This window comes from Lemur catta, chromosome 3, assembly GCF_020740605.2.
Source record: "Lemur catta isolate mLemCat1 chromosome 3, mLemCat1.pri, whole genome shotgun sequence".
Taxonomy (NCBI): Eukaryota; Metazoa; Chordata; class Mammalia; order Primates; family Lemuridae; genus Lemur; species Lemur catta.
Window position 1 is genome coordinate 104,080,994 of NC_059130.1, and position 53,291 is coordinate 104,134,284.

At 59.5% G+C, this 53,291-nt stretch overlaps 1 protein-coding gene across 9 annotated transcripts; it reads left to right on the forward strand.

Moving 5' to 3' along the window:
• The first annotated feature begins 1,163 nt into the window (after positions 1 to 1,163).
• Positions 1,164 to 37,279, forward strand: ADGRB2 (adhesion G protein-coupled receptor B2). Of its 9 annotated transcripts, XM_045548429.1 has the most exons (31): positions 1,164 to 1,205; positions 8,210 to 9,026; positions 19,658 to 19,741; positions 20,023 to 20,187; positions 21,437 to 21,601; positions 22,192 to 22,356; positions 22,440 to 22,607; positions 22,682 to 22,783; positions 22,923 to 23,029; positions 23,853 to 24,047; positions 24,194 to 24,262; positions 24,334 to 24,442; positions 24,797 to 25,124; positions 25,465 to 25,570; positions 25,768 to 25,811; positions 26,068 to 26,194; positions 26,581 to 26,684; positions 26,782 to 26,884; positions 27,606 to 27,756; positions 27,937 to 28,006; positions 28,437 to 28,503; positions 28,665 to 28,750; positions 29,038 to 29,136; positions 31,239 to 31,410; positions 31,728 to 31,823; positions 32,182 to 32,221; positions 32,861 to 33,480; positions 35,871 to 35,906; positions 36,205 to 36,303; positions 36,404 to 36,460; positions 36,816 to 37,279. In XM_045548429.1, the coding sequence occupies exons 2-31, from the start codon at positions 8,225 to 8,227 to the stop codon at positions 36,999 to 37,001; spliced, it is 4,722 nt and encodes a 1,573-aa protein (XP_045404385.1). In that variant the 5' UTR covers positions 1,164 to 1,205; positions 8,210 to 8,224; the 3' UTR covers positions 37,002 to 37,279. The 9 variants fall into 9 exon arrangements, with proteins under 9 accessions (XP_045404385.1, XP_045404383.1, XP_045404381.1 ...); XM_045548427.1 differs by lacking the exon at positions 21,437 to 21,601 and having other exon boundaries at positions 27,606 to 28,006; XM_045548425.1 differs by lacking the exons at positions 1,164 to 1,205; positions 21,437 to 21,601 and having other exon boundaries at positions 8,213 to 9,026.
• The last annotated feature ends 16,012 nt before the right edge of the window (positions 37,280 to 53,291 follow it).

The following is a 53,291-nucleotide window of genomic DNA, read 5'->3' on the forward strand; positions in this document are numbered from 1 at the left end:
CAGATGCAACATGGGGGCGCCCCTGGCACAGGGAAAGGCACTTGTGGGCATAGAAAAGGACTCAGGGAAACATGTAACACACTGCACACGTGTAACATCCCCGTGCCTAGGGACATGCAACATTGCAGTTTACAGTATGCACCAAACATGCCACACTGCAGTATACATCTGTGGCTCCTTACCCACAGTACTCAGCACACATGTGGCACCTGTCAGCTTGTACACAGTAGCATCCGTACACACAGGAACAAGCAACATGCATTCAAGACCCGAGCACATGTTAATACACTGTGCATATGTGTAGCACTTGCATGCACCGAGCCAGGCAACATTGCAGTACACACATAGGGCACCTGTATGCATATACAAAGTTCAGCGCACATGAGTGGCACCTGCATGCACAGGGACATACAATATGCAATGCACAGGGGGTGGGGGGAGCGCAAATGCTTCAGCCCCCAGGGTCCGGGAGCCCCTGGCTGCGCGAGATGCCCGGGCCTGGGGTATCGCCGGCGGGGCGTCGCGGATCGCCTCATCCTGCGGTCGGGCGGGGCGGGGGCTTACCCAGGGCTTCTCCCGCGCCGGCGCCTGGGGCCCAGGGTGGGGAGGGGAGGGCGCGCTTGGCTCGGCTGGCGCTGTTCCCCCTTTAACAGGAGGCGGCGCGCGTCGCCCCCGCCCCCCGCCCCTTCTCCCGCGGCTCCTCGCGCCCGGCCCGGCGCGCGCCCCCTCCCGGGCCCGGCCCGCGCAGGCGCCGCGTCCCGCCTTGGCCGTCACTCGGCCCGGCGCGCTCTGCGGGCAGCGGCCGGAGCGGCCGGAGGAACCTGGGTCGGCGGCAGCGGCGGCTGCAGCGGCGGCGGCGCTCGGAGACCGAAGAGGATGCGGCACCGGCTCTTGGAGCCCGGGGCTGCGGCCGCCGCCCGCGAATAGGAGGCGGCGCGGGCGGTGCTCGGGGCGGGGGAGCGGGGGGCGGCGAGGAGGCGGCGGCGGCAGGAGCCCGCGCCCGGCCCGGCGCTCGCCCGCCCCGCGCTGCTCCGCGGCGCCTTTTCTGCACCCGCCGCCCGGCGGAGCTGGAGCCTCGGCCCTTTGCGCGGCTGCAGCGAGCTGCCCCGCGCCCGGCCGGGTCCCCGCCTTAGGAATGGCAAACTTGCGCCCCGTGGCCGCCCCCGCCAGCGCCGGCCCCCGCTCCTGCTGCTGACGGCGCCCAGGTGAGTGCTCGGCCCCAGACCCCGACCCAGCCCCGCACCGAACCTTCCCGGCGCGGTCCCGAGTTTCCGCACCGGCCCGGACTCGGGCGCTCTCCTAGCCCATCTCTGCTGAATTCTCCCCCAGCCCGAGCTGAGTTCGTTCAGCGCTCACCCACCCCGGTCTTTTCGGTAACTCCCAAGCCTGGGGCCGAGGCCCCCTTCGTCTCTGGTGAGTCCGTTTTCCTCTCTCCTCCCCCAGCCGGGACCGAGCCCCTTACCCATCTGTGCTAAAGTCCCCCCACCTCCAGGATGCTGACCCAGACCGTCCCCTCATCGCTGTCTGGAGTCTTTCCCTATCTTGGCCGGGTCTGGGCAGTGCGCCCCCCACCTCGATTAGAGCCCCTCTCTCCAACCTGCAGCTTGACGGTGTCTCCCCCTCCATCTCCCTTCCTAGTCTGAATGCCGGACCCTGCTCCTCTGCTCCACTTAGTCTCTGCCCGGAGTCCTTCCTGTCCCCATCCGTGTCTGCCCATAGTTACTGCCCTCCCCCGCGCCTGTACCCTGACCATGCTTCCCCTCTATTTCTGCCCCGAGTGCCCCCTCCCCCATAATCTGCTCGGAGTCCCGCCTTCCTTCGCCAGTCTTGCTGCAAGTCCCCTCCCCCCCAGCCTGGAATTGGGGCCGTGTCCCCCACGTCTGCTCTGAGCCCCCTCCCCTCCAGCTGAGATCTCGACTGGACCTGCATCCCTGACTCCCGTATCCATCTTTGGCCGAAGTCTATCTGTCCATCCCCCATCCCTCTCCTCCCACCTCCGGGCTTAGAGCCGGGCACCAGACGCACCCTCCCGCAGCCCCAGGGCTGGCATGATACGGGTGGGGAGGGTTGTAGGCTGTGAAGTTGGAGGCCACTCCCGCAGTGGCTCGGTCCGAGGGCACAGCCGCGGGAAATCCTCCCCGCCGGGGCCCGTGCAGAGCGGGCGACGGGTCTGTTGCCCGTGGGGGGAGGGGCGCCCGGGCCGAGAGATGCCGCCCGCTGCCCGCCTCGCCAGCTGCCGGCTGGGCCCCTGGGCGTCCTCTGGCGCCCCCTGCCCGCAGCCCGGACCCACCGCCCCTTCTCTCGCGGGCAACCTCGGGTTTCCGCAGCCCGAGCATCAGCGGTGGCTTCGGGACTGGCGCTGGAAAGTCCCTGGGGAGAGGAGATTGGTGGGCGAGGCCGGATGCCTCCTTGTGCTAGCTGTGCCCAAACACTCCTGATTGTCAGGTCATATGCTCTGGGGGTGGGGTGGGATGGAGGCCTCATCCCAGCAGCAAGGCGGGGAGCCCTTTGAGCCAGGAGGGGCAGACCAGCAGGACTGGCCACTGGGTTCAGGACGTCTGGTTGGGCTTGGTCAGGTGTTGCTAGGGACCCTCTATCTGTCTACCCCATGGCATTCCCCACTAGGTGGGGACAAAGGTGGGCTCTGGCTTGGATATGCAGTGGGCCGTGGGGGAATCCACAGGACCCGGGGACAAGCAGGCCCCTGGGGAGCATCCCCTGCACTACTACAGGTGTGAGGGTCAGTGTGGACTCTGTACAGGATAGGGCCTGCTGGTGGTGGTGGTGGGGAGGTTAGGGAGGGTCTTCCCTGGGCCCCAGATTGACAGAGGAGATCTTCCTCTTCTTCCCTTCTCTGCTTTCTCTCCTCCTCCTTCTCCCCACTTCTGTCCCTTTCTCTACCACTCTTCAGAAAGAGGCAGGTCTAGTCTGGGGTATGTGTGCATGGTCTACATTTCTGTAACACAAAATGTGGTCCCAGCTGGTCTCTGCCCCCTTCCCTCCCTCCCGCCCCCCAGGTAATGAAGCTGAGTAAGTAGTTAGGAACTTGGGTTTTGGTCGGATGACCTGGGTTCAGAAACTGTGTGACATGGGCAAGCCACTTAATCTTTCTGAGCCTCAGTTGACCCTCTGTAAAATGGGTCCGTGATCACTGCCTCATATAGTTGTTGGGAGAATGAAATTAGATTGTATAGAGTGCTGGCACCTAGCAATGCTCAACAATGATAGGTGTGTTGGGCTGTTTCTCTTCAAGGCCAAGGTCAGGCCTCTTTGCACTCTACTCCTAATCCCAGAAGAGAAATGCAAAACAGATTCTAGTGTCTTCACTCCAACCCCAGGATAATAAAGATAGAAATACCTGAGCCTACCCCACCCCCACCCCAGGATGGGTCCAGGGAACCTGTGACAGGTCAGTTTTGCTCCCTCCCTCATTGGTCTTGCAGTATCCCACTTTATCTCTCTGGGATCGGCTCTGGCCAGAGTGGCATCACTGAAAGCCAGGCCAAGGTCTCTGGGGCTTGGTTCAAGTGTAGAGGCTGGGGAGGTGGGATAAGTACAGAGAAGAAACCCAAGGCTGCCTGTTAAGGGGGCCCAGTGGGAAATCAGACACTCTGGGGTACAGCGGAGCCTCCACCTCCCTTCAGGAGGTCAGACACCATCAGGAACTTTCCAGCGCAGTTAGCCTCCAGGTCAGAGTTAGGGGGTGACCTGGCCTGAGGGTCCAAGGAATTTGAAGAAACCTGGGTTGGGCTAGAGTGGCTTGGGGAAGAGGGAGGCAGGGGGCTCGAACCTGTGACGGCTGGAAGTCCTCTGGGCAGTGTGTGGCCCGCCTGGGGAGTGACAGCCTCCTAGCCACCCGCCTGCCCCACCAGCCCTGACATTGGGGAACAAAAGCTTTCGGTTCCTGTAGCAACGGCGGCTCCAGCTGCTGCAAAGTTCCGGGGAGGTGGGCGGAGGGCGGCTGAGTCACCGCCCCTGGGACCCGGGGCCGACCCTCACCCTCCTCCGGATTCTGCCCGCCTTTTCCTCCTCAGACGTGCGGGAGGTCCCTGGAGCCCCCCAACCCCTGCAGAGAGAGCCCTGAGAGTGGCTGGGAGCGACCTTCTCTGGCACTCGGAGGGGGAGGGCTGCACGGGTTGGGGGCGTCACCCCCGAGTCCAGTCCACCAGCTCCAGAGGCAGGATGGAGGGTGTGCGCCCTCCTGGGTGCCAGAGCTTCGGCAGAGAGCTCCCTGAGGACCCTGTCCCCAGGTCAGTGCACGGGCAGGGGAGCCGGAGGCCCTAAGTGGGGGTCCCCACCTGCGTGGCAGCCCGAGCTGGGCCCTGCAGTGAGCGCCCAGGAGGCGGAGGGTGAGTGACGGGCGGGCGAATTGGAGCTGCCAGGTGGATAAACGCGACGGATGTGCGCGTCGCCGCGCCCCTCCCCCACTCGCCGCCCCTCCCCCGCCCGCGGCAGGGGCTCCAGGCTCCCCGCGGCCCAGCATCCCTGCTCACAGACGGCCCATGGGAGTCAATCCCAGGGATCCCACCCGGCCCTAGCCCTGAGGCGCCCCTCCCCCGCAGCTCTCCATTCCCCGCATCTCCCCAGCCCTGTCTTGGCCCTTCCAGCTGCTGCGAAAGCCTTGGATTCCTTTATTGGTGCAGAAGGGAAGCTGGGGAGGCCTTCGGGTCAGAGAAGAAGGGGGCCCAAGTGTAGTGGGCAGAGAGTGGGACTCTTGGGTCTGTTGGGGGTCAGGGGCATGTGAGGAAGGGGCCCTCAGCCGGAGGAGAGGGTCGCTGAGACAGACTGCTCCAGCCAGCTCCTCATCCAACTCAGCCCAGAGAGCTCCTGAGGGAGAGGCCTTTGGATCCTCTCCATCAACCTGCGCTGGTCCAGGGAGTTCTTCCTCAGAGCCCACCTCCGCACCTCTCCTTCCTAGCTCTTGTTCTTGGTGGGGCTTGTGGTCTTACTGGGCTTGGAGGTGGCAAAGCCACCCTTACGATTCAACCCAAAGAGCCTTCCCAGAGGCAGTGAGCTCAGCAGGCAAGAGGGGAGCGAGGTTCTGAGCAGAGGGAGGGGAGACGGGGCTGTGGGCCGGCCCCTGTGCGGGGAACTTGTATGGGGAGGCCAGATGAGAAGTGTATGCAAACGTGAGGTCAGGGATCATGGTCTGCATTCCACGGAGAGGGAAACTGAGGCTCAGGAAGGTTAATCATGGCTAATAAACACTTGGGCTGCTGTGAGGCAAGGGTCCTTCTAGGTCCTTCCAGGGGGTGGCTCAGGGAAAGAGCTCTGGGTCAGTTACCCAAGGAGGACACCTGGCCACACACATGCAGGAGGGTCTTGAATGAATCCATGGCTCTCCCTCTGACCCAGCTTGGAATCGGGTCTTTGCCTTATTTTGGTGGTGGTGGGGGGAAGTGATATCAAAAGGGGCCCCTAAGAGGTCTTACATTGAAGTAGGAACAATGGGGGCCACACACACCCTGGGTGAAGTCCCACAATGGGCGTGGAGGTATCTGCTGGAGACTGAGGGGAGGAGGGGGCTTGGATCAGGTTTATAGAGGCCCCGTTCTGGACATGCCAGGCTGTGGCTCTGAATGGTGTGGCCCTGATGCTTCGTGATGGGCTGGGGCTCTGGAGTAGGGAGCCACAGAGGCCCAGGAGGCTGGTCCAGGAGTCTGAGTCCCCAGCTTCAGAAACACAAAGGAAGGAGCAGCTGGGCAGATCCCGCCTGACACTAGCTGTCATGTGCTGAGCCTCAGAGGCCGGAACACCTGTGTGTGCTCACACATGACAGTGCATGTGCATTTCTGCACACATGTATAAGTGTCCGACTCTACACCCATGTATGTGTGAGTGTGCGCACCCCTGAGTACACCCGAGGTCATGCTTCTATGGTTTTCACCTATCTGTGTGCATGTCTGTGTGCGTATGTATCTGTTCATACGCAGAGCACCTGTGAATGTCTGTGCATGCATGCATGCTTTTGTGTATCCTGGGGCACAAGGATGTTCAGCCCACGTGTGTTGGTGTGTGAGTGAGGGGAGGTTCCCCACCCTGCTTGAAGTGGGGGAGGGGAGGCCAGTTTTAATGAGCCCCCCACCCCCCCTCCATGGAGCTGCAGCCATGGCCTGAATTTTGCAGCCTGCTTAAAAATAATTGGGGGCAGCGGGGGGATTGGATGTCACTCATCATCAGCCGCTGGCTTTGCTAGTGCCGCAGCAAGCTGGGCGGGCTGAACAGTTTGGGACAGGCATGATGTAGGGCAGGAAAGGCCAGGGGTCTGGTCCCTTTTGCCCCTCTGAGGAGGGGGGCAGGTTGGGGGAGAAACAGCCTGTTCTGGCTTCTGCGGATACCTACAGGGGCATCCTTCGAGGAGGTGGGGCAGCTCCTCCCCAGTGAATGAGCCTGCCTCAAGCTTGCCTCCCCCACCATCCCTGCACCCCTTGTGTGGCTGGGGAAGGGAGGTGTGTGTTTGTGGGGGGCTTAGGCCTGGCTCAGAGGCGCAGCATGTGGAATATGGGATCTGGGGTAGTGAGGTGCTCCACGGATGCCGCACAGGGATTGGAATGCTGGGGTTCTAAATCCCGTCCCCCCTCCTCCCGCTGTTTAGACTCCTGAATAGCAAAGGGGAAATCTGTCCCCAGGGAGCTGTTGTGTCTTGGGAAAAATCTAGCCACACCTGTGAATTATCCTATGTTTGTGACTCAGTTCCCAGAGCTAATAGCTTGTCCATCTGGCCTGAAGCCTGAGCAGTGAGCAAAGGGAAGGAGCAGAGGCTGCTAGTGGAGGGGAGACGGGTCCGGCTCCTGGTCCCAGTGTGGCCACTTTCATGTGATCCCGAGCAGGTTGCCTCCCTGCTCTGAGCCCCATCTCTCCTTCTGTCCCGTGGACCAGCTGGGCTCCAGGGGCCCAGTGCTGTGAGCCGTCCATGGCATGGAGGCGGGTGGCATTGTGGATCCATGGGGCTCATCCAGACTATGCCCCAGGCTCTGTTTTCTGGACAGGGGAGGCTGGCAGGCCGTGGGCAGTGGCTCAGCCCTGGGCTGGTGGGTGGGAGGGCACCTGCAGCTCTCCCCTCCTGGCCGTTACCCACTCTGACCTGACTGCTCTGTGTGTCCGTCAGGTAGGGCTTGGGTCCTAGGGGCTCTCCCACACCTGGAGTACATTCACACCTGTGGGGAGCTCAGCTTAGTGCAGCACTTGGAGGGAAGATAGAAATCAACAGACTCTGGTCCCCATTCTTTGGTCCCTGACGACTCATGAGATGAGTGAGCAAGCCCTGGGGAACTAGCACAGGACAGAGGTCAGGACTGGCCGATGGCTTCACTGGGGGTAGCAGGCCCTGAGCCAGGCCTTGGAGGATAACCCCATGGAGGCAGAGGGGAAGAGGGAGGTAAGAGGGGAATTGATGCACCCATTTTGCAGATGAGGAAACTGAGGCTCACGAGGGTCACGTAGCCAGTGGGTGGCTGGCTGGGCTGGGGCTCAAGCCCAACATCCCCTTACCTGTGCCTCTCCCCCTTATTCCAGCTGGGACATCCGAAGCAGAGATACACATGATGTCCACACTGGCAGTGTCCTGTGGGCATGGCTCAGGTTGTGCGCAGTCCCCGGCACACTGGCTGTAACTCCACCCCTTTCCCTCCCACTCAGTAAAGCAAATGAGTGAGAATGACATTGTTCCAGGAATAACCTTGAATCGCTCTGATTTATAAAAAAGCAAATCGTAGTCAAACATCACCACTTTGACAATTACCACTGGATTATACGTGACATGCGTCACACTGGGACTGAGAACAACAGTTCTGGAGAATGAAGGCTGAGTGGTGGGGATGGGGCTGGGTCTGAACGTCAGGCCGAGACGCCCGTGGTTGACAGGTTGATGCCGAAGAACCGTAGATTAACAGGAACGGCAACAGGCAGTGTTTCTTAAGGGCTTGCCAGCTTCCCGGCCCTCTCCTGAGCCTCTTCTCTCACTTATCTCATTTCACCCTTGTAGGAAACCTGTGAGATAGGTACTACCATTGCTCCATTTTACAGGTAAGGGAACTGAGGCTCAGAGAGGTCAAGTCTCTTGTCTAAGAGCACTCACGTGGACCTGGGCGACAGGTCTTAAAAGAACAAGGTCTTAACCACGAGGCCTGCTACCTACAGCTGGCCGTAGGAGGGTGAGAGCCCATGCTGGTTGCACGGGGGACCCGCTGACTGCTGTCTCTCTCCACAGGGCAAGGGACATAGGATGACCCCAGCCTGTCCCCTCTTACTGTCTGTGATTCTGTCCCTGCGCCTGGCCGCCGCCTTCGACCCCGCCCCCAGTGCCTGCTCTGCCCTGGCCTCGGGTGTGCTCTACGGGGCCTTCTCGCTGCAGGACCTCTTTCCCACCATCGCCTCGGGCTGCTCCTGGACCCTGGAGAACCCCGACCCCACCAAGTACTCCCTCTACCTGCGCTTCAACCGCCAGGAGCAGGTGTGCGCGCACTTTGCCCCCCGCCTGCTGCCCCTGGACCACTACCTGGTCAACTTTACCTGCCTGCGGCCTAGCCCCGAGGAGGCGGTGGCCCAGGCGGAGTCAGAGGTGGGGCGGCCAGAGGAGGAGGAGGCGGAGGCGGCAGCGGGGTTGGAGCTGTGTGGCGGCTCAGGCCCCTTTACCTTCCTGCACTTCGACAAGAACTTCGTGCAGCTGTGCCTGTCGGCTGAGCCCTCGGAGGCCCCGCGCCTGCTGGCGCCTGCGGCCCTGGCCTTCCGCTTTGTGGAGGTCTTGCTCATCAACAACAACAACTCCAGCCAGTTCACCTGTGGTGTGCTCTGCCGCTGGAGTGAGGAGTGTGGCCGTGCTGCTGGCAGGGCCTGTGGCTTTGCCCAGCCGGGCTGCAGCTGCCCCGGGGAGACGGGGCCTGGCTCCACCACCACCACGCCTCCAGGCTCTCCTGCTGCCCACACCCTGTCCAATGCCCTGGTGCCCGGGGGCCCAGCCCCACCTGCCGAGGCCGATTTGCACTCGGGGAGCAGCAATGATCTATTCACAACCGAGATGAGATATGGTGAGTCCGAGCAGGGCCTGGGTGAGGTGGGGTCTCCAGGGGCTGATGGTGTCCACTGGTGTCCGTCCTGGCAGATCCTGGGCCATGCATGTAGTTCACCAATGTCACCTGTGTTCAGCCTCGTTCAGATATTGGGGTCACCCAAATGGACTGGAGTCAGACCTCACTCTTGAAGAGTTTGCAGTCTGGGTGGATGAATGGGGAGGCCCAGATCAGATAAGGCAGAGTGATATATAAACCGAGGAGCGGACCTCCAAACTGGGCAGCCAGGGGAGGACCCTGAAGGAAGTGATGCAGGAACAGAGATCTGAAGGACGCGTGGAAGCGAGATGAGCCGAAGGAGGGGTGAGGGCCTTCTAGGCAGAGGGAGTTGTGTACACAGAGGCCCAAAGCTGGGAGTGACCCTGGCAGGCCCTGGCACTGCAAGTTGACAAGTTTGCCTGGAGGCGGGAGTAGGCAGGGAGCAGGGATGCTTTCCTGTCCACATAGGTCAGTGCTTTTTGGCAGTGGCCCCAGGGTCGGGGCAGAGGGAGGTGAGGAAGAGTGTGCCTGGGTGAAGAGGCCTGAGCTTCCAGGCTGCCTTGGAGGGCTGGGTTGGCTCAGCTCCCAGTGTCCCTCTCTCCCCCCTCTGGGCCCATGTCTTCTGGGACCGAGGCTGCCAGCTGCTAGGAGCTTCCTGCTGACTGGGCAGAAGCTCTGCGAGCCCTCTCGTCCTGCTCCCACTCCCACCCCAGCTCCCTCGGCCGTGGCCGCCTTCCACCGACCCTGCTTCCTGCAGCTTCAAGGCCCAAACGCCTCAGCTGGATGCTGTGTGCACGCTGACCAGTGCCAGGCCGGGGACTGGCCAGGAGGCCTGACAGGTGGGAGGGAGGCAGGTCTGGGATCTAGTCTCCTGCTCTAGTACTACAGGCAGGCCCCTCCCCTCTCTGGGCCTCAGTTTCCCCATTTGGGATAACAGGTGCTGGCCTACCCTTGTGAGGATCACAGGGATGGAAGTTGGAAGGGACAACTGGATTTCACTGAGAGGCAGGGGGTCTTGTGTGAAAGCTGCCAGGGATATTGGAGGAGTATGGCCTGTCTCTATCCTTGCTTTGGAGGCGAGAGCCCTGGAGTTGGGCACTGCCTGTAAGTGTTACCTTGAGTAGATCCCTTTATTTTTTGGGGGGAGGCATCAGTTTCTTTGTCTGTAGAATGGGGAGATGTCCCTGAATTGATCATGGGGGTAGTTATCATGACAGTAGTCTCTCCCGGTGCTTTGGAAGGGGACGTTCTTGGCCTCTCCTGTGAGACGTCTGGCATCATGCCCATCCACGGCAAGTGCCCAGTGGCCTTGCTGTGGCCTCTCTCCCAGGCTAGCTTGGCCTCTAACAGCGGTCGATGAAGCCGTCCTAGTGACAGCCAGACTGCGGGCAGGTTATGGACCCTGGAGGCTGGCCTGGGATTTAGTGCCTACAGGAAGAAATTGAATTTCGCTTCTTTGTCGAACATCGGCGGAGAACGCCAGGCGTATATCAGGAGGTTTATGGCTCTTCCTGCCTGGCCGCCACTGCCTGTCACTCTGTGGGGGTCTTCCTCCTTGTGCTCAGCTGAGGGCGGGTTCTTTTGTCTGGCTGTCCCTGCGGTCCATTGGCCCAGTGGTCTGCAGTGGATGGAGCAAGGCTCTGCCCTCATGGGCGGGCACCCCTGGGCAGGCTGCCATGTGGAGCGCAGAGCCAGGAGCAGCCAGCTGGGCTTGGCTGAAGCCGGAAGCAAGAGTTGGTTGGTAACTGGGGTATCTTTGGGGGTCAGAGAGGGCCGGCGATGGGAAGGGCACCATCATCAAAGCCTCTTCAGGGGCCTCTGGGACTGGAGATAGGTGGAGACTGGATGCCAGATTATTCCTGGGCACAAGGCCAGGTGTCATCTCTGAGCAGGGAGCCCTGAGCTGGGGCTCCCAGCTGTTTCCCAAGCCTGACCTCTGCTCTTGTCCCTTGTCCTACTTGGCATGTCTCCTGGGATTGCTCTGCAGGGAAGGCCCCTGTAGAGAGTTGGCATGGGGTGATGTGGCATCAGCTGTCATAAGTGGGCTCACATGGCACACTGGTGCCCAGAGCTGGGCTGGCACAGCCCCTTCCCCTCCCCTGGCAGGCAGGAGGCTCTTCTGCTCTGCTACCTCCTCCCTCCCATCTAGTCTTTCTGGTGCGAGAGATGGTGTGAGAGACTCAGTTTGTTCCATGTGTGTGAGGGTCTGTGGCACCGTCTGTGCCTGGTGGCAGCACCACCTTTGCCAAGCCCTTGGCCCCCTCCATACCTCCTCTCGTCTCCTCCCCACTGGGCTGCAGGCGAATGGGCTGGCACCTGGAGCTGTCAGATCGAGATGCAGATTCGTGGGATGGTGGTGAACAGGAAGAGTGGGATCCTTGTGCTGGCCCGTCTGCTGGGCACTAGGGCAGGGGAGCTGTGTTCACCTTCTCTGGGACACCCCTGAGCAGGATCTACAGCAAGGCCAAGCAGGGTGAGCTTCGGGTGGTACTGGAAGAGCAATGGGCCTGGAGGCTGGTGGGCAGTGACCGGGTGGAGTGCCTGGGCCGCCTCAGAGCCGAGTGCATTTGACAAGAGGGTACAGGCGTCTGTTAATTTCACGCAAACTGCCTTTGATAGATCTCTTGTTATTTTTGGTGAGTTGAGCCATAAATTTGTGCCATCTTGCTGCCGCAATCTGTTAAGTGGGGGGAAAGGAAGGACGGGAAGGCAGGCAGGAAGGAGCTTGGTGGAGGACTGGCACGGAGGCTGGCTGAGGCTGGGGCTGGAAGGCGGGTCGCAGAGGTGGTGCCAGCTGCAGAACCTGGCTCCTGCGGGCCAGCCCCCAGCCTGCAGTTCCCGCCCACGGCCCCTCCAATCCTGGGCAGGCACCTGCTGCACTCCCTGCCTCCCCCCAGGGGCACTGTCTGCCCTTGGGTGCTTGCTGCTGCCTCACCCTCCCCGTCATCCAGGCTCCATTCTTGAAGTGTGGCCATCAGGTGAGCCTGGGGGCTCTTGGGAGGCACGCATGGGCTCCACTCCCCACTCTGCTACTGCTGCTGTGTGACCTGGACAAGGTGCTGCCCCTCTTGGGGCCTCAGGACCCCTAGTTCTCTATGTGTCACTCCTTGATCCAGCCCCCAGCGACTCCCCAGTGCTGCCCAAACTCCCAGCCTGGTGTTCAGGCCCCACCCTGCACCCAGCTGCCACCTGCTGTCGGCCTTCCCTGGAATTCACTCCTGCCCTTCCAGGCTTCTCCCCTGGAATGCCCTTTGCCCTTGGTCATCCAGAACTCCCCCATCCTTGTAAGCACAGCTCATGCCCCATCCCCTGTAGGAAGCTGCCTCTGACCTGCCCAAGCCAGTCCTAAGATTGGCCTTTCTCCTCTCAGTGCTCAGGCCCCGCTGTTCTCTCTGGCCAGCCTGCCCTGGTGGCAGGAAGTGGGGCCCACCCTGCCTGTGTGGGGCTCAGACAGCAAGGGATGGGAAGAACCCTAGCTCATGCAGTGGCATTTCCTGTGCTGTTGGAGTTCGGTGTGCTCTCTCATAGGATGGGGAGTGGGCACAGACTTCCCCAGACCTCTCAGCAGGGACTGAGTCCCAGCCAATCCCTCACGCACGTCTTCGTGTCTTTATCAGAGTGGAGTTTGCGCCAGGCCTTGGGGTGACTCTAAGGTCAGAGGTGAACGAGGCCTACTTTCTGCTCTCTGATGGGAGAGAGTGACCGATAATGTACAGCAGTGGGTCAAGGCCACAGACTGAAGTCCTCACCCAGTCTTGGGTTCAATCCCTGACCCCACCACTGCCTGGCTGTGTGCGTGTGCACAAGTTAATTCACCCCCATTTCATCACCTGTAAAACGGGGGTAGTGAGAGCTGTTCCGCAGAGTGATGGGGAGCACTGAGCAGGAGGACGTGGGTAAGTGCTTAACTCAGTGCCTGGCACTTGGCAGATTCCTAATAAATAGTTGGGGGATCATCGTACTGTGGTATAATGGGTACGATTTGTGCATGAGGGAGGAGGAAGAGTAAGGGAGGACCAGACCACAGCGGGGAGGAAGGCCGTCTAAAGGTGATTCCGAGTTGGGTTTTGGGGAATGAATAGGAATTCACTAGCCCGTGAAATTTCTCTTTAAATTGAGTCACTTTTAAAATTTAATATATTAGAAAGAAATTTCATATCGTAAGTAGAAAGAGTATCACTTATCTGCACTAGAGGATAGCCAAAGAAACAACTGCCGTGAAAACAAAGCGACGTTATTAAATTCCGGCTAGATGCTTTTCCTGCCTCTCCATTTGTTAGAAAGAGAAATCAGCACGTGCTGGGGATGTGTATGGTGTAGGACTGCACAGAGACTTTATCTTTCATGCATTTGAAAGGATTAAGGTGACAACATAACTTTTCTTCTAAACCGGGACGTTTGAGGTTATAAAGGGGAGAAGGTGGGTTAATTACATCAGGACAAAGGCATAAACCGGACTGTCCCGGACAAATTGGCAAACAGTCACCCTGAGTAAAAGAGCCCTGGAAAGAGCCTGACTTCCTCAGTCTAGGATCCGGTGTTATTGAATGGCACGTCTGCGAGCTGCCCCCAGCCATCCCCCGCCCCTTGCTTTGGGAAAGCCCCCGCACGAGGAGGGCTTTCGAGGTAGAGGAAACAGCCTGTGCAAGGGCCTGGAGGTGTGAGATACGCCGATGTAGGCGCTATGGGGAGACTGCGGGGGGCTGGATGGTAGCCCTAGTGGAGGGAGATGGGGCCAGGGCTTGGACTGCCATCCCGAGACACCGGGACCTTGTCCTGTTGGCCAAGGGCTTTACAGCAGCAAGAAACCGGGTGTCATGTGGGAGGCAGGCTGAGTCAGACATGGTCCCTGCTCTCGAGGAGCTTCTGGCCACATGGGGGAGGTGGCAGGGACCCAGCCAGCCCTGGTGGGAGGCCGGGAGGATAGGTCGGCAGCTTGGGCAGGGAGATCATTGGAGGGGGACTGGCATCCTGGCTGCTGTGTACCTGGTCTCATGGGGATACCCAGTTGTCCTGCACTGCAGGGGTAGAGCCTGGAGTTTTCAAAAGCCGCCTCTCTCTCCCCCTGCGGCTCTGGGGTTCTGCTGCATTGTAGGGTACGAGAAGCACTGATGTGGGTGGGGAGCCATAGAGGGACATGACAGATCAGTTGGTGCCCGCTTAGGGCTCTGGGGCCAGCCTCGGGGAGGAGGCAGAGAGCCCTGGGAAGGGAGGACTGCTTTGTAAATCGCAAGACTCTCTCCCTGTGGAAGTGATGATTATTGTGGTTATTTTTAACATATTCATGACATAGGCTGAGGGGGCAGGACTGCGTGGAGTTGGGGGGCAGGGTCTGCGGAGCACAGCGTAGCAGGTGTCTGCAGTCCTGTACAAGTGGCAAAGGGCCTGTGCCCACCCTGCCTGCCAGTACCCAGGGTCAGGCAAGGGGGGCCCCCTGTGTGGTTGGGGTAGGAGAACCCCTGGGAACATCTGGCCCAGGTTTGCTGAATGCCTGTCTTTCCAGAATCCAGACCCTCTGTGCAAGAGGGGCACAGGAGATTGAGACCTTCCCTCAGGGCCCACAGGAAGGGTGAGCCCAGATACAGCTGTAGCAGGGGATAGCCTGGGGACTAGGCCACAGAAAAGGGGGTCACATCTCCAAACCCCTGTGTGGTCAACCTATGAAGGCTTCCTGGAGGAGGTGGCGTCTGACATGTGGAAGATTTTGGTAGATTGAGATGGAAGGAAGGGTATTCCAAAGGCAGGGAACAGCATTGACAGATGCGTGGAGAGAGGAGAGCATTTGCATGTTCAAGGGCTAACAAAAAGGGCTAAGCTCTCATTTTTGCTGAGAGCTTATCGTGCTCGGAGTAGTCCGCGTCTCTGGTTTCATTTAATTCTCCCAATGAACCTCTGTGGTAGGAAGTGTCACTCTTACTTTCAGTTGAAGAATCTAAAGCTCAGAGAGATGAGGTGACTTGCCCAAGGGCACACAGCAAGATGGTGGCAGAGCTGGGAGTCCAACCCATGTCTGTCTGGCACCAGACTCTGCCCTTCCTACCAGCTCACACGGCCTTGTAGTGTGCTTGGCCGCCCAGTGGGATGAGGAGAGCAGGATTGGACAGGTCTACAGGGGCCGGAGCATGCCGGGCTCAGAGGTTTACTCTGTGGCTATAGCAGAGGGGGTAGGTGCTGAAGGCTCCTCTGTGGAGGAGTGTGGCTGGAGCCGAGATCCCATGGGATCACTTTGGAGGCCCCCGAGGAGGCAGGCGCACATGGCGGGAGGGGAGCAGATGTGCCAAGAAACAGTTAGACAGCAGGCTGAAAACAGAATAACAGAGGCAAGGACGGGGGCTTTGATGGGGTGGGCGAGAGACTCGGGGCTCCATGGGACTTGGGGAAGGTGTCTCCAAGGAGCTCCACGTTGAGTGGCGTTTCGTTAGAGCCAGTGCAGTTCAGTGGAAAGGGCGTGGCCTCTAGAGTCAGGCAGGCCGGGGTTCGAGTCCTGCCTCAGTCTCTCTCCACTGTTGAGACCTTGGAGCCTCGTTTCTCATTAGTAAAATGGGGGAAAAGGAGCCTAGTGAGGGTTAAACAAGGTGACACAGAGTGCGCAGTGACTGGCACACGGCAGTTGTTTAGTAAACGCTGCCTTTTTCACAACACAGCAGTTAAGAGATCATCAGGTGGTTGGGTGGGGAAGTGTGTCCCAGGCAGCATGTCTGTCTGTGCCCACGACTGGCAGTGCCCTGGGAAAGCTGACAGAGTGCAGGGCTGCACACATCTGAGCCCTGGCCCAGTGAGCGCTGAGCCCACTGGGCGGGCCACTCAGGACGTCTCGGGGCACTACCACCCTTCTTGTGGCAGTGGGCCCCTTCTGGTCCTCTCAGACCCTGCCTGGTTCAGCCTCCCCTCAGGTACGCCCTGTTTGGGGCCCAGAGCTGGCTGGGCCTGCACGTGGTATGTGCTGAATAAACGTTTGTTTCCATGGATGATACCTCTGGCCTTATCTGTCTCTTCCTCCTTCAGGGAGGACTGGCTTTCCCTGGTGTGGGACACAAACTGCTGCCTCTCCTCTGAGGGTGGGTGTGGAGGGCAGTCAGCGTGGGGCCCGGCTGTGTGGCCCTGGCCTCCTCCTTTCTCTGTTCCAGATCAGGAGGCTGGGAGAGGGGCCCTAACACTGGACCTGGGACATGTTCTGATTTTCGAACAGAGTGGATTCTGGAAACCACTGACGACCCCACCCGCCCCCAGCCCCAGTTACATTGTGGGGCTGGCCAGCAAATGGCTGGTGAGCAGTTAGTGGAGGACCACAGGAAGCAGTCTGAGGCCACAACAAGCAGGTTGGGCTGGTCTCTCACATGTCCTTGCTCGATGTGCTCCCGGGACGCCAGGCTGGTGGGTGGGGGTGCCCGAGTCGTGGTGATGGGCAATGCACCAAAACAGGCGCTGGACGAGAGGACCTCAGCTGGATTTACATCTCCAGAGCGTTTACGGATAAATGGATGTCATGCTTGCAGGTGGTCTAGGTAGAAGACCCAGGAGCCTTGTCTTGAGCCTGTCTCAGTGGTACCTTCAGTGCAGCAGGCTGCTGGCGCTGCTGGGCAGAGCTGATCCCTTGCAGGGATGACAGATGACCATTTCCATTGACCCTGTTGAAGGGGAAGCTAGGAATGTATTCGTTGGTGTTTATTTATTGACGCTTCTCTGGGATGGGTTCTGTGCTGGCATTTACTAGGGTCAGGGTGATGACTCACATATAGTGTTCCCTCAAAGGGCTCAGGATGGGGAGTTAGGGGTGTTTCAGACAGTCAGAAGATGGAACCATCTATGATGAAAGGGCACGTGGAGACAGATGGGGCAGCCAACTCTGCCTGGGGAGTGGACAGCAGAGAAGTCTTCATAGATGACAGGTCATTTGAGGTGGGTTTTGAAGGTTGAGTAGTTTTCCAGGCAAAGAAGGGGGAGAACAAACAGAGGTTTGAGAGGAGATGATGATCCTGTTTTGGACATGCTGAGTTTGATGGCCAGGGGAGCTGTTCAGGAGGCAGGACATACAGGGATGGAGCGCAGGAGAGGCCGGGGCTGGCATCAGGGCTTGGGAGCATTGGTTCTCAGGGGGCTGATTAAGCCTTGGGGATGCGTGTGCAGTGAAAACAGGTCAGAGTGTGGATGCCTGATGTGGGAAGCAGCAGGCAAATAGACCAGTCAAGGAGACAGGGACAGAGTCGCCAGAGAGGTGGGAGGAAACCAGAGAGTCGGGCAGGAGAGCATTTCGTGGCAGGAAGAGTCAACAGGACCAAACACTGCTGAGGGGCCAAGTGAGCTGAGGCCTGCAAAGTGTCCGTAGGATTAGCAATGAGGAGAGCGCTGACGACTTTGTCAAGAACAGACTCAGCGGAAAGATGTGGGCAGAAGCCAAAGCGCAGTAGATTCACAGGGGAGGTGACATTTGAGCCAGGAAGTGAGCGGCAGGTGAGAAGCCAGAGTGCCAGCTGAGGACACTCACTGTGGAGGGTCCCCGAGCACGGAGGAGGCCGGGCCCGGTCCTGGGCTGCCGGGAGGAGAGAGCGCTGAGAGATGGTGACGAGAGAGGGGCGGGCGGGTGGAGCCGTCCTGCAAGGGGGCAGGAGTGTGACGCAGGGCCTGGCACGGCCGCGGGAGAGGGCTCTGTGGGAAGAAGGGCTGCAGGCAGCTGGGAGTTGGAGGGATGGGGCAGGAAGCCGGGGCCCCCGTGTCAGAGCTCCCACTTTCTCTGTGAAGGAGGTCGTTGCTGAGAAAGTGGGCAGAGGTGGGCTTGAGGCAAGAGGACAAGGTCCAGCATGGCCACGGCGGGGAATGAGGAAGGCACGGGGCCAAGAAGGGCTGCTGAGAAGCCCTCGGTGCCCGGCGGATGTGGAGCCCCTGAATCTGTCATGGTGCCAGTTGGCACAGCCGTAGATTTCTTCAGCAGCCTGGGGGTGGGCGTGGAGAAGTGGCTTGTCACAAGGCTCCAGGGCTGGGAACGGCTGAGCGGGCGTGGTGGAAAGGCTGGGTGAGGGGCTCGAGGTGCTGGAAGACGTGGCAGCGACACCTCCTCTGCGGGCCTGACGGGGAGGCAGGGTCCGAGGTGGAGCCAGCGGGGATCGAGATGCTGCTCGAAGGGAGGGGCTCAGGGGCTGAAGGGGGGCGGGGGGGGGGTGGAGGTTATGAGGAGAGGTGAGATGATAAAAACGAACCAGACAGTTACTGACCTCTAAGCATCTGCCCTGTGCCCAGCACGGTACTGAGAGCTTTGGGGGTCCTGCCGGGGAGGCCTGGCATCAATCCTGGAGGCGGGGGGTTGTGAATATCATCCTCAGAGGGCAAAGCAGGGTCAGAGAGGCGCAGGGCCTTGCCCAAGGCTGGGCAGCTGGTCAATGTCTGCGCCAAGTTGGGCTCCAGGGTTGCACAACTCCAGAGCTGTCCTGGGGGTCCAGGCTTCAGAGATAGAGAAGTTACAGGGACGACGTGGATCGAGGCAGAAGTGGAGGGAAAGGCTGGGGTTGACGAGACCAGGAGCTGGGCTGGACAGCCACCTTTCATGCCTGCTCAGGAAGAGCTTCCACTCAGACGCAGAGCCCAGACTGGGCAGCAGGCCCCTTCCAACTCAGAGTGCCCCTCCAGGGCTGGCCTGGCTTCCAGAAACAGGAAAGGCCCTGGGGGTGGGGGGGTAGGAGTACCTTCTAGTCTGGGGACAGCATGGGCTGAGCTCTGTCCCCGAATGCTGTTCCAGGCCCACCTGCCCAGCAGCCTCTGTGTGGGCACTCCGGTCTGCCCTCTCCCACTCCCCCGCTGTGGGAGGGGCCTGGACGCGCTCACGTCTGTGCAGGAGGGGCAGGCTTTGGCGAATGGAAGCCTCCAGGGCTGCCGGGGTTTCCAAGGCCCGGACAAGACACATAAATCAGGGTGGCTGAGAGCCTGGGGAGGCCAGGGCCGAGGCAGCCCGGCCTTCTGGAGCACCTGCTGTTCTCCTGGCTGCAGGGGCAGTAGGAGGAGTGTCTTCTGGGTGGTCACAGTCCAGTGCTGCTTGCGGAGCCGACTCTGGGTGCAGGACTCAGTCCCTGGCCCAGCATGAATTGTGTCGCAGAGACAGGTGTGGGGGGTCACAGCTGCCCAGCTTGGCTGTTTTGTCAGTCCCTAGGAGTCAGTCCTGTGAGCGAAGGAGCCTGGGCTTCGGGCTCCCTGAACTGTGTGCACTTGGACAAGGCACTTCCCAGCCTGGCCCTCAGTTTCCTCATCCCTAATCAGAGATGACGGTCCCTGTGTCCCAGCGAGAGGGTTAAAGGACGTGGGTGTGGGCAGCGCTGGGCGCAGAAGCCTCACGTGTTAACGTGAGCGGCCACTCCTCTCCATCTGCCCATCTGACTGAGGCAAGAGGCGGAAAAGATGGCTGTGAGGCCATGGGCGAGTCCTGTGTAGCCTTCTGAGCCTCAGTTTCCTAATCTGTAAAATGGTGGTGGTGGGCGGGGGGCAGGAGACGATGCTGTCTCAGCATCACCTGCAGTTGATTCCAGTCCCTCAGGCTAAGGGCAAGTGAGGCTGTCCTCTCTGTGCCACTGTGGTGGGACCGAGCTGGCCTTTGCTGAGCCCCTGCCACCACCTCCGTGTTCCAGGTGAGGAGCCGGAAGAGGAACCAAAGGTGAAAACCCAGTGGCCGAGGTCTGCAGATGAGCCTGGGTTATACATGGCGCAGACAGGTAACTCGGGCCCGCCTCCCTTGCTCTGCGGCAGGGCCCGACTGTGTGGCGTCTGGTGGCATGTGTGCTTGGCGTGTGCCCGTCCGTCTGTGTCCTGGAGCTCAGTCGCGTCTCTCTGCCACTTGAGGCCTGTGGGCAGGGCTGGGTTGCCTGCTGAAGAGCCTGTCACTGGGATCAGGGTAGGAGGGTCCCTCTGATGCCCACCCCCACCATGCTGGTGCCCCTATGAGACTGAGTGCTTGGGAGATGCCCCTGCCGCCTATGCTGTCCCTCTCTCGTAGGCGACCCAGCGGCTGAGGAGTGGTCCCCGTGGAGCGTGTGTTCCCTGACGTGTGGGCAGGGTCTGCAGGTGCGGACCCGCTCCTGCGTGTCCTCCCCCTATGGGACCCTGTGCAGCGGGCCCCTGCGGGAGACCCGGCCCTGCAACAATTCAGCCACCTGCCCAGGTACGCCCGTCCTCCTCCCCGCCCCGTCTGCCTGCAGGGTTAGGTCCTGCCTGGGACTTGGGCAGATTAATCTTCCAAATTGGTTGGATCCCTCCTCCTTTCATTCAACAAACCTGACTGTCCCCAACACCGTGCCCAGCTCCGCACACCATGCCAGCTCGCCCCAAGGCACTGGGGACACAGATGAATCAGACCAGGGCCCATACCGCTGGGCCCCGTTCTGGGCGCGCCATTCCCCTGATGCCTGCGTCCTGGTAATCAAGGCTCGTCTTCTTACCCTCCTCGTCCTCCACGTTCCCTGTGCTCTGGCCACACCAGCAGCCCTTGTACTTTCCCACCACCCTGCATTTGCTTATTCTTGCCCCACTTCCCCACCCCCGCCCACCTTGGCTATTCAAATCCAGCCTGTCCTTCATGACCCAAGAAAAATGCCACGTTTTTGTTTTTTTAAATGAAGTCTTCCCTGACCATCCCCTTCTTTCTCTGGGCTCCTCCTCCCCAGGGAGCCTCCCCTAGACCCTTAAGCCTTCCTCAGTTGAGCATGTAGTTGTTGAGGAAATGCATGTGCCTGCCTGGGCCAGGTGGTGACCTGCGGGGCAGGGCAGCTTCAGCCAGGCCTGCTCCTTGCTCCCCAAGGGGGTGAAGCTGCCTAGGCCACACTAGCTCTTGCTGTGGATTTAGAGTAGGGCCTGCTTGCGGGGGGCTCTTGGTACCTGGGTGTGTGGCAGGAGCTTGCAAAGGGCTGGGGCAGAGCTGTGTTCCAGCGTGTGAGCTGATGTGTTGGTGTCCATGTAGAGGTTCATGTTTATTTGTGTGTCTATGCGCTTGGGGCTGGGAGGGGCATGTCTCTTGCCCCAGACCTGCCATGTTGGATTCGGGCTCTGGGTCTGGGGGTGGGATGGGGAGGGGTGGAGTGGGGTGGATCTTGAGTCCTTTCCTGGGTTTTCCTGTGCCCCCAGGAGAGGAGGACCCCTGGTTCACCTCCTGGGTTGGTCCTAGTCTCCTTGTTCGGGTGTCCATAGGGGCTGTCCCATGGGAGTTGGGGGACCAAAAGCCTGTGTCTTCCATATTCCCTCAAAGGGCGGCCTCCCCGGGCCCTGGGATATCGCCCTGGCAACAGAACCCAGGGCAGAGCCAATGAGGAGCAGCCGCAGAGCTGCGGAGCTTCTGATTGGCGGGCGGATGGGCAGCCACTGGCAGTGGTGGGGCCAAGGTGCTGCCCAGCCACCGGCCACGTGCTTCCTTGCAGTGCACGGCGTGTGGGAGGAGTGGGGGTCCTGGAGCCTGTGCTCCCGCAGCTGCGGGCGGGGGTCCCGGAGCCGGATGCGGACCTGCGTGCCCCCCCAGCACGGCGGCAAGGCCTGCGAGGGTCCCGAGCTGCAGACTAAGCTCTGCAGTATGGCCGCCTGCCCGGGTCAGTAGCGCCCATGGGCTTCCAGGCGGGCGCTGTCCAGCTGGGTGGGGGTCGGGAGACCCAGGGGAGGCAGTCAGGTCCAGTGCCCTGCCCTGGAGGCCCCATAAACTTTGACCAAGCATGGGGAGACTGGAGGAGTATACCTGCTAGTTTGGGAGGTGACACCCAGCCCTGACTTGGGTTGGCACACTGTGACCTTGTCAAAAGGGGGCCACTCTTCCTCTAAGCCCTGGGCTGCCCTTGCTGTTACTAGCACCTTGGTACCCATGGCCTGCCGGACTGTGACAGGAACACAAGCTGGGCTGAAGTGCCGGCTAAGATCAGAGGCCACCCCTGCAGCCCCTTCCTTAGCCAGAGAGCTGGTGCCTTGCTGCTGAGTGGAGAGGGGTCCTGTGTTCCCAGCTGGTGCAGGCAGGAGGCCCAGGCACCACCCGCTCACTGCAGTCTCCTGTCACAGCCCCCTGCTCCAGTGGGCCTGGCCTGGCTCTAGCAGGCTCCGCAGCCTCCCTGTGGTGCTCGGCCCGCACCCCCCAACCCCGCGGTCACACACCCCGCTCAACAGCCACCCCCGCTTGTGTCTCCCCATGCAGTGGAAGGCCAGTGGCTAGAATGGGGTCCCTGGGGCCCATGTTCCACATCCTGTGCCAACGGGACCCAGCAGCGCAGCCGCAAGTGCAGCATAGCGGGCCCGGCCTGGGCCACGTGCGCGGGTGCCCTCACCGACACCCGGGAGTGCAGCAACCTCGAGTGCCCAGGTGAGTGCTTGGCGCCAGCGTGGCAGGTGGCAGCTCTGGCCCTGGGGGTCGCTGGGGCCACTCACGTCCCCCCTCTCCCACAGCTGCCGATGGCAAGTGGGGGCCGTGGAACGCTTGGAGCCTGTGCTCCAAGACGTGTGACACAGGCTGGCAGCGCCGCTTCCGCATGTGCCAGGCCTCAGGCACACAGGGCTACCCTTGCGAGGGCACTGGTGAGGAGGTGAAGCCCTGCAGTGAGAAGAGGTGTCCAGGTACTTCCTGCGTGACCCCGGGGGGGCTGGGGGCGGGCGTGCGGTCCGGGCTGAACCCTCCCCTGCACCCACAGCCTTCCATGAGATGTGCAGGGATGAGTATGTGATGCTGATGACGTGGAAGAAGGCGGCTGCTGGCGAGATCATCTACAACAAGTGTCCCCCGAACGCCTCAGGTAAGGGGGGCGGCCCTCCCTGTGGACCCCACCCGGCCATTCCTGCTGCCCCCTTCTCGGCCCCCAGCCCCTTTGAGCTTCCATCCCAAGGCGTGGGGGAATGTCCCCGTTCCCAGCCCTCCGTCCTGTCGCCCTGCAGGGTCTGCCAGCCGCCGCTGTCTCCTCAGTGCCCAGGGTGTGGCGTACTGGGGACTGCCCAGCTTTGCCCGCTGCATCTCCCACGAGTACCGCTACCTTTATCTGTCAGTGAGTGTGCCCTGCTGGGCGGGGGCACTGCAGGACCTGTCCCAGACTCTGCTGGGGGTGGAGGGAGCTTGATTCTCACTCCCACATGCTTTGGCATATGCTGTGCCCACTTCTGCCTGGCTGTGCCTCTCTCGTCTGGCAAACTCCTACTCATACCTCAATGCCTGACTCTCAAATGTCTTCTTTTATCCCCGGTGCCTCCCTCTCTGTTCCTGCAGCCCCCTGAGCTTCTCAGTCACTAGGTGCTCATCTAAGCGTCTGTGTGCTCTGCTAGGCTGGGGCCTCCTTGAAGGCAGGGACAAAGTCGGATTTATTTTGGTATCCCTGGTGCCCAGCCTAGTGCCTGTCGTGGGGTGAGGGTGGTGTCAGCAAACGTCTGTCCATGTTGGTCTGACTGTAATTGGGTATTTGTTGTGCCTTTGCATTTAGAGCTTGTGTTTGAAAGAGAGAGAGAGAGAGAGAGAGAGTGTGTGCGTGCACGCCACATGCTTATCACACTCCAGAATGTGCGTGACCCCTTTGGGATGGGGAGGTACCCTGTTCCCACACTGTGCTTATCATCTTTTATGTGTACATCTGAGCACCGTTTTTCTCTAGATGTTTCTATTTCAGTCTCTTTTAAAGTATCTTTTGGGATTCTCTCTCTCTTTATGGGTCTCTTTCTTGGACTCTGTATCCCCACTGAGCGCCTTTGAACATCTCTGACCCTTTCTCCCTCTCTCTCCCCATGGATTCAAGCGGTGGGTGGACTGGAGTGGAATGGGCCCGGGTCTGGTCCCAGCTCCTGACACTTCAGTAATAGCAGCCCCCATGTCACCTGCAGCTTCGGGAGCACCTGGCTAAGGGGCAGCGCATGCTGGCCGGTGAGGGCATGTCGCAGGTGGTGCGCAGCCTGCAGGAGCTGCTGGCCCGGCGCACCTACTACAGCGGAGATCTGCTCTTCTCTGTGGACATTCTAAGGAACGTCACTGACACCTTTAAGAGGGCCACCTATGTGCCCTCGGCTGACGACGTGCAGGTACCATCCTGTGCTGCCAGGAGGAAGGAGGACGGAGAGGGGGAGCCCCAAACTGCAGGGAGAGGCAGGGCAGAGTCCGCTGGGGGTGGCAATGGTGGCTGTTCCCTGGGGCTCGGAACCCCTGACACCCATTGCTCTCTCCCCAGCGCTTCTTCCAGGTGGTGAGCTTCATGGTGGACGCAGAGAACAAGGAGAAGTGGGATGACGCTCAGCAGGTGTGGGGCACAGCTTCTGGCTTCTCCCCCCGCCCCGCCCTGCCTTGGGCCCTTACACACTCTGTCCCCAGGTGTCCCCTGGCTCTGTGCATCTGCTCCGTGTCGTGGAGGACTTCATTCACCTGGTGGGCGATGCTCTCAAGGCCTTCCAGAGCTCTCTGATTGTCACGGACAATCTGGGTACAAGGAGGCAGGCAGGGAGGGGGTGGTGGATGTGGCAGAACCCAGACCACCGTCGGTGAGGGATGGTTTCTGAAGGGCTCTTACTGTTTCTCTCTCTCTCTTTTCTGGGCTTCGTCTTTCCCCCACTTAACCCCATATTGGTATCTCTCTCTCCACGTTCTTCCTCTCCTTCATCTCTGTTGTCCGTGTGTGTGCTTGTCCCTCCGCCTCTGGGCTTGTACCAACCTCGGTGTCTGCATCTACCTTCCCTGGTGTGTGTCTCTCCACGTCTCTCTCTTCCCCGGGGTCTGTCCCCCTCTGTCTCCATCCTTCTGTCTCTGGTGCTGTCTGCCCACCCTCCTCCCACTGCAGTGATCAGCATTCAGCGCGAACCTGTCTCGGCCGTGTCCAGCGACATCACGTTCCCCATGCGGGGCCGCCGGGGCATGAAGGACTGGGTGCGGCACTCGGAGGACCGCCTCTTCCTACCCAAGGAGGTGCTCAGCCTCTCCTCCCCAGGGAAGCCAGCCACAGCCACTGTTGCGGGCAGCCCTGGCAGGGGGAGGGGCCCAGGAACAGTGGCCCCTGGCCCAGGCCACTCCCACCAGCGCCTGCTCCCGGCAGACCCAGATGAGTCCTCCTACTTTGTGATCGGTGCTGTGCTCTACCGCACCCTTGGCCTCATCCTGCCACCCCCCAGGTGAGTCTCAGGGATGGGTGCGGGGGGCCGCTGAGGGTCCTTGGGCTGGCTGCGGAGGGATTTCCTGCAGCCTCCTACACCCTCAGGGACCCCTGGCTGGGCTCTGGACACAGGGGCTTCTCAAAGACATCTGTACCATTCCCAGAGGCTGTGCTGGCATCCGGAGGGTGGTGGACTGAGCAGTAGATGCCACCCACAGTCCTGAACCCCACTGAGCTAGTCCCTCCTCTGGGCCTTTGCCCCCTGATAGCCCCCGTCCCACCATCCAGAGCAACTTCAGGGTTTCTGACTGGGTCTGGGCACCTGCTGGCAGGAGCTGACCTCAGTACCTGTCCCCCAGGCCCCCACTGGCCGTCGCGTCCCGAGTGATGACAGTGACTGTGCGGCCCCCCACCCAGCCTCCAGCTGAGCCCCTCATCACAGTGGAGCTCTCCTACATCATCAACGTGAGTGGAGGCCCAGGCAGGGACCCAGGGTGTACCCCAACATGGGTGGCCGAAGTCCTGACTGATGGGAAGGTGCTCTGTCCCTCGTGGCCGGCTGTCCCTCTGAGCTGCGGGAGCTGCTGTGGCCCCATGGCGTGGACAGAGGTCAGGGCTGGTGACCTTCCACCCTAGACTGCACTCGTGTCTTCTGCTCCCAGGGCACCACGGATCCCCGCTGCGCCAGCTGGGACTACTCCAGAGCGTGAGTTGGGTGGCAGCTCTGGGTGGGGAAGGGCACAGCCCTGTGACCCCTCATCAGAAAGGGTTCTCCTGCCTAGAAGGCAAGAGAGTTCCTTGGTGCCTTCCTTGGCCTATGGGGTCGAGAGCACATCCTGGGGCTCCCTGCTGTCACCTCGTGGATGTGGCCTTGCCCCGGATCCTGTCCTGGGGCAGTGGCCAGCACCAGGGGTGGGGCCGCAGAACTGGGCTGGTGCTCACTTCATCTCTCCCCACGCAAGAGATGCCAGCTCAGGGGACTGGGACACTGAGAGCTGTCAGACCCTGGAGACCCAGGCAGCTCACACCCGCTGCCAGTGCCAGCACCTGTCCACCTTTGCCGTGCTGGCCCAGCCGCCCAAGGACCTGGTGAGTGGGAGGGAGGCGTCTGGGCTGGGCAGGGGAGGAGGCCCCTGGGCTGCCAGTGGCCCATTGGTGACAGTGTTGGCAGGCACCCGGGTGATCCCAAGTGTGCATCTGCAGGTGCACTTGTGGGGTTGCACATGGGTGTCTGTGCCCTGGATGGTGGTCACAGTGATGACATGTGCCTGGGGGTGTGTGACAGTAGCCGATGGCGCGTGTACGTGCTGGGTGTATGTGGAAGAACGTGGGTGACTGAGTGTAAGTATGTGTCCACGTGGGTGACTGGGTCTGCTCAGCACACTTGTGCATGCAACAGCAAGGTGTCACCCCACGGCGCGCCCTGAAGCTGCCCTCTCCTGGTAACCCATTGAATGTGTGCCCATCTCCCCCAGACCCTGGAGCTGGGAGGCTCCCCCTCGGTCCCCCTGGTGATCGGCTGTGCGGTGTCCTGCATGGCGCTGCTCACCCTGCTCGCCATCTATGCCGCCTTCTGGAGGTAGGTTTGACGTGGGCGGGGTGGGGCGGGAGGGGCCAGCCACACCTGGTTGGGCAGGGCAGCCAGCGCCCCGTCTCTGCCTGCCGTGCCCTGTCAGGTTCATAAAGTCTGAACGCTCCATCATCCTGCTGAACTTCTGCCTGTCCATCCTGGCATCCAACATCCTGATCCTCGTGGGCCAGTCCCGGGTGCTGAGCAAGGCAGGTGCAGGCCCCCGGGGGTGCCAGGGGTGAGAGCGGGGAGAAGGGGAGAGGGCGGAGAGCGTCTGCTGGTGGCAGGACGTGTGTTTGCGTGTTGTGTGTCCTTCAGTGCTGGCTGTGTGTACGCCCGAGCCGCACGGGGAGGTGAGGGTGTGTGTGAAGTGGTGTGTGTGAGCATACGTGAAGGCGTCGGAGAGGGGGTGTGTGCCCGAGCGAGGAACGTCTGTGTACATCAGTGAACACGTGTGTGAGCTGAGCGCCTGGGTGCGCGTGTGTTGGGCAGGTGGCATTGGGCCTGCTCCCATCTGCAGGCGTGTGGGAGCCTGAGCAAGGCCTCCTTTGCCACCTGCCTGTGGGTGACCTGTGCCGACTGTGCCCCCTCGGCCTTCTCTGCACAGTGCCAGCACCGTGCGTGCCCGGCACAAGGCCCGCCCGGCTGTGACGTGGCAGGTGCTCCTGTCTGTCCCACTCTCTGCCAGCCCGTCTGTGCGTGGGCGGCCTGCCCACCGCCTCCCTGGATGCCGAGTGCTGTGTGTGTGTCACCAGGCCTGTGTCGTGCTGTGTGTGGGTGCAGGAAGGCGGGGGTGCCTGGCAGGGCTCTGTGGGGGGCGGGGCTCAGGTGGGCGGCCGTGGCAGCGCCCAGCAGCGGGCGTGGGAAGCCTGGCGCCTCCCACCCTGGCGGCTGCTCAGGGCCCCTCCCTCCCGTTCCCTCTCCCTGCAGGGCGTATGCACCATGACGGCTGCCTTCCTGCACTTCTTCTTTCTCTCCTCCTTTTGCTGGGTGCTTACCGAGGCCTGGCAGTCCTACCTGGCTGTCATTGGGCGGATGCGCACCCGCCTCGTTCGCAAGCGCTTCCTCTGCCTGGGCTGGGGTGAGCAGGGCCAGTGCTGGACTCTGCCGCTGGGCCTTGGCGGGCAGGGGCAAAGAGAGGTTCAGCTTTGGCCCTGGCCCAGCTCTCTGGGTACCAGGGTCAGCTGGGCTGGGAGTCTGGGAGATCGAGGGGGCCCTGAAGACCAGCGGCCGTCTCACTCTGGCGCCCCCGCTCCCCCAGGTCTGCCTGCCCTGGTGGTGGCTGTGTCTGTCGGCTTTACCCGAACCAAAGGATACGGTACATCCAGCTAGTACGTGGCCCTCCCGTGGTGGGCAGTGGGGGTCAGTGGATCTGGAGGTGGGGGTCAGGGACCTGGGCATCAGGCTTTCTCGGGCTGAAATCCTGGCCCACGCCTGTTGAGGGTCTTTGGGCAAATTCCTCCCCATCTCTGAGCCTCAGTTTCCCTGACTATAAAAGAATGCGCCGGAATATCCTGTTAGCTCGGGGCTCAGCCTTGTTTCATCCCCATGGTAGCTCTAGGGGCCGGGCCTGATGTTCTTGACCTTTGTTGGAGGGGAAACTGAGGCTCAGCAAGAGCCAGAGGCTCCCTCTCACCCTGTCTGGGGCTTGGACTCCATCGGTGATGTGGGCACGGCAGCCTGGGGGGCTGAGGGGCGGGGTTGGAGGGTGGTGAGGGAGCCTGCTAGGTGTCTGACGCCCCTTTCCTCCCCTCACCCCAGCTGCTGGCTCTCCCTGGAGGGCGGCCTGCTCTACGCCTTTGTGGGCCCTGCAGCTGTCATAGTCCTGGTATGTGCCCCTTTCAGCATCCTGGGAGGGCTGTGGCCCCAGAGGGTCATCCTGTCTGTCCCTCCACCGCCTCCCTGCACTCTAGCTCCCTCCTGGGGGTTTCCCTGCTGGGAGCGCACCTGGTGACCCTGTCTCCCCCCTCCACACCACTGGGCCCACAGGTGAACATGCTCATCGGAATCATCGTCTTCAACAAGCTCATGGCGCGTGATGGCATCTCCGACAAATCCAAGAAGCAGAGGGCCGGGTAAGGGGAGGGCCTCTGCCACTCGGCCTTTCTGGAAATGGCGCAGGGAGGAGGGGCCTTGGGTGTTCTCGGAGACTCAGGGCTCGAAGATACGACCGGAGCTCCCCAACCTTGGTGCATCAAGGTTGCAGGCACGGTGGGCACCCGGGGTGCCCCTCACCCACCCTAACCCAGCTCTTTCTCTCTCGTCTGCCCTCCCCCTCCCACCCCACTCGGGGCTCACTCTGCCCCATCTCCCGGCTTCCCATGTGTTTCCCCCCTTCTCCCGTGTCTGTGCCGCCCCCGAGGTCGGAGCGGTGCCCCTGGGCCAGCCTGCTCCTCCCCTGCTCAGCGTGTGGAGCGGTCCCCAGCCCCCTGCTCAGCTCAGCCTCGGCCAGGAACGCCATGTTAGTCGTGCCCCCTGGGGGGCGGTGGGGGTGGGCGGGGCAAAGGAATTGGGGGGGCAGTGCCCATGGTGGGGGGAGGAGGGATGTCAGCCCAGTGCCCTGGAAAGCTTGCCCTGGCCCCAACTGCCACGCACTCTCAGGGCCTGGTGATAAGGTGGCACAGGGCCGTGGGGAGTGAGTGTCTGTGCCTCCTGGTGGGTTCCTTTGCCCACCTTTTGCTCCCGCCCTGCCCCTGCTCCCAGCTAATGTTCCATCCTGGCCCAGCCCCACACCCCCAACCTACCCAAGCTCATAGAATCCTAGGCCCTTAGAATTTTTGAGCTATAGAACCTTAGAATTAGAATGATAGGATCTTAGAATAAGACAATCAGAAGCTAAGAATGTTAGAATGAGTGAATCATGGAGTCTTATCATCTGTCATAGAATCTGAGACTTAGCACTTTAGAGACATTGAATCTCACAATCAATTGGAAACAGAGAATCCTGGAGGTAGAGAATTATTTCGCTGAAACTCCTGCCCCAAGAGTTGAGAATCTTAAAATCCCAGCTATGCAAGAGTAGAATGAATCCACGAGGGCCTTAGGCCCAACTGCATACCCAGGGCCGGAAATCCATCTGAGCCTCCCTGACCAGTGAGGTCTAGCTTTATCTTGCACACCTCCAAGGTCAGGGAGCTCACCACCCCTGCAGGTGGCTGGCACCACCCCTGCAAAGCTCCCTCTTGCTTGGGCTGCCACCTGCCTCTCTGACTGGGCTGTCTGACCCAGCCATTGAAAGCTTGGGTTCTGGAGTCAGCCAAGCTGGGTTTGTGTCCCAGCTCTGCCTCTGCCTGCCCAGCTGGGCACACTCCAGTTTCCTCATCTGTAAATTGGGATAATAACCCCATGCCTGTTCCCACGCCTGTTTAGTAGAGTTGTTTTGATCATGATTTGAAATAGTGTGTGTAAAGTGTTCAGTGTAGGGCCTGGTAGAGAATTGGTGGGTAATCAATGGTAGCTCTTATTACTGTGATTATACTGTGATTAGACCCTCTCTTGATCTTGGCTCTGCCTCCGGGGGCTTCAGAGACCACTGTGTCCACCCCCCTGCCAGGCTGAACAGCCCTGAGCCACTCTTCCTAGGACAGGTCTTGGCCCCCTGCCCACCTCTCTGCCTTGGCCTCTCCCGCTGTCCCTGCAGAACGCTGCCACCCTCTGCCTTGTCTGGAGCTGTGCCTGACTCTCCCACTGGGGGTGTTTGTGAGGCAGAGTGGGCTGGGTGCGGCCTGGAGGGCAGGGCTGTCCTGCTGTCCCCTGTGCGTGGTAGCAGGTTGGGGAGGGGTGGGGCCAGCCTGGATGCTGGGGCCCATCTGCCTTTTCTGTCTGTGCTCCCCTGACAAGGAGGCCAAGGGTGTGTAGGTTTGGCCGTGACCCCAGCTTTTGGCCCCAGCTATGATCCTTTTGCCAGGGCTCTGAGCAGCCACTGGGAGCCTGACACATCCTCCGTGGGGACCTGGGGGGAAAGAGCCTCTGCTTCACTGGTCCTGGCACCCCCCGTCTTCTCTCCAAGGATCTGTGCTCTGTGATGTGCTCTGCCTGTTTCATCTTTCTGTCTGGGTGTCTCTGTCTCGTGCTCTCAGTGTGGCTCTCGTCTCTCTGTGTCCCTCTTCCTCCCCTCCCCAGCCTACTCAGTTAGGCCCTGGGGATCAGTCCGGGCCTGTGCGTTCCTTAAACGCCCCCCCCCATGATTCTGTGCAAGTTGGGCTGAAACTCAGCATCTTCCTCTGTCTACTCCTCTCTGCTGCCACCATTCCTTTCCACCTTCTCTGTCTCTGTCCACGTGTGGCCTTTGTCTCTGGCTAGTCTCACTGTGTTCGTGTCCCCCTCCCCTGCTCCTGGTCCCTGCTCTGGCGCCACCATTCTCTGCTCTGTCTCTGTTCTCTGTCTCTCTGGCTCTGGGTCCTCAGCCCCTCTCTGCTTGGGGACATTGCCGAGGTCCTGGGGTTTGGGGCCCTCCCAGTCTTGGGCAGCTGAGGGGCCCCAGGCTGAGTAGAGGCCCAGGCTCAGGCCACCCTGTCCCCTGGAGTGTCACCCTGAGGGACCCTCTGCCGCTGTCCCCCTCAGGGCCTCACTCTGGAGCTCCTGCGTGGTGCTGCCCCTGCTGGCCCTCACCTGGATGTCTGCCGTCCTGGCCATGACAGACCGCCGCTCCGTCCTCTTCCAGGCCCTCTTTGCTGTCTTCAACTCCGCGCAGGGCTTTGTCATCACCGCTGTGCACTGCTTCCTGCGCCGAGAGGTGGGCCTGGCCGCTCCCTCCCTGCCTGCTCCCCACCCCCTGCCAGGCCTCTGGCTCCTCTCGCTGTGGGGAGAATTGAGGCCCTGACCAGGGTGTTTCAGGTCCCAGCTGGGCACAACTGCACCCCAGCCTTGTCCCTGGCGTCCTGGGGCTCCTTCCTTCCCCTCTGACCCAGCCTGGGCATTGTCACCGTCCCCTGGGCTGGATGCGCTTCTTTCCTTCCTCACCTGCCGGGGTGTCTAGGGTAGGAGGCACAGCCAGCTGTGGTCAGGGGCCCTGTGGTGGCCTCGGGCCCAGCAGGTGCCGTTTGCCCCCAGGTCCAGGATGTGGTGAAGTGCCAGATGGGCGTGTGTCGGGCCGATGAGAGCGAAGACTCCCCCGACTCATGCAAGAATGGGCAGCTGCAGATCCTGGTGAGTGAGGAGGCCTGGGCAGGGCACAGGTGGAATTCTGGGTGCCCCCTATCTTCCCGTCCTAGGAGGCCACTCACCTTCCCCATCCATGGCAGGGAGGGGCCGGGGACTGGCTTTGATTCACGCTCAGCCACCAACACCTGGGTGGCATTGGGCACATTCTTCCCCCATTCAGTTTCCCCACCTGGCGTGTGGGAGTGGAGCAGACCACGTTCGGGCTCTGCTGGGCAGTGTGCTGGGGGCAGCACCTCTGGCAGGCGGAGTGAGCAGGGCGGGGTAGTGAGGGGCTTGGGCCCCCTCCCACCCTGATACATGGATCCCTCCTCTGCCCACCTGCTCTCTCCCTCTCCGCCTATAGTCAGACTTTGAAAAGGACGTGGATCTGGCTTGTCAAACAGGTGAGCTGCCGGGGCAGAGATAAGCGTGACCCCAGGGTGGGCAAGAGGAGAGGCCCTTTGGGGGTCTGGCTGCTGGTGTCCAGCTCTGGAGTAGCATAGCCCTGACGTGGACGCAGTGCTGTCCATGATGCTCACTGTACGCCGCTGGGCAAACGGCTTACCTCTCTGAGCCTCAGTTCACACGCCTGTAAAGGAGAGAATGCTGTCCTCCCAGGGCAGGTGGGAGGCTTAGGGGCTCACATGCATTAGGGGACATCAGGTACTTAGTAGGACCCTGGGCACATAGTGGCTGTTTCCTTGTTACCAGAATCTCTTTCCAGTTCTGTCTCCTGGGGAGGTGCTGCCCAGGGAAGTCGGGGAGCAGGGCCCCTTGACAGCCTTGGGGCTGTGGGGTCAGAGGTCAGGACCTGCACCAGGACCCTGGGAGCTGAGCCTTGCCTCTGTTTCTTGCCCTGCCTCACTGCGGTCGTTATTAACCCCTCTTGTCTGCGGGAAAGTACCAGCCACCAGCCATCTCTCCAGGCCTCAGTTTCCTTTCCTGTCCGAGCTCAGGGGCTTGGTACCTACCCAGCCCGGGCAAGGGCCTCTGGAGGTTCCTCCTCCTCAGGACTCACCCCTCCCTCCCACTCCTGCCCCCAGTTCTGTTCAAGGAAGTCAACACTTGCAACCCGTCCACCATCACGGGCACACTATCCCGCCTGTCCCTGGACGAGGACGAGGAGCCCAAGTCCTGCCTCGTGGGTCCTGAGGGCGGCCTCAGCTTCTCGCCGCTGCCTGGGAATATCCTGGTGCCCATGGCAGCCTCGCCAGGGCTGGGGGAGCCGCCGCCCCCCCAGGAGGCCAACCCTGTGTACATGTGTGGGGAGGGCGGCCTCCGGCAGCTGGACCTCACATGGCTGCGGCCCACTGAGCCGGGCTCCGAGGGGGACTACATGGTGCTGCCCCGGCGGACTTTGAGCCTGCAGCCTGGCGGTGGGGGCGGAGGGGGTGAGGATGCCCCAAGGGCCCGGCCTGAGGGGACCCCCCGGCGGGCTGCCAAGACACTGGCCCACCCTGAAGGCTACCCCAGCTTCCTGTCCGTGGAGCACTCGGGCCTGGGGCTGGGCCCTGCCTACGGATCGCTACAGAACCCCTATGGGATGACCTTCCAACCGCCACCGCCGACACCCAGCGCCCGCCAAGTGCCTGAGCCGGGGGAGCGCAGCCGGACCATGCCCCGCACGGTGCCCGGCTCTACCATGAAGCTGGGCTCCCTGGAGGTGAGGGGCTGTGGGGGGTGGGGATGGAGGAGGTCTGCTCCTGTGTGCCTGAGACTGTGTCTGGGTCACAGGCTGCAGCTGGGAGGGGACAGCCGTCAACTTCCCCAGGCAGAGCTGCACCTTGGTTAGTGCGCACACTGTGCATTTCTCTCTCTCTGCTCACGGCAGCTCCGAGGAATCCCCGTGTCTCTGAATTCCTCCTGTGAGCTTGGACTCTACGCACTGAGCGTGCAGTTCTCCACTCACTCACACTCGCTCGAGTGCCTGCTTCAGGGTGGCTGGTGGGGATGAGTCCTCCTTTCAGGAGGTGCGGCTTAGGCAAGGCACCGTGTTGTCAGGGAAGCCGCACGAGAGGGGCTGAGCTGGGGCCTGCGCGGCCCGCAGATCTGGGGTCCAGTGTGGACCCTCAGACTCCTCAGTGTAAAGTGGGGATAATGTAGTTGTCTTTTTGTAGGTTTTTTTTTTTTTTCTCTGAGACAGGGTCTTATTCTGTCACCCTGAGTAGAGTGCAGTGGTGTCATCGTAGCCTCAGCCTCCTGAGTAGCTGGGACTACAGGCTCGTGCCACCACACCCGGCTAATTTTTTTTAGTTTTAGTAGAGACGGGGCCTCTCTCTTGCCCAGGCTGGTCTCAAACTCCTGGTCTCAAGCAATCCTCCCACCTCGGCCTCCCAGAGTGCTAGGATTATGGGCGAGAGCCACTGCGCCTGGCGGATTTTTTGTTGTTTTGAGGACTGATGAGGGATGTGAAGCATTTATCTCTGTGTGGAGCAAGTAGGAAGTGCCAGGTAGTTGGAAACGGCTGCTGTTATCATCCCTGCAATGAGCCCAGGTGCTGCCCGTAGGCCTGTGGTGACCGACCCTCTCTTCCTGAGAAAACAGGCCCCTCTGTGTCCCTGCCCTCATGCCTTCTGTGGGTGCTTCACCTTCCCTCTGGCCTCCTAAAGCCTCCTCCCTGCACAGGATCGCTGGGAACAAGCAGGTGGTTGTGACCCACCGTAGAACTCTAGAACATTCTAGAACTCTGGAGGGATGACGGGTATGTGGATAAGGAAAGGGGCAGGCGTCACGGCCCAGACATGATTGGCTGCTCATGTTTGGCCTGAGAAACCTGCTCCCTGTCTTCCGCACAAAGAAAATTAAGTTAGCTAGAGGCCCCGTAAGTTTAGTTTTTCTCCCAAAATGTTTCTTGAACATTTGGTGCCCGCTGCTGCCGCAGACGGCAGAACAGGAAAGCGTAACAAAGGCAAAACACTCGGGCATTGGAGAGGGGTGCGCGCAGCGTCCTGGCAGGTTTTGTTCTGTGGACACCTGCTCCTTGGGCCACTGAGGAGGGGCCGGTATTGGGCTCCTCACGGGGGATGTGTCACAGTAAACATGGCGGCGTTTTGAGGAGTCAGGGATGACATCCAGAATTCTGGGGGAGCAACTGTGATGGGTGGTGCCGCGGGTTTGGGTGGGGGATTACAAGGTGATTGGCTGGGCGCGAACTGTGTGTGCAGTGCCTGTGGGGCTTCAGGCAGGGAGAGGGGTCCTGCTGCCTCCAGGGGGAGGCGTGAGCATGGGGAGGGGGAGGACACACGGGCGTGGGGAGGGGCTGGAGAAGGTGCCAGGGCGGAGCGTGAGGGCCTAGTGTCAGAGAAGCCGGGAGGGCAGAGGGGAGCGAGCGGACAGCAAGAGGAAAGCCAGGGGAAGGGTGTCATGGGCCAGTGGGGTAACTGTGCCCACCAGGACTGGGACTTGGGAGACCCAGGCTGTGGTCTTAGCATCTCCTGTGAGGGCCATGGGGCAAGTCCCTTCCTCTCCCCGGGCCTCAGTTTCCCCATTGGAACCAGGGAAAGTTGGCCTTGGTCTTGTAATCTTCCCGGTGCCACCATCCTAAGACCCTCAGGCTTCTCCTCGAGTGCCACTAGGTGCTGCCTAAGCTTGCTGGGGCCTTGAAGGTGGTCTGGGGCACAGGGAGCCAGGAGAGGCAGGAAGGGCAGGGAGCCCTGGGGGGCAGGGTCTGGTCTGGCAGGAAAAGGGCAAGGCGGGGTCGTAGGGAGGTTTCTGAGAGCCTTACTCCCTGCATTTGCAGGACAAGCGGGGGGTCCAGGGAGGGGAGGCCGTGCCGGCAGAGAGAAGGGGGCTGACAGGACAGAGGGGTGGAACGCAGGGCCCGGCTCTGTGACTCCATGTGGGAACCCATGTCCCTGCCACAATGGAGGTCTGCACCGTGACATTTGACCCGTGTGCGTGCGTCAGCATGTGTGCTGTGAGGCCTGCAAAGCTGCCCCGAGAGGATTCCCAGTCCCCGGGCCTGGGTTGGGGCACCAGGTGTCCTGTCTCTAAAGCCCCCGCATGTGGTAAAAAGCTTTCTTCTCCTTCCCTGCCTCCCTGTTGCTCCATCAGCGGAAGAAGTTACGGTATTCAGACCTGGACTTTGAGGTAAGTGCTGTGTGTGTGCTGGGGAGTGGGACATCCGTCTGTGGCGTCTGTCCCTGGAGGGGTCCCTCCTAAAAGTAGCACGCACCCTGTTGCAGAGCCCGACCGCGGGACCCCCTGCCCGTGGGTTGGAGGGATCTTGCCCCTGCTCCCCCCGGCCCAAGCCCTCAGCTCTGAGGTGCAGAGAGAGCCCGCTCTTGTCCCAGAGAGGCCGGCGGCGGCAGGCAGGGATGTGGGGGGCTTGGGGTGTTGAGTGCCTAGGGGAGGGGGAGGGTTTGCTCTGACACCCTGTGGCTCCTAGAAGGTGATGCACACCCGGAAACGGCACTCAGAACTCTACCACGAGCTCAACCAGAAGTTCCACACTTTCGACCGCTACCGCAGCCAGTCCACGGCCAAGGTGAGGGCTCCTCCCGCGGCTGCCCCTGTCCCACAGCTCAGGGCCTGACCCGGTGCAGTGGCCCCTGGGGTTGGACCCTGACCCGTGGCCCCCGTTGCAGAGGGAGAAGCGGTGGAGTGTGTCCTCGGGTGGGGCGGCCGAACGGAGCGTGTGCAGCGTAAGTCCGCCTGGGTGGGGTGAGGTAGGCGCTGAGGGGCTCACTCCCTCCCTGCCCTCCTCCCCCGCCTGGGCAACCTCAGCCTGCCTCACCAAGGGCCTACCCCACAGCATGGCAGCAGTTCTGGGGCTGCTCAGGGGGTGGGGAAGGCGCCGTAGAGAGTCCACCAGCGGCCGCTTAGCATGGGAGCCCAGCTCCAGAGCCCGGCAGATCTGTGTCTGAACGCTGCTTTGAAACCTGATTGCTCTGTAGCTTTGGGCATTACTGGCCTTCTGTGGGCCTCAGTTTGTTGTTCTGTGCAATGGGTGAGCGGGTGTTGACCCATCCTCACGGGCTCTTCCTGCTGCCTCCACAGGAGAAGCCCAGCCCCGGGGAGCGTCCTGGCCTGACCCAACATCGGCGACATCAGAGCTGGAGCACTTTCAAATCTATGACACTGGGCTCACTGCCCCCTAAGCCCCGAGAGCGGCTGGCTCTGCACCGGGCCACAGCCTGGGAGCCCACAGAACCACCAGACGGCGACTTCCAGACCGAGGTGTGAGTGCCACGCTGGACTGCCCACCACATATAAATATATATATCTCTCTATTTTCACACTCCACTTTGGAACCACCCAGGAGCCGGCGCCCCCTCCCCTCTCCTGAGGGCTGGGCAGGGAGGCGCGGTGGACTCGGCCAGGCTGGGGGGGCCAGACACAGCGTGGCCCCTCAGAGGCCCCTCAGCCACCAGAGCCCCATCTTCACCCCAGCCTGTCTGTCCCTGTCCCGGGCTGGGGAGGGGGGAGGGGGACTTTGTTGGGAATAAACTTCACTCTGTGGACTTCGCTGCTGAGCTGTTTACTTCCCCCAGGTGTTGGGCCAGGCCTGGGACTCCGGCTTTGTTCCGCCATCTTGGTTCACCTGGCTTGGCCTTGTCAGACTGTGTGATGGGGTCAGGAAGGCCCTGACTGGGATGCGGCTGCCTGGGCTCTAACTCCTTCTTTGTCCCTGACTCCCTGGGTGACCTTGCACACATCCCTTCCCCAGCCTGGGCGGGGGTAAACACACTGGGAATGTGGGCTGGGACCCCTTGCGGCTGGCCTTCCCCCGTGGCGTTGGTGGTCACGCTGCCATTCATTGGTGCATGGGTGCCACTTCCCCCTCTGTGAAACTGGAAGGGTAACAGTGCCTACCTCACGGGGTTGTCACGAGGATGAAACAAATCCGTATATGCGCAGCACTGAGCAAGCACCTGGCACAGGATAAGCCCTTTAAGGATTAGCTGTTATCACCTAGCACCTGGTCTCAGGCCACGCTCTGTGCTGGGAGCTTCAAACACACACCCCTGGCCCCTCACAACAACCTTGTTGGGAGGTTTTAGGTTGCCCGTTTTGTGGCTAGGAAACCAAGGAATGCCTTGCTCAAGGCCACAGTCAGCGGCAGAGCTGGGACTTTAAACCCAGGCTTGGTGGAGGTAGAGCTTCAGTGCAGCTTCGTGGGACTTGACCTTCACGGGCGGCCGCAGGGAGCTGGGTTGCGGTGCAGACTCGGGTGTCAGGCTGGGCCAGGGTCAGGGTGTGTGTCGGGTGGAGGAGCTAGGCTGGCATGGTGCCAGGGGGCAGGGGTCGGAGTATCATGCAGGGTTGCGTTCTCTGCACGCCCAAGCGAGCGGATCCCTGCTCAGTTCCTGGGCACAGTATCGGCATGTGGAAATGTCTTGCATTGTGCCCCGTGGCTCTTCTGTGGTCAGGCAGCAACTGGAGCAGGGCCACAGGTAGCAGGGCCACAGGTCCCTGCTCACCTGGTCATTTAGCAATATGGGCACCTCCGGGCTCCTTTCCAGAGACTCTGGGACACAAACCCAGGGCCTTGGAAGGCTGAGGGACGGGCAGGTGCTGTAGCAGTCTGGGCACAGGTGGTGGAAGAGGGACTGATGGCCTCCCTGAGAGGGCTGGAGGAGGGGTGGCAGCCCCTTCAGAGCTGTGCCGGCCTTGATGGCACAGGCTTCCTCCCAGTCTCATTCCAGTGCTGCCTGCTGTGAGACCTGTCAGAGGAGGCGTGTGGGCAGAGTCCACTCAGGACGGTGCTCCTAGGCCCTCGGAGCTCTGGGGACTCCTCCGCCTCCCTCCCCCAATCCCATCCCCACAGCCCCAGCTCTTCAGTGGATGAAGTGTTCACTCAGGCACCACCTCAGTTGATTCTTCAAGGTAGATACTGTGACTCCCCATTTTACAGATGAGGAAATCAAGGCTCAGAGAGAGGACGTGACTTTCCCAAACTCCCACAGCTTGTGAGTGACTCTATTGGGGCTTGTGGCTGGGAGTGGCAGAGTCCAGTACCAGCCGGCTTAGGCACAAGGGAGCTTTGTTCACCCAGGAGTGCACGCTGCAGCGAGGACAGTGGTGGGTGTGTGTGGCTGGCCTTGGGTGATGGGACCCAGGGTTAGAGTGCCACCAGATGTTCCGGCTTGCTCTGCCGTGTGTGTCGGCTTCATTCTTTAAGGCAGCCTTCCCCATCCCCCTGGGCCCGCTGGGCTTCCTCTTAGCAGCTCCCATCACTCAACTTTGCCCCCAGAGGGGAAGAAACATCTTTCCTGAATTCTAATTAGAAAACCCCCAAGGAAGGAACAGCTCTGATTGGCCCCAGGCAGAGGGGTTGGGCACTGTGATCAGCAGTCCCTGCAGGACCCACAGGGGAGAGGGAGAGGGAGCAGGTCTCAAAAAAAGGGGGCCTGTTCCTAGGAGGGGGGTTCACACAAACAAAGCCCCTGTCCCTGTCCTTGTGGCAGCAGACTGTACCCCACATCCTGGGCCACCTGCCTTTCCCTGTGCTCCTGCCTCTCTCCTTCCCGGCCCTGGGCTCCGGTGGCCTCCACCTCTGGGGCTCTCTGGGCCGAGGTGGGATGTGCTTGTGCCTCCCCTCTTGTCATCTCTTGCTTTGCATCTGGTTTGAGGAGGAAGTTTAGTATTCATCTTGTTGACTCTGTTCATACAGCAACCACAGCTGCCAGCAGTGGCTCCTGACAGCTTTGAGACCCACCACTTAGCTTTCCTGGGGTGGGGGCTGTACCCCTTGCCACCCCTCAGTCTCTGTTACCCCAGGCACTGACTTATCGTGTGACCTTGGACAGGTCACGGACCCAGTCCGACTTGAATTTCCTTATCTGTAAAATGGGTTGGCCTGATAGCCCTTCCATTTGGTCTAATATCTAACTGGACTCAAGTTTCTCATCTTGTTGCTCCTCTCCTTACTTTCTCTGGCTCCAGGCCACTGCCCTCCTTGGACACCTTGCATGGGTCCTAGAATTAGCCCAAAATGCAAGGCCCTTGGTGATGTGGCCCTCACCTCCCACTCCTGGCCTATCCCTCTCGCCCCCACGCCTGTGCACGCACCATTGCTTCTGCCTGGAGCTCCCTCCTGCTTACACAGGCAATCTCCTTCATCCTTGCAGAGCCAGCCCAAGTAGCCCCTCTGCGACGTTGTCCCTGAATTTCCTGGCCCTGCAGGCAGCACTCACTGGGCCCCCATAGCCCTTGGCACACGCTGTCACTACTGTACTGATCACACAGAATTGCTGTAGTCTGTGTCAACCTCATTTGGGTTTGTGCACTCAGCTGAGGCCCACATGAAACAGTCATCAGTAGGTCTTTGTGGAGTCAAGGACGGAACGCACAAATCTCTGAGCATCGGTTTCCTCATCTGCAGAATGGGTTAATGATAATCCCTACCTGTTCTTTCTCACTGAGTATCTGGAACATGACTCGAGAAGATTCATGGGGGGCATTTTGTAAGTGTCATCTACTCCTCCCAAAAGTGTTCCTTCCTGGGCCTCAGGCCATCCTAGGACCCCAAGAGGGAAGCCAGCCCTGGCTGCTGTCCAGGGTGCTGAAAGGGACTTGTCTTCTCCCCAAAGGTGAGAAGACTGATGCCCACCCAAGCTCAGCTGCAGCCTTGCCTTGCTTTCCAGACCGCGGCGGGCTCATGGGTGAACAGAACGTCCCTACCTTCATGGGACCAGACCCTGGGGGAAGACTCTGGGGGGCGTACAATAAAAATACGATGTAAACTACATATGTAATTTACAATTTTTCTAGTAGCCATTTTTTATAAGCTTAAAAAGCTGAAATTAATTTTAATAATATATTTAGCTCAATATACTAAAAAATGATCATTTCACCATATAATCAATATAAAAAATTACTGAGATATTTTACATTCTTTTTTCATACTCAGTCTTTGAAATCCAGCGTGTGTTTTACACGTACAGCACATCTCAGTTCAGTCTCACCACATTCCAAGTGCTCCGTCCCCCCCTTTCTGGACAGCACAGCTCTAGGCGGAACACCAGCAGTGGCCAGGACAAGTCAGCTCAGTGTCCTCTGCGGAAAGGGGGTACATCACCGTGACCTGCCTTGCTGGGTGTCATGGAGTGTGTTCAAGCAGGTGACGTAGGGAAGGTTCCCGCACAGCGCCAGCATGGAGGGGGTCCTAAGTCAGCATTTCTGGAGTCTAGATATTCTGAGGGCACAGGTGGGCAGGCAGGGGGTGTTGGGGAAGCCGGAGAAGGTCCTGAGACCTGTGGGCCGGGGTCAGGCCCACTGCAGCAGGGCTGGGGGGAAGCGAGCCCCCTGCCCCACAGCCTGTCTTCTTCCCTCCTACCTGCAGTCCCAGCCCCTCGAGAAGGGAAGCTTGTTGAGGCTGGCACTGGAGCAGACACTTTAAAACTCAATTGGGTTTAATTCACTTCCATTAAGCACCAATTAAAAGGCAATTAGGTGGCCTGAGGGAGGACCTGGGTGCGGGATGCTGCTGACTTCTGCTTCTCTGGACTCATTTCCCTGCCGGCTTCCTTGTGCCCACCCTGGCAGCTCCAGTCCCCCGGTTGGGGCTTTGCTAGGTCCAGTCCCCAGTACCCCCTGTATTTCTCTCTCCACTCCTCCAAGGCCAGCCAGTGAGCCAGGACAAGTCCAGGAAGACCCTCCCCTCCAACCCTCTCAAGCCCTGAAAACACATGCCAAGTACCCAGGGCAGAAGAGACTCCATTGCGGGTTTTGGCCATTAAGACTAATGGGAACCCAATTAGGAAGGGTGTTGAACAGGGGACTGGTGTGATAAGATTTATTTATTACCAGGATTCCTCTGGGTGGATGGGAATGGATTGGCAGGGGGGACACTGAAGACTGAGGGTGGATGCAGAGAGCCAGTGAGGAGGTTGTCCATAGGAAAGAGACTTTAAGGACAGGGTGCTGTGCAGTGGGGCCGGAGTCCGTGTGTGTGCGGTGGGTAGGACTGTCAGCCCCTGGTGTGGGCTGGGTATGGGAGAGGCGCCAAGGATGACCATGCAATTGGCTTAGGGGCACAGGAAGAGGACCAACTTTGGGGGAGACCATCATGAATTTGGCCTTGGGCATTGTCTTAGTCTATTTTGTGCTGCTATAACAGAATACCAGAGGCTGGGTAATTTATAAAGAACAGAGATTTATTTCTTACAGTTCTAGACGCTGGGAAGTCCAAGGTCAAGGGGCCTGGATCTGGTGAGGGCCTTCTCACTGTTTCATTTTATGGCAGAAGGTGAAGGGCAAGAGAGCACAAGAGACTGAACGCACGGCCTTGAGACCTTTTGCAATCAGCATTAATCCATTTGTGACGGTGGAGCCCTCATGACCTAAACACCTCCCATCAGGCCCCGCCTCCCAACACTGTTCCATCCATCGGGGATCAAGTTTCCAACACCTGCGTCTGGGGGGAACATGTTCAAACCATAGCAGGCATCCTAACTTTGACATGGTCAAGGGGAGACATCAAGGAAATGGTAGGCGGTTGGACACACAGGGCTGGAACCCAGGAGAGGAGGCTAGGCTAGAGTCATTGACACGGCAGGAAGCTGGGTTGAAGTGGGCTGTAGAGTGGGTGGGAGGTGAAGAAATGCAGCCCGTGTAGACAATTCTTGACGTGAAGCTTTGAAAGGCGGAGGGAATGCTCAGGGTCTACCGTAGGCTCTGTAGTGAATTAGCTGAAGAGGACAGTGGAAGGTCTCCAGGAATGGAGAAGCTGTCCTTACCCTCATCCCAAGATCCTACATAATGACAGACCAAAAATAACCAGCCCTACCACCCTGGAGGCAGGGTCCTGAGACCCAGTAATGGACATCATCACACAGACTGACTCTGCTCGTTTGCTGGGCTGCAGGCCAGCCACAGTTCCTGGAGGTGGGATGGGAGGGTGCTGGGGGTGGGGACCCTCAACACCTGGACTCTAAGACCTTCTGGGAGGAGAGGAGTCGACTCCATGGGGAAGATGGAGATACAAGAACCATACCCAGGCCCCTGCAGCCCTCGCCCTGCTCCTCTTTCCCCCCTGGCCTCAGCTTCCCACCGGGCCTGCTCCAGGCTGGTATGTCCCCGTCTCCTGTGGTGGCACAGCACAGCCCCAGCCATCAATCCAAGTGTCCCTAGAGTCAACCAAGAAAGTCAATATTTAATTTGGGCATCATGTTAATGCCATCGATCGCCAGCTCCCCCTGCCCCCCATCCTCAGGCTCATTTGTCACTTCCCACTCGCTGGGGGGGGGGGGTGCTGGAACCCGGTGGAGGCGGAGCTCAGCCTGACGTGGCTTGGGAAGGCTGGCCTGCCTGTGGGGGTGCCACCTTGGGCCACCAGCTTCCCCTTGCCCCTGAGAATCTCTGATCTGCTTGTCTGAGTTTCCTGAGCCCCACCCTGGGGAGGGCGTTGAGGTGAGGAGGGGAGGTCAGCTTCTCTCCCAGGCAGGGACTGAGTCTGGTTCCCTTCGGGACCCCTTCACAGAGCGGGTGCAGCTGGGGGCTGAGTGGGTGGGGGAGGCTGGAACCTGTGGAAGGTGCCGCTGTGAGAGAGAAGTGACAGCAAATCCCGAGACCCAGCACCCGGCTTCTGCCCAGGACCCGGTATCTGTGTGATGCTGCGGAACCCACACGTGGCCCCTGAACTGAGGGTCCATCTCCAGTTCCCAGAGAGAGGCTTGGGGGAGCGTTGAGCTTAGAGGCTTAGGCCCCAGCTGGGCAGGGAGGCTGGGGGAAGGGCAGGGCCCACTTCCAGGCTGGGCTGGGTCCAGCCCGCTGTTTGCTCCCGTCAGCTCTGTGGATCCGGGTGGGGCAGGTGGGCTGTGCCCTCAGCATTACTCCCCAGCCAGGCCCACCGCCCTTGAGGGAATGGGGCCTGCTTTGGGGGCCAGGCTTGGGCTCCGGTTGCAACTCTACCCCCAAATTGCTGAGTGACCTTGGGCAAATTAAGTAACCTCTCTGAGCCTTAGATGCCTCCTCTGAGAGGTCTCTGAGGCCTTGGTCACTTTGTACAGTTTTTAGAGAGTCAAGGATGGGCAGGGGGAAGCCTTGTTCGTCCAAGGGGGTGTCCCCAGATTTCTCACATTGAGCAGCTGCCAAACCTGGTGTGGTCTCGAGAAGCTGCCAAAATGCTACTGTCTTTTTCCTGCTTTCGGGGCTGCTTGCTACCAGTCAGGCCTGGGCCACAACGGCCTCATTATCCCAAGCCCACAAGCCATGACCATGTCACTAAGGGGACGTTAGGCAAGCCCTGCCTTCTAGCACTGGGTGACCCAATGGGCAGACGGAGTCCAGCTTGGGACACCAGCAAGGCAGTAACAACACATGTGCAGACACGCACACACAGGAAGAAATTCTGCTTCAAGGAACTTAACCTGAATTTTGCAATTGAGAATCCAAAGGGAAGTTGTTTTCATTTCAGCATGCGTGCCAGTGTTATGCTTCATGGATTAGTATTATTTCTATTAGGAATTATGGATGCCAGACTCTTTTCAATGGGCAGGGCGTGCAAACATCTTAATCTGGCCCAGATGACTGTTATCCTGAGCTGCCCAACGACTCCTCAGCGGCCTTGCTGAGCCACTCTGAGCCACCGAGTCAAGCCTCGAGCCAGGAGAACTTGGTCATTTATTTATTCAGCAAACATCTGATGCCAGCCCTGTGCTGTGCCTCGGGCTGGGCACCGACCACGTGAGAGTGAGGAAGACAGTCTCTGAGCAGGACGCCAGGGCGGAGGAGCTGAGGGAAGGGATGGATTTTGTCTCCAGGGGCCTCCCGTTGCTCTTTGACTAAAGTGAAGGCACCTCACTGTGACCCGGCTTGCTCTGGTCCCTGCACACTGCTCCAGGTCTCCCGCACCCTCTCCCTCAGGGAGCAAGCTCCAGCAGGGGCGCCTGTCTGCTCCTCCAGCCCCAAGGCCTTTGCATTTGCTGTCCCCTCCCCTTGAAAGCCTCTCTGCTTTGCTGGCTTCTGGTGCTTTGATTACTGCTCCAATGCCACCTCCTCAGAAAGGCTTTCCTTGACTACTCTTTGCCACCTCTGAGTCACTTTTTATCACATCACCTTAATCCGTGCGTGGTACTATTTCTCCTGATCTGAACTTATATCATCTGTTTCCTGTTCACTGTCTGTCTCCCCCCCTGGACTGTGAGCCCCTGAGGGCAGGACAGGGTCATACTCAGGTATATACTCTTGCCTTGCACATGACAGGAGCTTACTAGATATCGCTGAATGAATGAGGGGACATCGGGAGGGGGGTGTCCAGGAGGCAGTTAGAGCTGAAGGTCTGGGCCTCGGCGCCCTGCCGCAGGCAGACGGTGTCTGGGTCTGTGCCTCTGGTGGGGTGGGGTGGGGAGGGCGTTGCATGGCAGGCCTGGGAAGGGGAGAGCCCCATAGGACGCCAGCTTCAGGGCATGCATATTGCAGAAGGCTCATTCCTTGAATATTAACTTGCAGCTGGACTGGCATCTCTGACTTCTGCTGAATTTTTTGCTGTCAGGGCCAGTGGTTGATTGGGGATGGGGACTGGGAGGACAGAGCAGGCAGAAGGCTACATACACTTTCGTGTGAGGGGGGTATGAGCAGTTGTTTAGGCAGGGGCTTGCTCCCAGGTGGCCATGCATGGGTGCAACATGTGTACCTCAGTATCTGAGCATGTTCTGCCCTTAGCTGGCCTGCACTGCACACAGGTGAACTGTGTTTTACATGCCACCACTTCCAAGCTCAGCTGAGGGAAGAAAGGGCCGTTAGAGACCATTCAGTTCTACTCCCCTCATTGTGCAGAGAGGAAAACTGAGGCCCAGAAGGGAGAGGTTGCTTGAGGTCACACCATGAGTCCATGGAGGATCAGAGCTAAAGCCTAGTGAACAGTGAGCATTTATTGAGAACCTATGGTGTACCTGGCTCTATGCTGGACACTGGGGACTCGCTGTACTGGAGAAGCCCACGTCCAGGAAGCCGGGCTTGGGGAAGAGGGAGACAGATCTGGGCGTGGGCTCCAGAGCAGGAGGGGTCTCTCCTGCCTTGCGGAGGGTGCACTGAGCTCTGAAGACTAATTGAAAGCTCAGCAGGCAGAGAAAGGGGAAGGGGCACTCCAGGCAGAGGGTGCGACGTAAGCGAAGGCACAAGGCATGAAACAACCTGGCAAGTTTGGGGAATTGCAAACAGTGCAGTTCAGCTGGAGAGGAGCGGGCGGGAGGACAGGCTGCAGAGATGAGGAGGGAGGCTGGCTCTGATCACAGTGGGCCTTGTGGGCCATGTGGGCCATGGTAGGGGTGTGGAATTTAATCTGAGGGCTATGGGGCGACCACTAAAGCAGATTTGGTTTTAGAAGGATCTGTAGCTACAGAGGAAAAGTGAATTCAACAAATACATTTTGAGCACTGACTATGTGCCAGGCACCACGCTGGGCCCTGAGGATGCAATTCTGAATGAGGCACACACAGGCTCAGCTCTGTACTGCACCAGGGCTACACAGAGACAGGTGTAGCAGGTAGGAATCTTGGCACATAAACAAGAAATATCCTGTTTCTGTATTCTCTTTAAACCGACTGCAATCTGACTCACTCTAAACCCTTTCCTATGAGCTGGCAGAAAATTTCATCTCAACCATTACTGAGGCCCCCTGCCACCTCCTCCGTAGGCTTGAGCAAGGACCTGCTGGTCCCACCTGCACCTCGGCACGGGGGAGGTGCCCCTGTCTTTGGTCTACATTAGTCACATAGAAATGCCCGTTGTCCTAGCAGTCTATGTGGTCTCTCGAGGTTCAGTGATTCCGCTGTTCCCCTGCTACTTTGGGGCACTGAGGCTCATACCCTAGTGCCTGGGCACCGCCCATCCCCACAGCTCCCGGCGCCTGTCAGGGGAGGGGATGCTGGACACAGGACCCCCACTTCTGCACTCTCTGCAGCTAATTTCTGTCTCTCCTTTCTCTGCCCTCTTCTCCCCATCCCTTGGGAACACCGAGCACAGCTGCTTCCAGAAGGTTAACTTTTTCAAAAGTCAGGATGAGCCATCAGACTTCAAGCAGCTTTTGTGTTCAGCCTGCTCGGTCCCCGAGGCTAGGGAAATCAAAGGGCTTGGCTCCGCTTGCAAGTGGGAGGGGAGAATACAGGGGAGCAAAGCAATTAATATCTCAATCAATTGTCTGCCACTAGCGTGAACGGGCCACCAGAGACCCAAGCAGGCCCTGCTCTGAGAAGGGCACGTTTGTACTGCCGGTTGTGGGAGCTCAGACGAGGGGCACCTAACTCACACCTGGGGGTCAGGAGAGGCCCTCCAAGAGGGGAATTTCTACCAGACTAAGCCCTGAAGACAGCAAGGATTAGGCCAGGGAGAGTGTTCCTGGAAAGGGGATGAGGAGCTTTCAGTTGCCCTGCATGGATGGAATTGGGAAGACCCCGTGAGAGGGACTAGGGCTGAGGGAGGCAGAGCCGGGAGGTGAAGAGCCTGAGTCCCAAGTCCAGGTCTGGAGTTTATGTGGACCACGGGAAGCCACTGAAAGATCCTAATCAAGGAAGTGACACAACCGGATTCCTGTTTAGAGACACCACTTGGCTATGAAGTGTGGATGGAGGAGAGGGTGAAATCTGCAGCGTTGGCCGGTGCTGCAGGGACCAGTTGCTGGGATGGACAGAAGACAGGTCCCAGAGAGGACCGGGGAGGAAGGAAGGGAGAGGGCCTGGAGCTGCGGGGAAGAGGGGAGGACAGACGTTAGAATGACTCCCGTTTCCATCTGGGCCAACCCCAGAGATGGAGCCGACTGGGCAAGATGGTGGCGTGTGGGCGCCCGGGACATTCAGGGAGAGGAAGGAGTCCCAGTGCAGTGGACTCCCCCTCCGCATCCCGCGATTCCCAAGCTTCCCACTAGGTGGAGGGCTGGAGCCGAGAGACAGGCTCGCCTCCCCTCTCCTCCCCTCACCCCCGGGCCTGGATTTGGGCCTTCGAAAACCCCGCGTCCCTTAACTTGGCAAGAGAGCTCTTGTGTTTTGGACCGTCAGCTGCCCCCACTCCCCAGGACTGTGGCCTCAGCCTCCAGGGCTCAGCGGTGGGGTATCATCCCAGAGATCTCTGCCCAGGTGGGCCCCTCCGTGGGCCCCGGTGCGTCCCTGTATACGTGCCCACGTACACAGGGTTGTTTCCGTGCTCGGGGCTGCCTCAGACTCCAGCCTCCAAGACTGCCCGGCTCCAGCAGACACGTCCTGCAGCCTCGAGCCTTCCCGCCACTGCCGTCCACCCCGACGCTCTCCTTCTCCCTGACCCCACGCGGGGGTGTGTGTCCCATTCCTCTCACGCCTGTGCCAGCCCCAGAGGGAGGCTGCCCCGCAGTGGGCCTCTCTGGACCTACAGGTTGACCAGGGCTGCGTGGGGCCGGATGGCGGGCGGCGGCGCCTAGAGTGGAGCCAGGGAAACCGCCCGCCATGTGTGTAGCCCCGGGCGCGGCAGGGGCGGGGCCAAATGGGGGCGTGGCCAGAATTGCTGGCTGGGTGGGGTCGGGATCCCCTAAACCTGGCAGCTTCTTCCCTCCTGCTACCCAGCTTTGTCGCCCCAGCCCCGCCCGCCCGACCCTCCAGTCCAACGGGCAGACAGCGCGGCCTTCGGGAGGCTCCTGGTCCCACTTAACAGGGACCGTTTCTTGGGAGGCCGCGCCCAGTTCTCTGGAACTGCCAGGCTTTGCGGGGAGGGGACCAGGGGGACGCGTTCTCTGGGCCTGCGCCGCACCCCTGCGCAGACGATGACACCCACCGACACGTGCTTCCATCCTGTTCTAGGTAGACAGCTGGGCGGCCTGGGGCTTGGGCCCGGGGAGGGAGGAGCTGGTCAGGCGCTCACGCCCCGCGAGGCCCCCCTTCCCTGCCCGTCTGCTCTCAGGCCTGGAGCCGGCTCTAAAAATAGACGGAGGCGCCTGAACGTGCCCACCCAGGAGGAGGTCAGGGAGGCCTGAGTCACTGTCAGGAGGGCGATGGCCACCCCCCCCCGCCCTCCGCGCCATCCAGGAGCTCAGGACGCCCTGATGGCCGGGCATTACTCCGACTCCCCTGGCCGGACTCTGCGCTCTTGGCCGTGCCATGTCCCTCTCCCAGGCAGGGCGAGCGGTAGCAGCCACAGCCGGGAGGGATTAGGAGTTCCTGGGCCTGATTTATTTGGTTGTTTTTGTGTGTCTGGAGGCGGCGCCCCCGCCTGGCGGGACAGTCACGTCTGCACCTGCCCTTCCCTCCCGCCCAAGCTCAAGGGACTACTGTTCTGGATTTCAGGGTGGGGACTCAGGCTCCCAGCATCGCAAAGTCCCAGCTTGGATCTTAGAGGTTCTGTAGAGGTTCCCATTCTACAGATGAGAAAACTGAGTTCCAAGGGAGGAAGGGGCCCATCACACAGCAGAGGGTGCTGTGATAGCCTTGGGTTCAAATCCCAGCTCTGCCTCTTGGCAGGCCACTTGCTTAACTTCTTAGGGCCTGTTTCCTGCTATAAAGTGCTCAAGTTTAGGATGACACCCAGGTTTATGGCTCATTCACCTGTCAAATGGGAATAATGATCCATACACAGGATTGTCCTGATGATTAAAATAATTTTCTAAAGAGCAGTGGTGGCATATTAGGAGTTACACACACCTGGCTTCAATCCCAGTTCAGCAAGTTACCATCTCTGACAGCTATTTTTCTCCCCTTCCAGATGTACAGAGGAGGATTAATGGGTGGGGTGTGGTGAGTTCCTCTCCCCCAGGGGCTCAGCTAGGGTGGTGTGGGGGCTGGTCACAGGGGCACCTGGATGAATGTGGAACACCTGGTAAACTGAGGCATGTACCAGGCCTGAGGAGGGGATGTTCGGTGGCATCCTGGGCCTCACAGACCTCGCTCACTTCACCCCATTCTCCATCCTGAGGAGTGGACATATTTGGGTCATTGCAGGTTTAAGACCCTTAGATGTGGGAAACTGAAGAGGCTGAGGAGTCCCCCAGTTCAGCCTTCCCTTGTTGCCAAAGGGCAGGGACTCCTAAAGCCAAATAATGCATCAAGGCAGACCCTGGCCTTGAACCCAGGCCCCAGTCCCAGGCTCTTCCTCCCACCTTTCAACCACCTGTCTTCTTTTGTTTTGAATGGTGGAAGCTGATAAATACTGCAGTTGGCTTTATTTCTTTCTTTACATATTATTCATATTATTTAGGCCACTGCATGGAAAAAACTATCTTATATCTGTCAGAAATGTTATTGATCTCATAAAGCTACATGAAAAATGAGCTATGCAAATAGTGAAGTGGGGGGAGCAGGGGAAACGTCAGAGATGAACATGGACGTGAGATGCAGGGCGTGAGTCCCTGGTGAATTATAAGCCCACTCTAATAATAATAGAGTTAGTGACAACATGTCTGAGTGTTTACTACAGGCTTGGCTAAGTCTCATGCATTATCTCATTTAATTCTCACAGCAGTTCCACGTGGCTAGGTGTTACTATTATCACCCCATTTTGTACATAGGAGAACTAGCCTCAGAGAGGTGAAGGAATTTGTCTAAGAGAACAAAGCCAGCAAGTAGCAGAGCCGGGATCAAACCCTTGCTGACCTCTGATTTTATTTTCTGCCTTGGTGAACGAGTTGGGGTTTCACCCTAAACGTTCCCTTCTCCTGCCCCACCCTCTCAGCCCCCCTTTCTAGCCAGGTTGGTGAAAGCCTCCCCCGCCCAGCCTGGGCCCTGCTGGGAGGAGACAGGGCTGGGCCGCAGCCAAAGTTTCTCTCCACCCAGAGATTCCAGGATTCGAAGAATTTACAAGTCCAACTGTCTGAGGCTCTTGCATGCAGAGAAAGAATCTGGGAGTCCCTGAATACTCCCCTCATCACCAAGCCTCACCCAGGAGACTCCTTGGTTTGCACTTCATGGAGAGGAGTCCATCCGCAGAAGGAGCCGGCCCCCTCTTTCATTCGTGCAGCAAATATTTATAAAGCACTTAGTATCCTGGTCTCTGTCACAGGCTCTGGGAAGAAAGTGGTAGCACAAGCAGTTCCTTCTGTTACTTACAGTTTAACAAGGCACAGAGACACCCAAACAAATCAATACTTGATTATACCCCTCCTGCCCCCAAGCTTTTGCTCAAATCTACCCCCTGGCGGAGAGGGGGGGACTGTTCCCAGTTGCCTTCTCCACCCCCAAGTGAAGACAGTCTCAAAACTAAATGTTGGGGGGGGAGGGAGGAGGGACACCAGCCAACAACAGCAGACTGTGTGTGTGGTGGTGGTGAGGGTGACACACTCTCATTGTGGTGGTGGTGGGGGTTACACACTGTCACTGCATGTCCGGAATAGCCAGCGTTCGCTGAGTTCCTGGAACCATGCTCTGCGCTTTAAATGCATCATCACAAGTCACCCTCACAGCATCCTTGTGAGGTAGGGACAATTCTATTTTATCAACAAAGAAACTGAGGCTTACCCCAAGAGGTGAAGTAATTTGTCAGAAGTCACACAGCTAGTAAGTAGTAGAGGTGGGATTTGAACCCAGTTATCCTGGGGCTGAAGCCCCTACCCCTAGCCACTATGCTGAGCTCTTATTTGGTTTTTAGGTGAAGAAAGTAAAGCCCAGAGGAGCTCAAGGTCACACAGCACAGCAAGGCTGACTTGCATTGGTTGGTAGCCAAAGGGATCTTGGGTAAGGGTGTACAAACTATGCCACCAGGGTCTTAGGAGGCCAACTCTTGCCCCGAAAGGCTAGGATCATTGGGGTGGGACAGGGTCTGGAGGAAGGCTGGGGGCCAGGCCAGCCTGGGGGTCCTCAATGCTGCCTCTGTGCCAACCCTCACTCCTGCTCCAGGAGGCCCTGTGCCCCAGCAGATGTAGGCTGCCTCCCACTGCCCTCCTGTGCTGGTCTGAGATGTCATCTCTGGGCCAGGTGAGGTGGCTCATGCCTGTCATCCTAGCACTCTGGGAGGCCGAGGCAGGAGGATCGCTTGAGCTCAGGAGTTTGAGACCAGCCTGAGCAAAAGTGAGACCCCTGTCTCTACTAACAATAGAAAAAATTAGCTGGGCATGGTGGCATGTACCTGTAGTCCCAGCTACTTGGGGGAGACTGAGGCAGGAGGATCACTTGAGCCCAGGAGTTTGAGGTTGCTGTGAACTAGGCTGACACCACGACACTCTAGCGAGACTCTGTCTCAAAAAACAAAAAAAGAGGAAGAGATGTCATCTCTGGGCCCTGCTCTGTACAGGCCTGGGGAGTGGCCAGTAGACAAGAGAAGAAGAAGGTTTAGTCCTTTGCCCTCTGGGGGCTTCTTCTGTCTGGGAAGGGGGAGAGTTGCCTGGATCGGGGGTCCTGGTGCTGGCAAGAATTTGTGAGCGATTGCTAGGTGTTGGCACCACTGAGGGGCCTTCCCTTTGTCACTATGTCCTTTAATCCTTTCAGCAACCGCAAGTGGTAGGAATCACTGCTATCTCTGCTTTCAGAGGGAAGGTTCAGTGATATCCCAAGTTAAAGCATCGGCAAGGGCCGGAGTCAGGATTTGAACCCAGGTGCTCTATTGCAGGGGCTCTCACATGTGGCCCCCGGGTCGGCAGCCTGCGCAGAGCCTGGGAACTTGTCAGAAAAGCAAACTCTGCTGAATCAGAAGCTCCAGGGGCAGCCTGACCATCTGGGGTTAACAGGTCCTCCACGTCTGCTGTCCTGCGTGACAGTACTTGGGGGGCTGCGGTGACCTGATTAAGATCATGGGCCCTGGGGTCAGGCAGAGCTGAGTTCAAATTTCTGTCCCACCACTTCCCAGCCCTGTGACATTGAGACATCTTGACTCCTCGCCAACCTCGCAAAGTGGAGATGGTAACTCAGCCTTACCTCCGAAAGTCGTTGCAGGGTTTGATGAGATGGTGGATCCCATTTAGCAGATGAGAGAAAGGAGTCTCAGGGAGGGGACAGGCCTTGTCCCGGTGTCTGCCTGTGAGCTCTTTCCCAGAGGGGACCCTGCCCCATGGGCCTGTCCCAAAATGACCAGTTCAAAACCGGGCTCCAGCTGTGGCAGCTGTGTGACCTCGAGCTGATTAGTCACCTTTCACCATTTCCTCATCCTCAGAGTGGCGATGGTGACAGCGCCAGGCCTGTGGTGGTTGTGAGACTGTGCGTGGTGCCGGCCAGCACGTTAGAAGGGCTCGGTACACGTCAGCTGCTGTTATTAAAGCCAGAGCTGGATCAAACTCTGGTGTCTCGAGTATTCTAATGCCCCCCACCCCGCTCAGAGAATAATCAGGAGTTTAAAGGAGGTCAGCGACATCTGGGGCCAGCTCATTCTTGATCGTGAGGGGCTGTCCTGTGCACCATAGGAGGTTTAGCGACATCCTTGGCTTCTACCCTCTAGATGCTGGGGGTAACCCCTCCTCTATTATGACAATCGAAACTGTCTCCAGACACTGCCAAATGTCCCTTGGGGATAAAACTGCACCCCATTGAGACCACTGGGGCAATCAGGCAATTTCATTTTTTAAATTTTCTTTTTTAGACAGAGTCTTGCTTTGCTGCCTGGGTCAGAGTGCAGTGGTGTCATCATAGTTCACTGCAACCTCCAACT

Excerpts from the sequence above, each read along its gene's own strand:
- ADGRB2 (XM_045548427.1), top strand. The coding sequence starts at position 8,225 with ATGACCCCAGCCTGTCCCCTCTTACTGTCTGTGATTCTGTCCCTGCGC. Across the intron at positions 9,027-19,657 it reads CACAACCGAGATGAGATATG|GTGAGGAGCCGGAAGAGGAA; the intron begins GTGAGTCCGAGC and ends TCCGTGTTCCAG. Across the intron at positions 25,125-25,464 it reads CTCATCCTGCCACCCCCCAG|GCCCCCACTGGCCGTCGCGT; the intron begins GTGAGTCTCAGG and ends CCTGTCCCCCAG.